At 33.2% G+C, this 72,089-nt stretch overlaps 1 protein-coding gene across 1 annotated transcript; it reads left to right on the plus strand.

Annotated features, from left to right (window-relative positions):
• The first annotated feature begins 15,251 nt into the window (after positions 1–15,251).
• On the plus strand, positions 15,252–50,615 carry LOC149536978 (cysteine-rich receptor-like protein kinase 2). The gene is made up of 9 exons (XM_089806391.1): positions 15,252–15,330; positions 15,744–16,128; positions 16,229–16,290; positions 42,999–43,195; positions 43,268–43,347; positions 43,538–43,605; positions 43,692–43,800; positions 43,998–44,050; positions 50,380–50,615. The coding sequence occupies exons 1-9, from the start codon at positions 15,252–15,254 to the stop codon at positions 50,613–50,615; spliced, it is 1,269 nt and encodes a 422-aa protein (XP_089662517.1).
• Positions 50,616–72,089: the final 21,474 nt, after the last annotated feature.

Raw genomic sequence — 72,089 nt, forward strand, 5'->3', positions numbered from 1 at the left:
CAGTCATATAATTCAGCTTCACTATTAAAAATAATAACATTTCTCCAATCAAAACAAACAAACATAAAGCTAGGACCTTTGGTGCTTGCACCTCTTGTTAATACTAATTACTCATACTAACAATACTTTATCTTTTTAATTAGAAGCTTTAGGAAATGGATAATCCTAGGTGATGTTGGCTATTGAATGAATTGTAAACAAAGAAACATGTCCTCAGAATATGAAAATACGTAAATATTTTACATAGGTTGAAACATTGCACTCATTGAATTAGTAATAATCATTAGAAGGTTTTATTTTAATTCATAGAAATTGGAGTTTCAATCCTCATTCTTAAAAATGTATTTAAAAAATTATGTAATACCTAGTTTAAAAAACGTATTTACATGCATAACATGAAAACTAGATTAAAGAATATTTATGACACCAATTCATAAAATTACATCCATTCAACATCATTTAATATATATAAAAATCATTACTATCACTAAAAAGTAATTGATTGATTTTGTTTAACCCTATGGAGCTCTCATTTCATTTAACTTCCTTATATATAAGTATATTCCTAAATAAACCTAAAATTATATTTTCTACCATAGTCAACATTTTATCCAAAGAAATTTAATGAATAGTCTTGCCCTAGACTAAGAACTTAGTTGAGCGCATGGCGGAAGAAGACTCAAAGGTCTTTTAAAAAGTTAGACTATAATGTTCATGTCCATACATGCATGATTGGGGAGAAACTAAATTTTGAAACTTGATGTGGATGTAAATAAGCATAGATGCATTCATTACTTTTCACATGAGGCAAGTAATGTGTCATACTACACTGATTGTGAACTAGAGTGCCCTATTCATTGATTTCACTCCATCACAAAATTTTTTTATTTATTTTTAAATGGTCTCATTGATTTAAGGGTAATTAAATAGTTTTGCAACTGCCATGGTTTTCAAATGGAGGGCCCAATCGCACCACATATCTAGAGATTGAAGTTATAGAAATACAAAAGAAATCGGGCGCCCGATAGTGAATAAATACAATGAAAAAATTACCTCTCTTGTAGGTCATAGATAGTCATGTACATATACATAATAATAATTCTTTTAAAAATGTTCCTTTTTAAAGAGTGAAATATTTGATGTTTTGTTTGAGTTATAAGTGTACCAGAGCACAAAACCATATTTTAGAGAAATATGGATTGATAATTTATTTTTTCTCAAATCAATTTTCAAATTTTGGTTTTATGAAAATGGTTGTATTTATAAAATGTAAGTGAAATAAATATTCTATTTTTGTTACATTTAAAAATATTTTTTTGTGAAAATTAAATTGATTAACTCAACTTTATCTTGAAACAAATTATTTTAAGAACATCAGCCTTTTCTCTCTTCTAGAATTTCAATCATTCTAGTCTCACTTTATCACATATGTAATATTATTCATGTTCTTTGGAGAAGTCAAATACACATTAATCTTTAAACATGTTTTTTCCATATGAATATTATTATCACACTATGTGTACTTATGGTCATCCTTTCATTTCTCTTAACATTTAATTTATTTTCTATTTTCTTTTCCATTAGATAAATTTTCTTATTCTTCAATATACTTTAGAAAAAATGTGTTTTTAAACCTCTAATACTCAAAATATTATAATTATGGCTAGCCGTCATCTATATTCTTGAATTTTCTTATCAACAAAAACTCAAAAGGGTGGAAATATCTCACCAATCATTTCATGATTAGCTATCAATCTATAACATGCTTATTAGTAATGAAAGTGTCTTCTATCTAAATTCATTAGTTCATATTTTTAATATTACACTTACCCTTTTCCATTGTAATGCAACCAAATAAATTTGTTCATCATGGAAAAACTAATAATTTATTTTATCTTGTACAATCTCTTTAACTCGCCTTACTCGCATGCTAGAGTCAAATACTTCATATTCAGAAGAAAAATGCATAACTTGGAAACTATTTTACAAAATATTTTGATAGATTTAATCATTCTATTGATATATTTCTAACAAATAATCATCTTATTTAGATCAAAATAGACCTCTATTTCAATAATAGATTGATTTTAAAAAGAATTATATAATCACTTCAAGAGGTCATGTCAATCATAACTTCAACTAACAAAACTTCTAAGAAAAACTATCAAACTAATCTTGTTTAACCCTATTAAAGTCTCCTTTCACTAACTATTCAATAAATAGTTGAAATTCCTTGATTTATATTTTTCTAACCTAATCAACTTTTTATCAGAGAGAAGTTTGCATCGCATTATTTCTGAACTTCCTAAGAGTTGCTTCATTCTCATCCATTTATTATGCATGTGTAGTCAAGGCACCAGCTATAGTGCAACTTATTTGCACCATGTCGTTTGCATTTCTATTAGTCTCCCGACTCCTCTGATACTTCTGACATTGTTTGTTACATGCTATTTCCAAATTCCATAGTATCAATTGTTATATATATATATATATATATATATATATATATATATATATATATATATATATATATATATATATATATATATATATATATATATATATATATATATATATATATATACATACATACATATATACATACATACATACATACATACATACATACATAGATACATACATTTATATGTATAAGTTTACAGTTTTGATTTAAGATTTAAAGAAAATTATTGTATTTTAATAAATTGTTAGTAGGTTTAAAATATTTATATAATATGTTAATAATAATATTATTTTTATAATGAAACTATTATGATTATTTATGATTCGTTTATTAACTTTTTAATGTGTTTAATTCAAATAAGTTTTTAATAATAGTTATTCATATATTCTATTAATATCATGTATCTAATTTAAATAACTTTTGAATTTATGATGTGATTTATAAATAAATTTTCTAATTAATATTTCTTATTTCAAATTTATACACTTTTTAAAATGAAATAATAAACATCATGTTATTGTCATATCATATAATGCTATTGGTTATAAAAAAATAATGAAGATAATTTTTAAATTATTTATAGATGTTAGATTATTATAAGTATTTATTTTAGTTTACTATAAAATTTGATGTCAATTGTATATTAAATACTTTCCTTACTTAATGTATGAATAGAAAAAAAATTACTCCACAATTCACCTTAATAATTTCTATGACCTATTATTTATGATACTTAAGTTTAAAAAAAAATAAAAAAATCTAATTAATAATAAATAGTTTTTCTAGTTAACATTTTAGTTTCAATTGCATACACTAGCTATTGAAGACTTATCTCTCATCAAATTTTTAGCATTAAAATGCTTTAAAAGGCTAACTATTATACTTTTGGCATATACTTTGCTTAAATGCAAAGTATTGTTAAGTGAAAAAATTAATTTTAAAATTTATGTCTGATCAATATATTTTATATTTTTAGATTTAATTTTACTAAAAGTAAAAATTGTGGAAATAGTCATAATAATCTAACATTTAATTGATTGTTGTAGTTTTAATGAATAGAGAGAAATAATATATCATCATGAAAGATAAATGATATCGAGAATGGCTATACAATGTACAAATTGTCAATTATAAATTCAAGTTGAGAGATATGCACACTAATGAAGTGCAAGGATGATAGCCATTTCACAACTATTTATCAACTATTCACACAAATAATCTAGGTAGGATTTTTTTTAAAAAAATGAAGTTTATCTTATCTTATTGAAATTAGACTAAGTAAACTCAAGCTTGTGAGACATCGTTGCTTGAGCTACGTACATCTTGAATTGTTAGTCTTTGAGAAAAGGACAATTCACATATAAACTATTCAAGGATAAAATCAAATCAAAATAGAGTTGCAACTTACATTCTAATTTCTAATTTCTAATTTCTAAGCTGATTTTGAAAAGGGTAGAACATAATGGGTGTGAGCATGACAAAATTATAAAGCATTGCTTGGGTTTGAAGCATTGTAGAGGTTGAAAGAGATTCAAATGATGACTCATATAAGTTTTCATTGGTCTCATTCATCTGAAGTTCTAGGCTTGGTGTTGTTGGCTTCCCTTTGGCCTTGGAAAGTGGTGGTGTTCCTATTTGTGAAGTCTTTTTTTTCAATTCTTTTTTTTTCTACATTAAGTAGTGGGTGTAGGGTAGAGCTATCTAATGCTAGGGAGTGAGTTTTTCTCACTAAGGAACCATATTGTGGGCTATGGAGGTATATCATTATTTGTGAAGTTGTTGAGCTTGAGTGTGCTCTATAGAAAAGATGTTTTATTGTTGTTGAGGAAAAAGCTTACTATTCCCTTCTTCTTGGGATCAATATTGTGATATCTCTATTGTTGGGCTTGTTTCTTATCATTCTTAAGTAGGTTGTAATGGGGGTTTTCTTCCTTCTTCATGACTTTGGGTTTCTCTAGTTATTCATGGTGGGTTGTTTCACATAATTGAGGCTTCTTTTTGAAAGAATGGCGTGCTTTGGTCAAAGATTCTTTAAGGCGTCATGTTGGTTGTCCTCTATTAGTGTTTATTTGAGAATGGGCTTTCCTAAGAAGGCTTTGGCCTTCTTATTTAGAGTATCCTATTTCACATAAGTGGTTTTCGTGCTTGTATGTTTATTGTTGAAACTCTTTACTTTAGGTATTATGCTTATGAATCTATTATTTATAGATACATTGTTTTGGTCCTTTGCTTCCCTAGTGTTAGTTATCATTCTGGCTAATAAGAAAAACATGGTTGTCCTATTTTGTTTGAAAGGATCAAATCCCTTTTGTTTTGTTGGCTCCATTGCTCCAATAGGTAGAGTGACATAAATGGTTTTTTCCTCTCTTGACAATTCTTGGTAGGGCATTAATTTATTTTACTACTTTCATTTCATTCTTATTTTCTTTTCATAGAGCTTTCTGTTCTCTAGCAATTCTTTTGACCTAGGTATTATTTTTGTTTCCTTCTTTATAGCCATTTCATTTTTAATTTTTTTTCATTTCCATTGAATGGATTACCTTGACCTTGTCTAGGGTAGATTTATGATTTAGTTTTTGGTTAGGTAGCTCTTCTATTGTTTTAGGAAGAGACATTTTTAGTTGAAAATTATTTAAATGACTCTAGTTCTTTTCTTCAACAGTATTCTACTAAGGACCTTATATGTTCCTTCTTGGACAATTTTTCTCATCTCACATTTGCATGTAATGATGTCTCCTATCGAGGAACCAACTATTTTCATCACTTGTTTATCAATTCTAAATAAATGCTTCCCCTATGTTGCTTGATGATGTCAAGGAAAAAGAGGTATTTGTATCAATCTTTTAATAAGGTTAAGAGAACCTTTCTAAAACCCATGTGCTAGTTTATGAGAGCCCTATAAAATTGTTGTTCTTCACTCAAGATTTAAGGGATCTATTGAAAATAATTTGTATTATTATCAAGGACTTTGGCTTGGTAATGGTGCAACTTGTGCTTTGTCTTGTTAGTATATTTTAGCTAACAATTTGGGAATTGTAGAGCTAGGGGTAGTTTATGCTCTATATGTAGCAATCGCTCATTAAAGGGCTCCAAATCCCTTCAAACAATTTAAATCTTACTTTAAAGTAATTGACTATAGCTTAGTGAATTGCAATTCTAGTCCTAATTGAAATTTAAAATTTATATTTTCATAATTTCATAATTATAAAAAAAAAATTAATAATACTATAAGTATAATTCATATAACCTTATGATCTAAGGGCTTGTTTGGTTGTTGGTATAGGAATAGAAAATTTGGAATACATTTTCTATTTTCCATTTGGTTTGTCAATTGTAGTAGGGAATAGGAACACATATCCCCATTTTGCCTCTAAAATGAGCTTATACCCATTCAAAAATATAGTTGTTATTGGAATGTCCATTCCTCTTCTCCATTCCTATACTTGCAACCAAATGAACTCTAAAATAAAACATGTATTTAAAATAAATATTCCTAGTTTGTTATATATTTTGAATAATAATTTTATTGTTGATATATTGAAAATGTTTTAATAATATATCTATTAATATAATAGCATATATAAGAATAAAACATATAATATAAATAAGAGATGTCATAGTGTATATAATATATAATATTAAAACTATACTCTATCATGCATTATGCTTATATTTATAAATATAGGACAATAACATAAAGATTACTTTATTTGTCAATATAACATTTTTTATAATGTAAATAAAATGATAGCACAATTAATATTATCAATATTTAGGTAAAATATATAAACATTATATTTATATTTATATTGTTAAATATTTTATTTTTAATATTATTATATATTGTACAAATAAAATGGTCATGTTCATTGTGAGGAGTTTTCTATAAAGCAAGAGGATGTCTCCTTTGATAGCAAGGTCTTTTTATATCCAGGCAACTATAAGCATCCTAAAAGAAATACCCTAGCTTACAATTTTTATAGTTTCTTATGATCATAACTCATAACATATGTCCTTAGAGGGTTTTGTATCAAATTTATTGAAATGTAGTGATTACGGAATGGAGAATGTACATCAAAGATGTTTGTGTCCACTAAAGAGAAAGAGAAATTCCCTATAGGGTACCAATTGTGAAGGGGGAAGCCATCTATAATTAAGAATTTTCAAAAGAATTCTGAAAATCATGATTTTCCCAATACCAATTCCCTTCCTTCCCAACCTCCTAATATGTTTGTTTTAGATGGAAGGACTCAAATTTTTATTCCCTTAGAGGTGGGTAAAGACAACCTAGCTAAGAAGGGTCCATAGGTTCAAGAAAACAAAATTTAAACTAAATCGTCAAGAATGTAATGGATAGTATGAATGTTGTGTTCTTGTAGATTGTTGCAAAAATAAATGTTATAAAAAATAAGGTCAATATATGCAGGTCTTGAACCAGGGTTTGGATAAGATAATGGCTACTACTCACACTTTGGTTAAGGCCTTTGAAGAATTGGACTGTGAGTTTCACATCAATAAGTTAGAGGATTCCATTTTTGTTGTCCAAGATAAGTTGAGGGTACCATTTATTGTTTGTAAAACAATTGTGGATAGTACTATCAAGCGTTTCAAGAAACTTAATACTTAGGCTAAAACTTTATACATGACATTTCTAAACATAATTTGACCTCTCCTAGTCACAATATTAAATCAGTCTAAAAAGTCTCTTTAGATCATAGAAGTGTAACCAAGAAGGATAGGGATAGGGTCTCACTTCTTGGGCATTCAGCCAAACTTTGAGGTAAGGATAAGTGGGTTACCACCATTAACAACATTGTGAATAAGGTTCATACTATCAATGATGAAATCCGACATAAAAATAATAGTTTGTTCAAAATCTAATACAAACTTTGGGGCATTTTTCCCCTTTTGTTTTTGTTAGACTCATCTAGCACATGGTTAGTACTTGACTTTTTTAATTGAATATTTATTTTGTTAAAAGATTTTTAAACCGTTTTTATTAATTAGTATTTAACCTCATATTTGACTCTAAATTAAACACTAATATTTAACTTTTTTTTACTAAGTATGACCAAAAGAAATACAATTTAATCTTTCTAAATTGTATCTTTCATCCTAATTTGAAGTCGAAGCCTATCTCTAGTTCTTATTCTGATCTTGATTCAAAATCTAAACAATAGACAATTTGGTGGCCTTCAATGCTAGTATTTGAAGTTTCACCTCGAGTATCAATTGGAGAAGAGTGTAGTGGTTATGTAGCCACGAAAACTAGTTTATTCATATAATATTCTATAACTCTTACAAAATAAATTAGGTGTTTCCCTTTAGTAGGCCAAATAGCACTGCCCGAAAAGAGAGGTCCGTAAAAAAGAGACGTGGTTTACCTTCTAGTAGCCCATCCACTACTAAACGTTAAATACTATTTAATAATGGCACCACAAACCCAAAAAGCTTCAAAAGAAAATTGCTTGGTTTGTTGGACAGGTTCTAGAACACAGAGTTGTTCAATTTCTGCAAGAATCCTTGCAAACTATTCAGAGTAAAATGAAGGTGGACATCTTTTGTGGGAGAATGATTTGTTTTATCTTCACTTTTATTCAATCTTTGGAAACCCATAAAAAGAAACTAACGAAAGCTAGAGACTTTAAAACATGTTTGACCATGATAATGTATTGGGTTTATTGTCCTAGTAATCTTTCGTTGACTTTGAATGTAATAAACAATGTAGTTACTATACATTTACTTCTAAAAGTATTTGAGTCTGATAATGTATGTATTTGGTGCATTGTCCTAGCAGTCTTTCTTTGACTTTGAATGCAATTAACGATATGGTTGTAATGTGGAAAACCCACATCTCACCTACAAATTGAAAGTCTACAAAATAAGCTCTAGTTTTTCTAAAAACAAAAGTATTCATGAATTCTACCACTTGTGAGCTTCTCTCCAATGTGAATGGGAAAATCCAAAGCCATGAGGGGAAGAGGCTGGCTTATTATTTTATTTCCCATATTACTAATATCTCCCATTAGAGCAGATCTAGAGACAAGGCTTTTAGCGTTTGGATGCATGACAACCCCATACAACAATGACAAAGTCTTTCAGAAAAATCTAAACAAGGCTCTGGCAACCGCAGTGAAAAATGTCATTCCATTTGGGTTTTCAACAATAAGTGAGGTAGAATCAACAGATCTGGCTGATTCAGTATATGTTCTCGTGTAGTGCAGAAAAGATAAGTTTGTTAGTTTTGTTAGCTTTGGACAGCTGTTGGTCCATTTTCTATTATTTAGCAAGTAATTGTTTTGCTAACTAATTGGTTAGATTAGAAACAAATATTTGTTAATTAATTGACCACTTTTGGAAACAACTAGAAATTGATTTGGTTAGGGTTGTTAAGTTGTTTTAATCTCAACCATCGATTGTAAATCAATCTCGGCCATTAGTTTACCAATGGGAGTAGTATAAAAGGAGGTTAGGGTGGCATTTGGACTATGTAAAGTTTGGAGAAACATTTGCAGTGCTAGCAAATAAGTTTGTAAGTTTGCAGTGTTTGCAAATAGTCTTGCAGTGTTAGCAAATAGTCTTGCAATGTTAGCAAGGGTGCAATTTTAGCGTGGGAATAGCAATGGGAAATATCAGTGGGATAAATTAGGAGGTTGTCAAAATTTGGCCAGTAAGAGGCAAAGAATTTTGTATCTCTTGATTTGCTGAAGTTTAATATAATTCCTCATCTATAGAACTGGTTTTCACTTAGGGGTTTTTTCAGGGACAATTTGTCCAAAAATATTATATTCATTGTGTTGCACATTTCTTTCCGTATTTTATAAGTGAAGTTGCAGTTGTATTATTTTTTGATATTAGCTAGGAATTTATTTTCAGCAATTTAATAATAATTTATGATAGAAGATTAATAATCAGTGATTGCAATAGTTAAATTTTTCACATGGTATCAGAGCATTGTTAAGGGTAGAAGATTTTTTCCCTAGGAAAGAAATTTTGATCTTTTTAGATTTATTATTGCTTTAAACCCTTGAGATAGCTTCAGCTGGTTTGAGAGATCATGATAGATTGGATGGTGCCTCAAATTTTGGTGTCTAGAAGGCCATAATTTCTTTATTGTTGGAAGACAATGGTATCAAGGATAATGCGACCAATGTTGTACCTATAACAATGGATGCAACATAGCTTGCAGCATATAGGAAGAAAAATGCTAAAGTGAGGAGGATTATCATTGATGGTGTCAAGGATCATATTGTTTCACATATCGTAGAGCTAGATACAACGAAGAAGATGTGGGACACCATTCTAAATCTATACCAGAATGCTAAAACCAACATGAAGTTGATTCTCAGAGAGAAGCTAAAGAATACCCAAATGAATTAGGGAGAAGACATCACAAGTTACCTCACCAGGCTCAAACTTGTCAAGGACGAGTTAGCAGCTATTGGAGATAGCCCTAGTGATGACGAGCTTGTGAGAATAGCCCTAAATGGGTTTACTAAACAATAGAGTTTCTTTGTTCAAGTTGTCAGTGGATGAGATACTTTACCGAATTAGGATCGACTATGGATTGATTTCACTCAAGAGGAGTTTAGACTAAGTCTTGTCAATGGGGCCAACAAGAGTCAAAAAAATGAGGTGGAACAAGAGAACGTTGCCCTAGTAGGTAAAGGGAAAGCAAAGAAAGGATCTAGCAAAGGATCAAATTCAAAAAATGAAAAGAAGAAGAAGGACCTTTCTAAGGTCAAGTGCTTTGGATGTCACAAGTTTGGCCACTATGTCAGTGATTGCCCAGAGAGGAAGAAGGGTAAGAAGCAGATGACAGCTTCAGCAAGTGCGGAAGAACTCTCTAGTAGAATGGAAGATGAGTTTGCACTCATAGCTTGTATTGTTAGCTCAACCTCATAGTGTGTTTGGTATATAGATAGTGGGGCATCATTTCATATGACAGGATTCAGAGAGTACTTCTCTAGTTACAAGGAGGAGGACACCAACATCTAGATTTCTATGGGAAACTTGTCCAAACTCAACCCTATTGGGAAAGGGACTATTCAGTATCAGAGGGAGAATGGAAAGATAATTCTACTTCATGATGTGTTATATGTGTCAGGCTTAGGTATGAATTTGATTTCTGTATTTTTTCTTCAGGATAGGGGGTATAATGTACTCTTTAGAGAGAAAAATGTGTTGATTAAGTAGAAGGACTGGAAATCACCCATAACTATTGGAGTTAGGAGTGGTCATCTTTATAGATTGCAATTTCATACTCCTAAGGCACTCATGAGCAACAGTAATCCTAAAGATCTTGCAAAGCTATGGCATAGGAGGATGGGCCATATTCATTATGAAGCACTTAGATTACTTTGTGAGACAGTGATAGGTGTTCCAGAGGTGAGCACAGAGCATGATGATGTATGTAAGAGATTTGTGTTGGGGAATTTTACGAAAGCATCTTTTCCAAGGAGTGACACAAGATCTAAGGGTGTTCTTGATTTAGTACATTCAGATGTTTGTGGATTAATTTCGACGAAATATCTCAGAGGATATGAGTACTATGTTACTTTTATTGATGGTTTCTCTAGAAAGACTTGGATATACTTCTTGAAGACTAAGGATCAGATTTTCAGTCAATTCCAAGAGTTCAAGGCTCTTGTGGAGAATTTGACAAGAAAGAAGATAAAGGTTCTTCGATTAGACAATGGAGGCGAGTAAAAAGGAAATGTCTTTTAGGAGTTTTGTACCAGAGAAGGAATCAAGAGAGAATGGACTGTTCCTTACAATCCATAGCAGAATGGAGTTGCTGAGAGGAAGAATCGTTCTATATTAGAGGCAGCAAGAGCTATGCTGCATGACCAAGACATGCCCCATTACTTATGGGTAGAGGCATGTAATACAATAGTCTACATCTAGAATAGAGTTCCACACAAGGTGCTAGGGAAGATGACACCAGAGGAAGCTTTCATAGGGAATAAGCCAGATGTTAGTCACTTTAGGATATTCAGGAGTTTGGCATACCTGGAGATACATGTACAAAGTTAGATCGGACTACAGAGAGGGGGTACCTTGTTGGGTACAGTGAGACCTCAAAGGCATATAGGATTTTAATTTCAAGGACTAAAAGAATAATTGTCAGACGTGATGTCAAGTTCATGGAGGACAAGGCATTTAAGAGATCGAAAGATTTTCCAGTAGATGATCAGAGTGAGCAGCCAACAAAAGCTCCAAGACCAAGTCAACGGCAACAAAGCTCAAGTACAGTTATCAGTACGAGTGTAGACTCAGTTAGTGAAGATTCATAGAGTATGGAGGAACAGGTGCAATAGGAAATGCATCTAGAGGACTTAGAGGTTGACATATCATCCTCTATAGTTGACAGTGAGAACCATGAGGTTCTAGATACACAAAGGGATACTTAGGAGTTTGTGGGAGCTCCTAGGAAGAGTATTAGATGGTGAAGACAACTAGCCAAGTTCAATGACTATGTGGCATTAGTTAGTCAATTGGTAGATAGTGAGCCTTCTAGCTATCAGGAAGCTGCAGAACATCAAGTATGGCGAGATGCTATGGTTGAAGAATATTCTTCAACAATGTGAAATGATGTGTGGGAGGTAGTACCTAGACCAATAGAAAGGGTTGTAGTTGCATCACGCTAGATCTATAAGATAAAGCACGGTGAAAATGGTACCACTGAGAAATACAAGGAAAGGTTCCTGGCAAAGGGGTTCTCTCAGAATGAGGGAATAAAATATGAGGAGACATTTACTCCAGTTGCCAGGTATACTTCTATATGAGTTGTAATCTCACTTGCAGCACAGATGAGATGGCAAATCCATCAAATGGATGTCAATACAATATTCCTTAATGTTGAGTTGAAGGAGGAGGTATACATAGTGTATATGAGCAATGTTAGTATGCTAATAGAAACCAAATTTAAATAAAGCTTCTACAAACTAAACAAAATTCATAAACTTTAAGATAGACTAAGATGAGCTCTCAATTGAGAATATGAGCCATTAATGACTCTCTCAATAAGAAGCTCTCTTGTTGAGTGGCTTTGTCTAAATAGATAGGATGTATGCTCAAGCTTATGCTTCAAAAAAAGCTTCAAATGGAGTTAGAATTTGGGTGTGAGTGTATGGTTTTGATGTAAAATGGCTTCTCAAAATGGCATTATGACTTTACTTTATGGATTGTGTTATTTTGCAAAAGGGAAGGATCCAATTTATAGGCAAGAGGCTTGAGGGATTGAGGGCTAAGATGCAAGGATGGGAAAAAGCTCATGGAGGGCTCAGATTGCATGAGAGGAGAGCACATGGATTGTGCTTCCTTATAGCCAATCAAGGAGTGACACATGTCACATGGTGAGAGGATGGAAGAAAGGGGAAGGATGAGTCAACAAAAGAGGCTCAAGGGATAAAATCTTCATAAAGACCTTCATAATGGCTTGTAAGAGCAATAAAAGGGCTTGGAAGAGTCATTTATGGCCTAGTGGGCTTCATAAAGTTTTATGGTTGAGATATTTTGAGGAAGATGAGAGCAATTTCGACTTGGGCTTGATTATGAGGGTTTTAAGCTTGCTTAGGCTTGTGCAAATGATTAGAGGATGGATTAGGATGGTTTAGGATTAGCTTAGGGATAGGCAAGTGGATGGCATTTAATGAGGGTGGGTGAAGGAGGAGATATTTGTTAACTTTGGCTTGGGTTAGTAAGTTTTAACCCATGTTTAGGGAATGTGACAAGGTTAGGAAGGGATTAGGATTAGGTTTAAAGACATCTTATAGAAGAGTCTAGACTTTGGATGAGGATAAAGACTTTCTAAAATAGTCTAGAATTTTCTAAGATGAGGATGAAGACTTTCTAGAAGAGTCTACAACTTCTTAGGATGAGGATAAATTAGATTTTTAAGAAATAAATAAAGTTTTATTTATTTTAAGAGTTTGGGTTGAGGAGATATTTATTAAAACTTTTTAAATAAACATGAGGATTAATATTTAATCTTAATTAAATATTTTGAGTTGGGATTAGGGGTAAGAAATGATGGGATTAGCCTTTAATCAAAATTAAAGAAAGATTAGAAGATTTTGGAAGAGGTTAGTGGTCTTAAGGAAATTGGCTAAGTTTTGGGCAAAAAATAATTTTTTTATTTATTTTAGAATTTTTAGTCAATTTATTAATTAAATAATTAATAAATAAGGAAATAATATTTAAATAAGATTTAAACATTTTTGGGAGGGATTCCTTAATTAAATATTTTTAATTAAGATAAAGGGATTTAATGATATAAAAAGTAATTAATTAATTAATTAATTTATTAATTAATAAATGATGATGTCATCAGGACTTTTTTAGAAAATAAAAATACTTTATTTTCTAAAAGTTTTTAGGTGTCTACACATAGAACAACCAGAAGGCTTTGTAGCACACAACAAAGAGATCCACGTGTGCAAATTGAAGAAAGCATTGTACGGACTCAAGTAGGCTCCTAGAGCATGGTATGAGCACATTGATACATACTTGCAAAAAATGGGCTCTGTGAAAAGTGAAGCAAATGCTAACCTCTACTATTTGGTGGTTAGTGGTGAGATTTTCATTCTTGTTCTTTATGTGGATGACTTTTTTCTTACAAGTTCACTAGGGTTCATAGTGGATTGCAAGAGGAACTTTGCAGAAGAGTTCGAGATGAAGGATTTAGGACTTATGCACTACTTTCTAGACATGGAAGTGTGGTAGATAGATGGGGAGATTTTTCTTGGTCAAAAGAAATATTACATTGAAATCTTGAAGAAATTCGAGATGGAGGATGGAAAGCCATTTCTACACCCATGATCACGAATTGGAGGAAGGTAGATACATCTAAGGAGAAGGATGTAGATCCCACTTTATATAGATAGTTGATTGGTTCGCTTATGTATTTGGTCAACACTAGGCCAGATATAGTATTTGCAGTTAACTCTCTTAGTCAATTCATGTTTGAACCAAAGAGAATGCATTCGATAGCGGCTAAGCATGTGCTATGTTACTTGTGTGGTACAGTCGAGTATAGGATCATATATGTTCGAGGTGAAGGTATCAGGTTGATAGGCTATATTGATGCAGATTGGGCAGGAAGTACAATAGACAAAAGGAGCACTTCAGGGTGTTGTTTTAGCTTGGGATCATGAGTTGTTTCTTGGTTCAGCAGGAAGCAGCAGCTTGTGGCTTTGAGTTCAGCAGAAGTAGAATACATAGCAGCTAGCATAGCAACATGTGAAGCTATATGGCTTCAGAAGTTGTTAGTAGCTTTGTTTGGTTAGAAGGTTGAGAATACTATGATACATTGTGATAATTAGAGTTGCATCAAGTTGTCTGAGAATCTAGTGTTTCATGATAGGTCTAAACATATAGATATCAGATATCACTTCATCAGAGATTGTGTACAAAGGGGAGTTGTTCAGCTACAGTACATACCTACAGAGGAGCAGGTAGCAGACATTCTGACTAAGGCATTGGGGAAGGCAAAATTTATCTTCTTCAAAGATAAGTTGGGTGTCCTGCAGAATAACTTCCTCGCTAAGAGGAAGTGTTAGTTTTGTTAGCTTTGGACAGTTGTTCGTCCATTTGCTATTATTTAGCAAGTAATTATTTTGCTAACTAATTGGTTAGATTAGAAACAAATATTTGTTAATTAATTGACCACTTTTGGAAACAACTAGAAATCGATTTGGTTAGGGTTGTTAAGTTGTTTTAATTTCAACCGTCGATTGTAAATCAATCTCGGTTGTTGGTTTACCAACAGGAGTAGTATAAAAGGATGTCAGTGGGGCATTTGGAGTATATGAAGTCTGGAAAAACATTTGCAATGCTAGCAGATGAGTTTGTAAGTTTGCAGTGTTAGCAAACAGTCTTGCAGTGTTAGCAAGGGCCAAAAAATAGTAGTGGAGAATATCAGCGGGATAAATTAGGAGGTTGTCGGAATTCTGCCTGTAAGAAGCAAAAAATTTTGTATCTCTTGATTTGCTGAAGTTTAATATAATTCCTCATTTGTAGAATTGGTTTTTCTTTAAGAATTTTTCAAGGAACAATTTGTTCGAAAATATTGTGTTCATTGTGTTGCACATTTCTTTCCGTATTTTATAAGTGAAGTTGCAATTGTGTTATTTTTCAATATTAGTTGAGAATTTCTTTTCAACAATTTAATAATCGTTTATAATAGAAAATTAATAATCAGTGATTGCAATAGTTAAATTTTTCATAAAGTCCTCTGCTGATTGCGTTCCCTGAATCAATCGAACTTACTGCGGAGGCACGGCAACCTACAACGGCTGTTATCTGTGTTTCGAAAACTCTAATTTTTATAATCAGTACACTGATACCGATAATAAACAAGTGTGCGGTGATGTCATCGCGCCAATCTTCAACTCAGTTGCGGAAACAAAAGATTATTTTGCTGCGCAGACGAAACAAGGGCCCTCTAATATGACTGTCTATGGACTTGCCTCTTGTCTGCGTTCCCTTCAAAGGGATTTCTGTCAACAATGCCTTAGTACTTTGAAGGACAACATAAATAAGTGTTTTCTTACGCCGGCTGCTACTTGCGATACGATACCAAACCCTTCTTCCCAAGCAATGCCACTGTCAAGCTCGCAAATTTCTTACCCACGGGTTAGAATTTTTGTAATTTCAGAAATGTAATTTCCTAAAATCGCCTGTTTCGCTCTTGTTTAGAATTTCTGCTAGACACCCTCTATTACTTACAGTGAATGTTTTATTCCTCATTATTTCTTTCAGGGAAGAAGAAGAAGACGAGCTCGACAGTGGGGATAATAATTGGTGCTGTGGGAGGAGGATTCGTACTTAGCCTACTAACTTGTCTCCTTCTCTTTGGGGAACAAATAATGCTCTCAAAACAGAGAAAGGTAAATTCCTTTAGGCTTAATTTAATATGTTATAGATACTGAAGCATAAGTCTTCGAGTCATGACTTCGATCTTAGTTAAAATGAAAATAAATGGAACTCCGTGGGGCAGAAGATTTCGACTTCAAGATATTCAAAAAGGCAACCAACAATTTTGAAGATTATGGTCTACATAGCTCTAAGATAATTCATAATTAGACATTTTTGATTGGCTATGTGTCATTTGAATCCTTATTTTGAAATTTAGAGTAAAACACGTTTCAAAGGGGCACTAAGACCTTTAAAAAAAATTGATGGGGATCAATAACCCGCAATAAATAAGACAACTATAAGAAAGAGATCACATCAAAACATCAACCTTAAACATAAAATAAATAAGACCTTAAAAGGAAATAAACACTCAAAGCTCAAGTTGTATAAACAACAAAGTAAGCCTCTCAACTTAACTCATATGATTATTACAGGCTCCTTATGAAAATTCATATTGTATTCATTAATTATTAATCTCTAACCTTAAACAATTATTTAACCACCAAAAATTAATTCATAGCTAATGTTGAAAAAATATACAGCTATGACTTCACCAAAGAAATATGGAATTAAATTTGCATTAGAATGAACACAATATTTTTGGATAAATTGTCCCTTGAAAAATGCATAAGGGAAAACCAGCACTATAGATGAGAAATTATATTGATGTTCAATAAATAAAGAGATACAAAATTTCTTGCTTCTTACTAGAAAACTCTAACAATCTTTCAATTTTTCCCATTGATATTCCTCTACTACTATCCCTAACTTTATCATTGCCCCCTTGCTAATACTGCAAGACTATTTTCTATCACTACAAATTACTTCCCAAACTTGTGTTCTCCCAATGTCCCCTGACCCACTTTAAGGGATCTATCAAGCTTGGAAAGAAGTATAAATAGATTAGTTATCTTGTAAGGAAACCTAACCATTTTTCTACAATGTTTTCTAAATCCTTTAACAAGGTAGTCTCTAACAAGATTGTTAAGTTGAATGTAAGAACTTTATTAAACCCTGTACAAGTTGAATGATGCATAGGTAGGACAAAATCTCTTTATAAAGTAGTCTTAATAGAGGTTGTCAACACAACTCACATTGTATTAGTCACTCACGTTATCGAGGGAGTGACTCAGAAGGTGACATCTTGTAATCCCTAACATGAAACATTTTCCTACTAAAGTAAAGAAGTTGTGGGTAATCCCCACCCTATTTTTTTCCCTTTGATCAAGGGTTTCTACTATACCTAAAATCCATATCTTATGATTGCGTGAATCTTTGTGTACTACTATTATTTACTTAATACATTTTCATTTCAACATATTGATAATACCAAAATCTGTATTAGTGAACATCACAAAATGTTATAAGTTAAAAGTAAAATTTTGTAAAATTGATCAAGGGTTTCTACTATACCTAAAATCCATATCTTATGATTGCGTGAATCTTTGTGTAGTACTATTATTTACTTAAAAAATTTTCATTTCAACATATTGATAATACCAAAATCTGTATTAGTGAACATCACAAAATGTTATAAGTTAAAAGTAAAATTTGGTAAAATTGATAAGAAATAATTCATCCCCAATACTTAACCTTTGCAACTAACACAAAGTTTTGTGGACTTGAAACTGATCCCCTTGCTTCCACTCTAATTAATGTCCATTAATGATATGAATTATATCAATTTATATATATAGGTCTACTAATGGTAGATGTTTAAATGTATTGGATATATGAATAGACTCATCATATTTTTGAATAAAATGATCAATGAATTCACTAAACTCATCACATTTTTGGTGAAAATACAATTAAGTTCAATCAAAGAGTTTGTTATAGTTCACCATTAAATATTTTACCTAATAGGAATAATCAATGCTTGAAGGAGATAACTAGTTGCATGTTGAATGCAAGATCGCTTCCTTCCAAAATAGGGGATAAATAAATCAATTTTTCTTTGTAAATATAAAAATATATTTTCTCATGAACCTATTTTAGGGAAAAAAAATTTGAAGTATAGAATGTCATGTAACTAAAAGCTTCACAATTTTGGATTTTTAAAGTACGTGCATGGGCTCACGTTCCTACTTAGAAGATAAAGTATTTGAATTGTCAAAGAATATTATTCATTTTTTTGGATATCTGGATGATGTTAATAGGATATGGACTTCTTTATCTCTCAAAAAAAAGAAAATTCATTAAGAGGAGTATGTACTTTGATGAAATAGATTTGCATCCATCTCAGAAACAACACATTGCCATTATTGTGCTTACTAATATGGTTTATGATCTACTTATGAATTTAATTTAGATGAACAGGGTCATGCATGTGTGGATCTACATATTATTCTTGATTTATTGTCAAATAAATATTTATGTTCCCCTATGATAAAGTGGGAAAGATGTAATAGGACCAAGAAGTTGATCATAAAAAGATCATTTAGATGGAAGTTCAAGTTGGTAATATACTAGATAAATTAAAGGAATATGAACACAAACTTCATCATTTGATCAAAGGGAGTGGCAATAAGATGGAGCAAGTTACTTGCAACATTTGTGTAGCTACTACAAGCTTAGCGAAAAGAACTAATGAAGAAATCATGTCTCCAAGTGGTCCAAGTAAAAGAACAAGATAGAGCTCAAGAAAGAAGGCAACTAAGGTAATTGGGAGATCTGTTGCTGATACCATCCAAAGTACTATGAAGGCGGGCAAAGAGGTGGTGAAAATGATCAAAGAGTTGTAGTAGCAGCTAATGGTGTCCTTGGCCACTAGTCTTTGTTTTGGTGGTAGTCCTAGTAACTGGTCGTTGGTCTAGGTTTTTTATCTAGTTTTTGTTCTTTTTGTTTTAAAAACTAGGTTCTAGATCCTTGTAAAACCCAATTTTGTTTTATGGTCTTATTTTGTGGTTTCAGATCCCTATAAAACCTGATTTTGTATCTTTTAAATTGCAAGTTTTAGTTCATTGTAAAACTTAGTTCTGTCGATTGGTTTATCTTTTGCTTTTCTATTAAGGGTTTTGGGTATTCTTCAAAACCTAGTTTTACCTTAATCTAAAACTAGGACCTTAGTTAAAACATATGAATCTCACTCATGTTATAGGGATGTAAGAGGATTCATATGAAAAATGAAGTAGTAGCTAGACATATAAATAAACACACAAAAGGTTAGTACCAAATGATTTCAACAAGTTCATGACATTGACTATGATTTGAGTTTTTCTCCAGTGATAAAATTGGATTCTATTCAATTGTCTCATTTCATTGTAGAAACAAGAATGTGGTAGGTCCACCACATGAATTTGAAGAATGCATTTCTTTACAATAATATTAATGATTAAATTAACATGGAGTGGCTACAAGGTTATGTAATGAATTCATCTATGGTATGCAAACTCAAGATGTCCATCTATGGCATCAAGTAGGCACCTAGAGCAAGATATGCTAATTGGACTCTTATCTTTTATCTCAAATTTTTGTGTGATGCAAATATTTTCTAAATACCTATATTATGGGAAAATATGACACCTTATCAATCATAGTTCTTTATCTAAATGACCTATTATCTATTTCTACAATTAAAGTTTCTTTACATGACATATTTTTCATGATAGACATGGAACAACTACACCTTTTTCTCAACCTTGAACTTAACCATAATGAATCAAGCATCAATATTTCTCAATTCAAGTGTTCAAGAGATCTCCTAGCTTAGTTTCACATTAGAGATTGTAATCCATCATCTACACCTTTTTTTATCAAGCACAAATCTTAGGAATATAAGTGGGGAAAATGCACCAAGTTGTTGTGCCAAAACGATGATACACAACTCAAATTTCTAAATTTATAAAAGTGTGCATGCACTTTCACTTGGGCTCCACAAGCTTGGAAGATTGTGGAGCACAAGCCAAAGCTTGCGCACACTTTTAAAAAAATCTATCAATGAGCTACAAACTCATAGCCCATTCCATTTTCCCTTATTTCTTTGTACTAGTTTCTTCTTTCCTCTCAACATCATGCACACAATTTGTAGAATTTAAAGAATTTCCTCATTCTTCTAGTTATGATGCCTCCTCATTGCCAAAGATCAAGATCAAGATCATCAAGTATGTTTTCTACTCTTCTTTGTACATTGTTTTGTATGTTTTGGCATTGTTTTGTATTTTTTTTAGTTTTACTTCAAAAAAATTTATTTATTTAAAATGAAATTGGTTTCTTATCAAGAAATGTGAAAAATCAACCATGAAATTCTCAACTTGATCAAAAAAATCAAAATGAATACCCTCCATAATAAGAGCAAGAAATTCCACAACCTCCACCAATTGAAAGATCTCTTCCTGGGACCCAAGACAATATAATGAATGAAATAGAAATAGGGAAAAATGAATTAGAAAAAATAATTTTTAGGTTGAAAGCTTGCAGGAAAAATAATCCTATGAGAGCACAATTGACATACTCCATTGAGTTCATTATGAGCCATGTAGCTTATGTTAGTGTTCAGTTGGATATTTGGCATGTTAATAGAGAAGAACAAAGAAGATATTATAAAATCAAATTATCCAATAAAGATGCAAATGAAAAGGACATAGAAAAAGGTTGGATATGTGCATTGTTTAAAAAGCTTGGGGAACAAGACACTATTTAGCATACAAGTAAAAGGTTCCACATCCATTGGTGCATACATGATGCTATTAGAAATAACTTTTGGGATAGATGGTGAATGGTCTTTGATACCCCACCATGCAATAATCATGAGGTTGCAATGTATTTCTAAAAGAAATTGTGTTGTCAATTTATCCTTGGGGAGATCCCCAATTATTTTGATGTGTTAGATTCTTAGGGTAGATGTTGGGGGGAGAAGCATGTCATGACCCTAATGTAATTAGGGCACCTATTGTCAAGACACGTGGTGAGCATGTGATTATTTTTTTAGTTGTGAAGGAGCATGTAGAGACCAATACTCTAGGGACTATCAATGCTTTGAGACAGACCCTCATTCATTGCACTAGTCCATTACTTGAGGAGAAGTCTTCTTTGCATCATGGTCACATGTGCACATCATGTAGATCCTTATACATGTTTGGCAGTCATGTTGGAGACAATATGGACAATGGGCTTGTCACTAATGAGTTCCTGGGTGAAAAAAATTTTGCAGTGAAAAATATGTAAATTATAATTATAATATACTAATTTGATCACATTTTGTATGTACAGGAAATGACTAATTAATTAGCATATCTTAACATTGTTCAAAATTCAAGGTAAGAGTGTTGATAGACCTAGTACAGATTTGCTGGCCCCATTTTATGTCCTATCGATGAGTCAAGATGTGTGTATCAATATAATTATTTAAATAATACATATATTTATTAAGTATTCATATGAACAATTGACAATTTTTTTTAATCCATGTGCATTAGTTTTCTACTAGATCATTGACATTCATAAGGGATTGAAAGCCTAGGAATGATATGAGCTTCTTAGAGGTACATTTATTTTATTTTAATTTAATTCATTTGATTATATTTTTTTCATACGTCATGTTACATGTAAATTTTATTATATAATTTGCAATTATTGATGTCCAAGACTCCTGATGTTCACTAGTCCATTGATTGTGGAGTTGCTACCATGATGGCTAGTTCAAAGCCATTGATCAAGGTATGAAAGAGTTTTCATAGTTTTAGTTGTTATTTGTAATAGTTAGTGTTGAAATTCCAAATGGTATTTATAAGTATGATCAAGTGACTATATTGATTGAATTGTTGTAGGGCCTTGTTACTCTTGATTGTCTATGAGCCTTTAAGGTGGATGTATAGAGTAACTGTTTGATGATGGTAAGAAATTAATTAATTTTTTATTTACATATATTTTATTTTAATGTATAATAACTATTGAATCATATATACTTTATTTGTATCAGCTCTAGTTAGAGAGGAGCCTAAACAAGAGGACGAGTAAGCATGTAAGGAAGACCCCATCATCCCCATCATCTCTCTCCATGCAATGACCAAAGACCTATAGAGATTTGTTTCCTTCCCCTCATGGGTAGGAGAAGATAAAGGGATAGACACGCATGTATAGGAATTAGTGGACATATATCCTTGATTTTATGTAAGTGGATACATTTGACATACATTTGACATTATTAGACTTAAGACATTATTGGTTATCATAATATATTATATGTTTGTTCATGTATGACATTATTAGTTATTATAATATATTATATTTTTGTATATATATGAAATTATTGGTTATCAGAATATATATGTTGTTTATGTTTTAAGTATTTCATTTTAATGAAATTTGCATCCAAAATGATGTAGATTGCTCACACCAAAAGCTGGTGGATTCCCAATAAGAACACTTTTAAGGAAAACTACATTTCTCACCTTCCTAAGTTTCTTCAAAGACTATTTCAAACTTGGTTAAAACATTGAGAAAACTTCTACCCCACTTCACAAAACTTCTTGATCACATTTCCTATTCAGGACTTAGGAAGCAATAAGGGAAAAATGAGAAAATTTGAGAAATGGATCCTAATAAATTTCTTGCTTCAAACTAACAACTTAGACACTTCAAGGAACACCTAATCATGAGGTTTCCACAACTTTTTTACTCTCCTAACATGTATTTTGCAAAATTGCTCTCGATAGGCCTGATTTCCCTTGTAGCCCTTTTTGTGGTTTTGGGAAAGAAAATTTGTTTGAATTTTTTTTTTCTTTGGTGAAATTGTCAAACAAAATAGTTATTTGGATACCCTTGTTGAAGTTAGAAAAAACCTCTAAAGCTTCAGCTCCCCAACGTAGTCCTAAATCTACGCAAGCTTCACAAGCCTAATTAGCCAAATCAAGCATGGAACACTTAGAATGTTAACCTTAAAGAAGAAATGACAAAATGAAGGATGATAATATAGTGGTAGGATCAAATACAATATAGAGAAGCAATTGGATAATGAGTATCATGAAATAGGAATATGAGAGACAAGAAATAATATAAATACTATTAAGAGTTAGGCACTTGAATTACAAGAACTTGAGGGAAAATTCAAGAAGGAAAGAAAAGAAATTTAGTATCTTATTTTCAACCATTAGTTGATTCATCAGACCCATTTGCGTATTTTTGATCTTATGTAGATTTGATATCCTTTCTTCTAGTCTAGTATCCATCACCCTCTTGTTATCTTCTACCATAGTTCTATCTTCTTCAACTTCTTCTTTTTCAGTCACTTCACATAGTCTCACTAATTGGATTTCATGTTCTATTTTCAGTACCCTTATATCTTCATTGAATAGTTTTTTCTTTTTAAGTAGTCCAACAAATGCTTTTTCATTAGGATTGATTGGTTCAAATAGTCCTTTAGTTTTAGCTTCTTCATAAGAGAATTTCTTTATCTGAATGGTAATTTCCTTTCTCCATTTTAGGGAACCCTTAAAATCTTTTCTTGCCTACTCTAGTTTATGTGGTGTGAGTTGGATGTTGATCACCTGATTGATAGTCTTTTCTAGTTTGAAAGCCTCCATCTTCTAAGGCCTAATCTCCAAGCCTTTAAGCTTCCATATCCAATAATAACCTTTGCATGTAATACAATAAATGTAAACTTGATATAGATTCATCCTCTTCTTTGATATGATATTCTTGGCTTGTCTTTCCACTTTCACTTCTTATGAATAAGTGTCTTGTTTTGTTAGATAATAAGAAAACCCATGAATGACTTCTGATCTTCTTCTCTGCTCTTTACACACACACATGATCACTTTCTTCCACACTTTATATCTCCCTCTATCACATTGATCTAGGTTAAGATCACTACTATATAAAGATTTCTTGAATAGTCTTCTAGATGCTTCTATGTTTTGCCTCTTCATCCTAAACATTGAACATACACATGGGGATATATTATCTAGACCATGTAAATGTTCTGTAACAAATTCAACAAGTATTAAATGTTATGTAATAACCTCTTCAAAACTTAAATATACCTTCCAAGTCAGCCTAATAATAATTTTTCCTAAAACTTTGTTCCATTTCCAACTTTTATGTAAACTCTACATTTCTCGATATCTATGGTTACTAGTGCTCAGAATTTTTCTTTCTTGACCTTTATTAACTTCCTTATGATTAGTATATAATGTGCTCAAAATATACTACATTACTTGATACTTATATACTTGGAAACTTACACTCAGCCATTGATGACTTGCTTGTTCGCTAAATGAGCTCAATCTATATAGAAAATTTCTCTATGACCACAATTTACTCAGCTTCTATACAATTACTCATTACATACTATGTTGTGTACATGACTTAGCCTACATAGAGTAGCCCAGTTACAGTGATGACCATCTAACTCTAACTTGTAAGTGACTAAGTGATTGACAATTATACACAACATAGGTTAGAGATAGCACCACTCACATCTTACTTCTGTGTGTTATGTTCTTCATTCACCTTATCACTCCCTTTTGATAAAAAAACTATTTCCTTTATGGTTCACTCCATCTAGATGTCGCCATCATCATGTTTTCTCTCCCTTTTTCTTTATACTTCATCTCTATGCTTCATTGCTTCAATCCCCCTTTGATAACAGACTATATATTTTATTTTTATCTTCTTTCTTTTTCTATTCATTTCCTCCTTTTCTACACTAGTTCTCCCCCTTTAAGAATTTTAGGGGTTTCATTGTAGGCATAGAATAGTAGGGGGTAGGGGAACGATGTGGGTCATTAATGATGGGTAGGGGTTGGTGGAGTAGTAGGGGGTAGGGGTAGGGGTGAAGATGAGGTATAACCTTAGAATAGTAGGGGGCCACCCTACCTTACCTTATAATAGTAGGGTTAGGGGAATAATCGCCATAATAGGGCCAACCCACATCTATAGAATAATGATTTGAACGGGGCACCCCGCTTCCCCAACTATAGAAGAAACCTAGCCATTTGAACAGAATGGGGTTGGGCAGGATCAAAGAAGAAATACCCTACCCTATTATATTATAGGTAGAAAGGTAGGATCGCTACGCTCCACCCTACTGCCTTATAAATTATAGGCCCTAAAATTTGATGGGCGAAATCCCAAAGATATGTATAAACCCTATTTTCAATGTATTTGTACCTTTCATAACTTTAGGAGGATCCTAAAGTGAACAAATACATCAATTCACTAGTAGATATTGTGATAAGCATGAATGTATGCAAAATTTATCTTCCTCTAATGAAAATTAGATAGGGGAATAACCCCTAACTTATAGGTTTCTACTTTCTTGTACTAAATACTAGGACTAGCTTTTGCAATCTTGATAGGATCAGGTTTAGGAACAAAATAATTAATTTTGGGAGTATAACCATTAGCCTCAACTAAAACCTGAATTTTCTTATCAATAGTGTAATGTTGAATAGAGGTACCCTTCAACCAAGAAGAAGACTTCTTAGTCATAACTTTCTTTAGACCACATTGAGCTGCAAGGTAGCCTATTTTAAAGAATCTCTCATAGATTCAAAAAGAGTATCAACCTAATGATGAAGATGAAGAAGTGGAAGCCTCACCCTAATTGGGATCTTCTTAAAGATTCATGAACACTGAAAAAATTAGGGATCTAAGATTTTTGAACAGTAATAAGGAAAATGTGAAGAGTACCTAAGATAACAGGTTCCCAATGAATATAGATCCAGCTATTTAAATCAGATAGAGTAGGCCACAAATCAATGAAGCAAAAAATAACCCCATGAGATGCAAAATTAGAAAAAACTTCCTCAATTTCTATAAAAAATTATTAGCAATATGGGAAACAAATAACCCCATGAGATGAACAATTAGAAAACACTTCCTCAATTTCTATAAAAAATTATTAGCAATATGGGAAATAAAATAATCAGCCTTACAGTATTCTCCAATAACTAGACTCTTCCACTCATGGCTCTAGATTTTCCCTTCGACATTGGAGAGATGCTCTCAAGTGGTAGACTTCTTGCATTGTTAACACTAAAAATTGAATCTCATTTTGTAGACTTTCAAACTACACGTGAGTTATGTAGTTTCCACGACTTAATACATTTGAAGTCAAAGAAATACTGCTCAGTCAATAAAACAAGTAAATTGTGAGAGTCAACTAGCTTTAAAAGCTAATTCATAAGAGCCATATTTATCTTTTTCCATGTCTTGATCACTAGGATCCCTGTCTGGAATTTGACACTCACCCCTACCCCTACGTATTATGTGTTATGTGTATTTTATTCCAGTTCGGTCTTATTAATATCTTTTTTATTTTACATTTTAAAATAAATATCGATTGCCATTTTCTTTCTCAATATATATATATATTTTAACATTTTAATATTTAATCGATATAATGTAAATATGAATTAGTAATATTTATAGTTATAAAATTTGCAATATATGTCAATTTAAGAAATTTCTTAAGTTTATATTTTGCATACTAATATTTGAAATCATTAGGTTAGTTTTATAAAAATTTAACCTATAAATCAATATGATCAAACAAAATTTCAGCTACAAGAGTTTTAAATTTAGATTGCTCTTGTTTGCACAATTTTAAAATACCTCATTATCCAAGGAGGCATCCTTTCATCCTATAAGAAAGTCCTTATCATTAACACATACATTCTATTTGTATAATATATAACAATATAAAAATAATGTATATAACAATATTAATATGACCATAATGTTTATATATTTTGTTGAAATATTATTATTAATTATGGCAACATTCTATTTTAACTATAAATTATATTATATTATTGAAAAAATAATCTTTCATGTAATTATCACATTTTTGTAATTATAAGCATAGTGCTTGATATAATATATTTTTAATATTACATATAAAGTGTATTATAATATTTATATTTAATATTGTATGAATTATTATTATTATATTTTATATATATATATATATATAGTTAAGAAATAAATCATTATTCAAAAAATATAATAAATTAGAAATAATTTTTAAACATATATTTTATTTTAAATAAAAACATTACAAAAATTATACTTATAATATTATAACTTTTCTATAATTATCATTATAAAAATTAAACATTGATTGAAAATATAATTTTTAAATTTTAATCAGAATAATAATTATAATTAACTAAGATTTATTCATTTAATTTATAGTAAGATTTAAATTGTTTGAAGGGATTTGGATCCCTCAAATGAACAACTACTACATATAGAACATAAACTAACACCTACTCCATATTTGAGAAATAATTAACTAAACTATTTTAACAAGGAAAAACATAAGTTACAGTATTATCAAGCCAAAACACCTAGTACCAATAGGTAAGAATTTGTATGACTCCCTTAACCTTGAATAAAAACTAGCAATTTTACTAGTCTCTCTTAATCTTGTCTCTAGGTTTTCCAAAAGCTCTCATAACATTAGTAAAAAAGAGCAATATACTAACTCTTTACCCTTACATCCTCCACCATTATAGGAGAAGCATTCATCCCAAATGAATAAACAAGAGATAGAAATTGTTGGTGCCTTCATATGAGACATCTCTACTATTGAAGTTGACGAAATCCAACTCCAAAGACACCTAAGATCACCTGCATGCGAAAACCTATCCAAGGGAAGCCAAGGAGAGAAGAGTGTGGAGCTAGGGAAAAACCCTAAATGGACATGAGAGAGAACAAGATATGCAAACACAAGAAAATATGTATTTACAATATGCTGAATGTAATGTTGTTATGAAAATACAAAGAGGGAGCTCGAATATAAAGAGCTCAAGGAATCTCCTAGAATAAGCTAGAAGATGCTAGGAGATAAGTGTGACAACTAAGCATACATCCACATGAGGTGGAAAGTCCTCGAACAAGGTGAGAGGATAAGTATGACTTAGGAGAGAACAAACTCATGTATTGTCAAAAACTTATAAAAAACTCCTATACTAAAACTAATAAATGGAATAAATAATTAATAAATTAATTATCCCCCCCCCCCCCCCCCCGCCTTAAGTGCAACTTAGAGAAATGCCTTAAGCTCACAAAACTAAGATGAAATGCAGAATGGGTACTAGCAATGAGGCCAAGTTAGGTACCTATGTACAATGCAAAATGCAACCTCTGAACATGGGGAAAGGGAGAAAACCAGGTGGGGAAAACCCTCCCCCAAAAAGAGGTAAGAACCTACTGAAGAATTGAAGAAGCCTCCAACTAGGGGAATGTCCACTAAAATAGGAACAAAAAGTGATCATGAAGAGCATCACTGAAGCAAGAAGAAGCTACAAAATCTACCATCAAAAAGAAAACTGTTGATCTGAAGAACCTCCATGGAAGAAGAAGGCACAAATTCAGCATGTCTATATGGTAGATGATCCATCTCACCGAATTGCATAGGTAGACAACCACTGCAATCACCTTGTATATAGGATTAACCACTAAATACATAGTTCACACTATCGAACAATTGAACCAAGGATGCATCAGAACAACAGAATAACCCCCCCTTAATGCAGATAGGGTGGGATGATAGGCAACTAAAAAGGTGGGCCAAAATCTCCTACAGACAAACCAAGAACAACAAGAGAGGAAAAGAGGTACAAATACCCATAAAGGCATGGTCACACTAACGCTACATGGGGCTAATTTCATGGAAGGGAAACTAACTTGACAAAGGGAGGATGCCTAAAACAACAAACAACTATCCCCCCATGGTGCTTTATGAAAATAGTGCAAGTACAACTATCTCAAAACAATGTTCACGACCCTCGGAATGCAAGAGTGGCACATTATCTTAGTGCAATACATAAAAGTGCTTCAAAATGATAGCTACAATGATCAAAACTGAAAATAAGTTGCAACAAAACAAAGTACATCCCAAAACAAAGGATCCCATACCAAGAAAATGATCCTTGAACCTAGAACACCCAAGATATCAACCGTGGACCGAAAAATGCCAAAATAATGATAGAAAGAGCATGGGGTATAATCTAAAGGAAATGATAGTATTTCTGAAAAGTAGATAGAACCAGCTTTCCAAAAATATAATGTTTTCAAAAAATGGACATGGGACACAAAAGAAAAGCTTGCTGGAGTTAAAAACACAATTTTGGTATTTCACAGCCAAAAAAAGGTATAAAACTACATCAAAACTTGAAAATACCTACACCAATGTCTCCATCTTAGAACTAGCTTTCCAACACTTCTTTTAGATCAGAAAATACCTTTGTATGCTCAAGTTATGGCCAAAAAATTGAAGGTAGGTAAAAAAAAACCTAGGAGAGATGCAAGGGCAATGATGCAGTGATGTCATGCTGATGTCAACATTTCACAAGTTTAAAATTGACAGGTAGTCAGTCATCACGAAAAAAAAAGAGGCCACATGAAGATGATATGGCAGGGGTGATGTGGCAGGTCCACATAATAGAGTGCCACATGGCACCCAGGCCATATGTCACCCCCATACGCTGTCGAGTGGATGCAAAATGCTAACAATGCAGACCAGAGAGGAGTTATCCACGGACGAGTGGCATAGGAGTTATAGGTGGTGTAGGAGCCGCTGGAGAGACTGGGCCGAGCAGAGAAATTTGGGGCACCACCGATGATGGGTTGTGTGCGAGCCACAAAGGAGGTTAGGCATAGCAAAGGCAGTGCAGTCAGCGTTGGTGGGACACTGGTGTAGCATGGGCAGCCCCACAGTGGCTACTAGGTGGTGTGGCCTAAATTTATTATTTTTTAATTTTTTTAAAACCCTACGATCGTACGATCCATATGGAGAAGCCCTCCAAACATAAAAAAATTACCTCCTAGAGTCTTGTCTCAAAAATTGATGAATTTTATATGGATCCTAGCTGAAAAACACCTTCCATATCTAATGGCAGTGTCCATTTGGGTCCAAAGTGCTTTGAAAAAAAATTGTTCCCCTAATTTGAAGAAAAATGCACAAACAAACTAGGGTTTGTGACTTCAAATCACAGCTTCAAAAATCCTTCAATCAAGTAGCAGTAGGAAGACTCTGATACCATGTTAAAGTTGATGAAATCTAACTCTGAAGATGTCCAAGATCACCTACATGCAAAAACCTATCAAAGGGAAGCCAAAGAGAGAAGAGCGCGGAGCTAGGGAAAAACTCTAAATAGACATGAGAGAGAACAAGAAATGCAAACACAAGAAAATATGTAGTTACAATATGTTGAATGTAATGTTGTTATGAAAATACAAAGAGGGAGCTCGAATGTAAAGAGCTCAAGGAACCTCCTAGAACAAGCTAGAAGATGCTAGGAGATAAGTGTGACAACTAAGCATACATCCACATGAGGTGGAAAGTCCTCAAACAAGGTGAGAGGATAAGTTTGACTTAGGAGAGAACAAACCCTCATATTGTCAACAACTTATAACAAACTCCTAGACTACAACTAATAAAAGAAATGCATTTACCTAAGTAAGCTTAAGTAAATAGAGTAAATAATTAATAAATTAATTATTTACTCTAACATCGACCTCTAAAGGAAGCATGGGCAAAAAAAATCCAAAAAGAACTAAAGTCATCCAAAGATTTTTTAACAAAAACACTAATTTGCAAACAAAAGAAGAGATACCTAGAACCAAAGACTAAATCCTAAATCTAACCTAGATATCTAGGTAATCCAATTGATGTAAAATACGAAACTTAAAATTGAAATGGCTATAAAGAGGAAATGACAAAAATACCCATAACAAAAAGATTGCCAGAGAACAAAAAAACTCTAGCAAAAGAAAACATGAATTAAATGAAAGAAGCTAAAATAAATTCATACCCTACTAAGGGCTACCAAGAGAGGAAAACACCACCACTACCACTCTACCTATTAAAGCATTAGAACCAACAAAACACAAGAGAGTGGAGCCCAAGAAACAAAGAAAGACAGCCATGCTCTTCTTACCAACCACAATAATAACCAACAATAGACAAGAAAAGCCCTAAAATAGGTCTTCTCCAAATAATATATTCACAAGCATAAAACATAAACCAAAGAGCTTTAATGATGAACCTACAACCAATAAAACAACTTATGAGCAGTAGGGTAGTCTAACTAGGAAGATGAAATCCTTCCTAGCCAAGCCCATAGTCCAATGAACAATAGTAGAGGACAACCCAAATGATGACTTAAAACATCTCTAACCAAAGAATGTAATAATTTAAAAAGGGGGCCTATATGTGAGAAATTTGAACATGGGAAACAACCCAATATAAATAACCAAAACAATCTAAAGGCATGAAGAAGGGAAGAAAAACCCCATGACACCCCTCTTAGGCTAGATAAGAAACAAACCCAAGAATATAGATACGTCACAATATTGATCCCGACAAGACGGGAATAAGAAGCTTTCTCCTCAACAACAACTAGAAAACTTCCTCCTAGCACAACACATCTAGGTTTAACAACTTCACCAATAATGATATACCTCCATAGCCCATCACATGGTTCCTTAGTAAGAAAAACACTCTCATTAGAAATAGATAGCTCTCCCCTAAACTCAACACTCAATGCTAAGAAAAGAGAAATACCAAAAAATCCCTCCCAAATAGGGGCACCACTGCTTTCCTAGGCCAAAGGGAAGCCAGTGACACCAAGCCAAGAACTACAAATAAATGTGACCAATGAAAAATTAGACTAGTCATCATTTGAGCCTTATTTGGACTCTATGATGCTCCAAACCCTAGTGATTATTGCTGCATTGCTCACTCTTGCACCCATCGTGTATTACCCATTTTTCAAAATCCACATAGAATGTTATCCACAACTACATTCTAATTTGATTGTCTATGTGAATAAATTCTCTGTTGTTAAAAGACTACCAATTCAACATGTACTTAACTCAAGCAATGGTGTCTCACAAGCTTAAGTTTTCTTATTCTATTTTCAATAATGTTCAATAAATCTCGTAAATAAATAAAAGGTTCCTACGTACATTAATATTTGGTCAATAGTTGAAAAATAGTTGTCCAAGGGTTTTACTCATCCTTGAACTTCATTGGTACTTGCATCTCTTAACCTATATTTATAATCTCACTAATTATACATTATATAATCAATCTCAATAATATTTATCTTTCATAATGATATATTAATTTCTCTTCATTCATACAAGTTTCAACTATTATTTATTCTACCTTAAAAGATTGTAAACACTAACAACTATTTCCTAAGTTCCATCTAAAATTAATTTTTTAACTATTAACTTTGTTGATCATCCAATTATGTCCATAAATCCATAAGCAATTGTCACGACGCGGCTATCCTCTCTAAAAATTGCACCATAGACTAAATTTTTAAAAAATGAACACACTATGAAGTTTTTTGAAATTTTCAACATTTGATCTTCATGATTTTTATATTTTATAATTGAAAACAACAAGACTTTTGAGAAAATTCACATTTGACTTTTGTTTGACTTTTTTTTCCTATCTTTAGTGCATTTTGTCTAGAGATTAGCTAGCACCCAACTGTCATCACCTACCTAGAGATTATAGAGTATGTGGAAGTAAGCATTATCAGCCTACGTATAGTCCATGAATCCAATATTTGAAAGGAGGAAAGTGACCAACAATGACTAACGACAGGTGGCCATATGCAAAGGAAAACAAATGATGTGTGGAATTTTATGTACCTAATGAACATCAAAATAATTGTAGTGCATTTTTGTTTTGGTGTAACTCCATTTCTACATGGCTGGACATTCTTGATCCATTTAAATATAGAAATATCTAAGGCAATGGGACCCTCTATTTCACAATGAAGGTAGATGCAGGGCCTTTTATATTACAACCAATTAAAATTCATCAATGGCATCTTTTAACTTCATGAAAATCAATGAGAGGATAGAGCATTGTGTTGTTGAAAAAAAACCTTGACCATGACTCATGATGTTGCATCCGTGCCTATTTAAATAAACATCAACATTGAAAAAATGATATTTCTCATACCATGGCTTCATGAATGTTATTATCACAGTCTAACACAAGACCTTTGTGAAGACTTTGACTCTTCTTCCTCCACATGATCCACTCATGGTGTTCCATGTATGCATGATTTTTTCTCTCAAAATTCCAACTGGAGTCACCTTCGTTTGGTCACTGAATGAAGAAATACCCTAGACTCCTTGTCTTCCTTAGGTTCTCACAAATGAGAACCTTTTCTTCTAAGAAACTATCTCTATAAATAGATAATTTAGATCTTTTTCTTCTTAACAACAATCATCCATTTTAGGCATAGTTAGGATTAGGTAGGATGTAATGAATCTACCGACCTTTCCATTTGGTTCCTCTAGAAACTTCTTCTACAATACTCCTTGAATTTTCCTCAAAATGGTTTATCCTGAATTCTATGCCACCATCTTATCAAAGTTATCTTCCACATGCTTCACACAATTCAAGAAAACAAAATAGTTAGCTTAGATTCATCAAATCTTTAATTTGACACATTTACTCGCACTCAACATCAATATGTTGTCACTCGATATGGTTACTCTTTTATCACTTGACCAACACTAGTTCACTTAGCAGACACTAAATTTTACTGATGCTCAACACCAACTAAATTGTACTCCGCATAAACTAACAATCACTCATTTTGCATTGTTCTTCATCTTTACTTGACACCTCTTGCTTATCACTTGGCTTCTATTGATTTCTATTTGGCTTGCATTGACTACTCGGCAAGGCTTGGTAGACACTTTTCTTACTTGATCTTCTTCCTGTCTTAACTTGAGTAATCTTTCATTCCAGAGTTTAATTAGATAAACAATACACTATAACTAGTATCAATGTCTTACTTGGTCTTAGTACTTCTTTTACATACCAAATAACTCAACCTTTCTCTAGGTGCTATTTTTATCTCCTCTTTTCAAATCCTCTTCATCAATCAACTTAATTATAGCTTTCAGACCAAAAATAAATTATCTCACCGGTAGGCAACATGTTTGACATCATTGAGAAAATAATGATTATTCCATTATAGGTTCTTCTCTTCAAAACAATCTTATATCAACATTATGCATATAATAACTCCTTATATCATGGATCATGTTAACTTTGGGTGGTATCGAGGATAATGCACCCATTGAATCTCCTTTCATTGCAATTTATGGAAAAGCACAAAATTTTGGTAGAGGACAAGTGTCACTCTTCATCAATTGAATTGTACTAACCTCTTAGCTCATTCTAGTGGTAGATGAAGCTGTCATTTTTTTTAAAGGTTCAAAAAAATTTCTTTCTTTTGAAATACTAGGTACAACTTAGATCTTCACTCGATCAATCTTCTCATACCAAATTTGATCCAAATCACCTTAAGATCTTTTTCTTGTCACTCAAAAAGCCAAACTGCTCTATGCTCTTGCAATCTATATGCAAGGTGTAAAATAATGTTATCAAATTTAGATATATACCTTCTTTTGGTCAATTTAGGGTCTCCATTAATGTTGTGTACTTAGGTAGGTGAAAACCAACTATCTTGGTTGACATCAGTTCATTTGAACTAGGTCTTTACTATACAACTCAGTCTCTTCCATCTGACTCAACCTATACACCAATTTACTTTTGAAGTACTTAGTCCATGTTGCAATGCTCAGTCAACATAGATAATTTTACTGATGTTTGACATCCTATCACATATCTATTCTTATGCATCTTTAGATATGTCAATATGAACTTTGGCATATTTCATTTTAGGAACTAATGCATGATATATATTTAAGTATACAGTTCCATACATACCTCTCTTGTTTAGTTTGAGATGACATGATCACCTTTTCCATTTGCTCCACTATTTCCATCTTCTACTTTCTTTCTCCATCCTTGATTCATCTCGTTCTTTACTTGTTCAATATCCACTTTACCTTTAGCTTTTTCTTTGATGTGATTTTCTAATGGTACTTGAGTCCCACAATTATGGCTTGAATGTCCAAACTTTTGACACTTGTAACATGTATTCTTAGCTACATAATTCTACTACTAATTTTTCTAATAGGATTTTGTCTACAATTTTCATTCATATTCTCTATGCCCACACTCATGGATTTGATGTCCTTGTTTCTTGTAGTAAAAAATAATGACTAGTAAATTTAGGCTTAGGATTGTGTATAGCATGGTTTCTTTGATAAATTATTGGAATATGACTAAGATTTCCACAGTCATAGCATGTTGATTTCTCTTTGACTTTGCATTCCTTAGTTCTCCATTCGTAGATGATTCTCCTTGCTTAGTGCATGAATTTCCTAAGCCATAAGTACTACCACATGACTTCATTAGTTTTTCAATGTATTTCATTGCTTCATTTGGTTTGTTGAATCTTTTCATAAATTCTTTCTTAGTTTAGTCCATTCTTTAGCATGACCTTTTGTGAACTGAGATTTTCAATTTCTACATCATTTGGTTTAATTCCTAATTTGCAAGCATCAATTGATTCATCATGGCCAATTTAGTATTTGTGAGCTTTTGTACACCTAATATCCTTTCTTCAACTCTAGTAGCCATTGCACTTTTATCTTCCTCGGCCATGGCCTTATCTTGTCCATCATTTTTCCTTTTCTCGACCACTTCACATAGTCTAAATCCTCTTAATTCTTCAATCATGAGTTCAATCTTTTCAAGTAGATCTGTAGATGTTTTATCATTTAGATTGATTGGTTCAAATAGTCCTTCAGTCTCAACTTCTTCATAGGAATTTTTTTTATCTTGGATAGCCAATTCCTTTCATTTGTTTAGGGATTTCTTCAAATCTTTTCTTTCTTTCTCAAGTTTCTATAGTATGAGTTTCATGTCAATCATCTGATTGTCAATAACCTTGTCCAATTTATAATCTTTTGCCTCTAAGATCTAATATCCAAGAGATTAAGCTTCTCTAAGAGACCCAAAGCTCTGACACCAATTGTTGATTGATGGATGTATAAATTGGGTAACAAGATACTAAGAGTGGGAGTGGGTGGGGGTGGGCAGGGATTTGGTGGGGGGGGGGGGGGGGCGAATTAGAATCTTAAAAACTTTCACTTTTCAACAATTCATTCACACATTCACCAATTGTTTTATGCATGTAAAACTTGTAATAATAAACTTTCTATAATATGTAGATCTAATCTATCACCTACATGAGATAAACACAAAAAAAAAAATAGATTACCCAAAAACCCTCCAAGGTGAATGTAAAACTAGGGTGGGGATGAAAGACACAAATCTTCACTACTGTAGTAATAAAGTTAACTTATTAAGGTTACAATGTTTGATAATAATTCTACCCTATGAGGGGCCTACCTTGTTAAAAGTTGTTGAGTATCTTAGGTCTCACCTTGTTAGAGAATTTAATGCTTATAATAAAGTAAGGACTTTGTTAGGAGATTTATATAGATCTGTTAAGATCACTCTGTTACTTGAGATTTACCTTGATTCAATTTGACTAGAACTAATTCAATATCTGACTCTCAGTTTTCACTGTAAGCTAATTTTGCGTCTTGTCTTTGTAAATTGATTCTCTCTTCTCATGTGATAAAGCTTTTATTCCCCTTCATTGCACTAATTAGGTCAATTGTTCTACTAAGGTGAAAAAACACTTCTACTTGACTTATGATTTGATCTTGACCCTTCACTTCACCATTCACATATTGCTCGTCTTACTACAATTTAAGTTAACATCTTCTCTATTTAAAGAGTTTCATAAATATCTTTCTAGATGCTTCCATATTTTGCCTCTTCATCTATGTCATTGACCATAGAACATAGGGATCTGTGATCCATATCATAAAACTCATAATCTCTACTATAACAATCTATACAAATATTTTATGTTCCTTCCATGTCAACTTGAAAATGATTTATCTCAATATTCATATCATTTCTGAATTTTGTGTAAACTCTACATTGCTCGACACTTACTATAGAACTTGGCACTAATATCCCTGAGCTACTCGGTAGGTGTTGAACTTAGCTTGTATGGAAAATACTTCATGACCACATACTTTCTTGGTTCATATAGAGCTTGGTATATACAAGTTTATATACATGACTTGACCTATATAGAAAAGCCTGGTCGCAGTGATGACTGTCTGACTCTGCCTAGTAAATGATTAAGTGTCTAACACTAATAGATAACAATAACTAGAGATATGAATAATATGAAGACAAGACTAGTAAAGATTAAAAATTTTTATAAAATAGAATAAATAAATTGATTTTTCATTTAATTCAATGTGATTTCTTTGAAATTAACATTCCTAGATTTATAAGCCTTTATTCCCTTAAATAAACATTTACATGAATATAACTTTCCAAAACTGAATTTCAAGTTAACTATTTATTTATTAATCTAAACTAAATTCACACTATTTAATGTAGTATTCCAATATATTTTGCAAATTCATTTTCCTTTGACCTCAGTAAAGAATTAGTGAATCCTAATCTATGACTACCCATCATAATCTAGGTATTTTAATTTCTATGATCATTATAAGAAACCCTTCTATTTTGCATTGAATAATTCTTTGTAGAGCCATGATCATTAGGAAAAGATTTAGATGCCTTTTAATTAACCAAAATACTAGGGCCTAAGAAGAATGACACCATATGTACCTCATTTATGTGCTCTCCAAGAAGAGTAACATAGTTTCTTTAAAAAAAACCTCATTTCCTTTGCAAACATTTTCCTAGAAATCCTTATTTCCCAAGACGATAGTTGCTTCATATTTTTTTTAAGGTTAAACTTTTTTATGGTTTGCAAATTTTTCATTCAGATTTGGAGCCATTATTTTTATTTTGTCATAATATATTACATTTTATTATATGCTTTTTATTAAGAAGGCAAGGATTGGTAGGCCCCTACAACCTGGTACAGCTACAAGATCCTTAGAACAACAATATAATAAACAAAAAGCTTATCTGAGGAGGCAAGCCTCGAAAGCTAAGTCCAATGGGTTTTTGAAAGGAATTAAAAACTTTGTAGGGTTTTCAAAAGGAACCCAAACCTTCAAAGATTTTCCTAAGAATCCTAAACCTTCAAATTCTACCAAAACCACCATTTCTTCCCAACCAAAACCCACATCTATCCAAGAAATGCCCTTTAAAACTGACAATAAATACCTTACTAACATTAGAAAGAAACTAGAGAAAACTATAGTCCATGCATTCAATGAAAACATGCTTTCCTTTGATAGTAGCTAAAAAGGAAACAAGATCAATGGAGAGAAAAAATCCCTAAACAAAATATCACATAGAGAGCAACGAAAAGAAATAACTTTAAAGCTCCAAAACTGGGAGCCAACAATCCTACTACCATAAGGAAATAATAGGGAGATTCAAATCCTCCAAACTCCTCCAAGAGTTGAAGTTAGCCCACTCAATTTGAAACACAAACCTCATTATTTCTCCTTCTTGAGTAAAGTTCTAGGCGAAAACCATTTGACAAAAACATAAATTGTGACCGCCCACCAAAAATAATCAAGATATCCAAAAATAAAGGCACAATCAAATAAACCTAACAAATATCACCCTTTAGAGGGGAGATCTCTACCATGCAAATGGACCCACCAAAATCAACCATAAGAGAACTAGTCTTCTTGGAAGGATGAAAAATAGATCCAAAAGAGAAGAAACAGAGAGCCTCTTAAAGAGTCCCAAAATAGAATCTCCAAAATTAGGTTGATTAGAAACACAAGCAAGAGAAAGCCACAAACTTCCACTCTAAAATCTACCAAGTTGTATCTCAACTAGCACAAAACTAACTGAATAAAAGAGAAAATCTTAGAGCACAAAGGGGCTAAAAAAGCTAAACCCAATAAAAAGAGAGAGAAGGCCAAAGAAAAACTCCACAATAGGGATCTCCCACAAATAGCATAAACACCACCCATCCATGTTAACACGACCCTTTACCAAGAAAGAAAGGAGAATTGTCACGAGCAAGGGAGAATAAATCCTGTAGCAAGAGAAGAAGAAAAAGACCTAGCATAGACCATTGCATTGGGAAACATCAAACCTAGCTTGAGTACTCCAAAAAGAAGAAGCCCTTTGAGCTAAAAACCAAAAGACCACACATAAAAAAACTTTTCTTACATAGGTCATGACCACAACAACTTGAACACCAATGATGCCCAATGTTGCCAAGACCACAACATCTAGGATAAAATGCACATTTTGTCTCCCTATGCCCATGAAACTAAAGGGGGATGGGTGGGAGAATATGGGAAACACCCTATAACTAGAGAATAGAGGACAAAGAACCAAAAACTTCTAGTCCTCACCTCCATAATCCTCACTACAATCCTTACCATTAGAGCTTCCCTTGTTGCCCAAAACCCTACTCTTGCTCTTCATTTTCTTCTCTTCTATAGAATCAGATACAAAGTTAAATTGGCTCTCATAACCCATAACCCGCAAGGAAATCATCGAAGATAGAAGTAAAAATCTCATACAACTTGCACTAGCAATCTCACCCACATTTTCATCACTGTGCAGAGACTACCTCCCACTATGAACTCTTTGTAAGCCACTAATACCCTAAAAAGGGACTTCCCATGGAATCAAAACCATAGATGCTCAGGGGAGCCCAAAGGGTTTCTCCCTATAAAATAATACTGCCAAAAACTATAAATTACTCAAACATTAGTTTTCTACCAAGCAAAGCGATGACCCCAAAAAGAAGACCAAGTAAAATTACTAACAACCTCTTGCCAAAAGCATTGAAGGCCTAGATTATTCCAATATCTAATTGGGCCTCCATAGAAACTAAAACAATAACTCTGATCATTAGGCTCATTGTCTAAAGCATAATCATTAACTAGTTCCCCATTCAAAACACTACCTACTCTTCCACTCATTGGAACCTGTTGCTCATTACTTAGTACATTCTTTTATCATATTAACATTTTTATTATATATAGGTTTACACTAGAAAGAAAATCTATAAATATGTTAGATTATTAAATAATAGAATTTATTGCATCTAAATTGGAGCTACCACCATGCAAATAAATTCCATGTAAGTTAACTTATTACAGAACCTAATCTACATATTAATGATACCATAAAATTTATGCCGGTTGAAATGAACTTTACATTTTCAACATTTCTAAATTTCCATAATTCATATTTGTTTCTCTATTTTCTAGATTCAATTAATGGATTTCCAAAATCCACATTGTAACTCCTTTCATGTCTTGCATTGTGACGATGAATAATGTAATGTGATCCAAAACATTCATACAAAGAATCTTATCACGTAGTCAAATCTAGATGAAAGGAAAACATTATATTTTATAACTATTTTTATGGAAATGAGGTTCATATTAATTCTTTGCAGGTTAAGGAAGTTTAGGATACCATTTTTATTATTTAATCTATTCAATATTAATAGTGTAGATGTTTAAAACTGATAGTAGATGACAAGATGTTTTATTATGCCTAGAAACTATAAATAGATAGTGGATTCCATTTAGTTTTTCAAATTTTAAGGGCCAATATATCAATAATTTAATGCGGTCTCTTTCCATTTCATATGAGGTTGAATGTAGTTGTTCCCTTGGTTGGAGAAGGGTTATTTGTACATTAGGCAGTAGTAATTCCACTTAAATTAGACAACATTTTTTGATGTTAGATGGCAGTTAACTTTGATTATCAGACAAATTCTTTGGTTCCTAAAAGGCTATTACTTTTAAACACTTTCTTAGGGAGTAGAATGAGATTGGAAATTAATTTTTCAAATGGGATTCAAATCAAATGAAGGCTTGGAATTTAGTATAATTAATAATTACCTCCTGATTGCCTTACATGTAGTTCCTAGATGCTATTACTTTTAAATGCATTCCTAGGGAGTGGAATGAGTTTGCAAATTATTTGGTCAAATGGGCTTCAAGCCAAATGAAGTCTTGTAATGTAGTGAATAGGTAATAATTAGCTCCTAATTTATCTCACATTATATATGAGTTAATGAAAATTGATAGGGTTTTCTACAATTCTTTATTTTCAAAACCTTGCCCTTTTTTTCTATATATTTCTTGTGTTTGAATAAATCTTTATCTGTCTTTCAATGTAAACTTCATGTGTAAGTCTATAATTACTTTAGGCAAATCAAATAACTAATAGTTAGTTTTCATAATTTAGAAAATCAATAATTTTCCATGTACACTATATAGCTTGAAAATATGAGATAAGTTAAATTTTAATTGGTTTATACAATTTTTTTAAACATTGGCTTCATTTTATTTATAAATAAATGCAATATTACTATCCTTATAACAAGTAATAAAATCTTAAATATTAAATTGTAATTGGTCTATATATATTTTTCAATCATTAGCCAACAATAAATAATAATAATTGCGAAAGTACTATACATATGATAAGTAATATTTGACTTGCTATGGAAAATATCTCCTACTTATCAAGATAATTTAAATAAATAAAAAGTTGAAGAACAATATCTCCTACTTACCTTGTAAAGAGATCAGGTAAGTTTTAATTGGTCTATAAAACTTGTTATAATTATTAGTAAACACTAGTAATTATAAGCTCATTTGAATACTACTAGCCTAATGACAAGGACTAATAAAATGATTATGAAATAAATAATAAAATATAGAATGATGTCTTTTGGATTTGTAATCCTTTTTAATTGTCTCTATTCTTAATATTGATATCAATTTTAATTCTAACACTAACCTTAACCATAGTTATAATTGTAACCCTAATTTTAACCATAACTTCAATTCATAATTTGAAATCATTTAATTGCAATCTCAATTCTAATAATAATTCTAATCATAATTATATTAGAAGCATTGTCAAATATCTAATCATAATCTCAATTACAAGAATAATGCTAGATTTGAACTCTGTGATCATTTTAATTACATATTCTAGTAACATGAATTGTATGACTAATTTGAAATAGAAGCTAATGTCTAATCCTTATTTTAATCATAATTCAAAGTCTTATCATTGACAAGTATACAATATTGGTAGGTTAAGTTTACCTCTAATGAATGCTGAGTGGTCAAGAAAAAAAACTTAAATTAAAAACTATTTTCTAAAATAGCCATATATCGTTTACCTTCAACTATTTTTAAAATGACCTAATATGGTATAACTTCTAGATAGTCCATCCATTAGTAAACGTTGTATACTTTAATATGGTAGCCCAAATAGAAAAAGTTTCAAAATAATTTTCTCTGTTTGTTAGATAGGTTGTGGAATCAAGACTTTTTCAATTGCTATGTGTATTGATCCAAAAATATTTAGAAAAAAATAAAAGATGGCATCATTTGTGGGAGATAGATTTGATTTATCTTCTGTTTGAATTGATCTCTAAAATACCAAAAAATGAAAGGAACTAATATTTGTGTGTAATAATGGGAATGTGCTGCTTTATTGCCTTAGTTGTCTTTCTTTGACTTCGATCACAATAAACAATATATTGTAATGCTGGTGAGAATAAATAACTCGCCTGCAATACCACAGTCTACATAATAAGCTCCCATTTTTCTTGCCATCATAAAAATTCAAGAACTTTGGCACATGTGAGTATTTCTCCAATATCAATAAGAATATCCAGAGCCTTCTTGCAATTAGAGAATAGTGCAAGGCTGATTATTTTATTCTCCATATTACTAATATCTCCCATTAAAGAAAACCCAAAGACCAGGCTCGGATGCAGCACAACCCCCTACAACAATGTTACGGTCTGCGGTGATGCCACCAAAGCGATCTCTGCACTGGGACTCCAGATACAAAAGATTATTTTTTTGTCCAGAAGAGACAAGAGCCGTCTAATACCACTTTCTATGGACTTTCCGCCTGCATTCGTTCCCTTCAGAAGGATTTTTGTAAAAATCACCTGAGTATGGCTTAGAAAAATATAAATAAGCGTTTTCCTACATCCGACGGACGGGCTACAGATGCCGGCTACTACTTGCGATACGATACCAAACCCTTCTTCCCAAGCAAACTGTCAAGCTCACGAATTTCTTACCCATGGGTTGGAGATTGTTTATATTCATTGAACAGTTTCCAATTTTGTTGAAGCTTCTGACATCTTTCCTTAGAAGCAAGTTTGGATTTCATAAATGAAATTTCATAAAATCACCTGAATCGCTCTTGTTTAGAATTTCTGTCAGACATTTAGTATAATTTACAATGTTTTTTTAATTCTCCATTTTTAATTTCAGGGAAGAAGAAGGAGACGAGTTCAACAGTGGGGATAATAAGAAGATAATGCGGTCAAAGCAGAGGAAAGGTAAATATTGTTTTATGCTAAATTTTTTGCGAGTTGATTCGATCTTATCTAATACTAATATCACAAAATAAAAATGTGTTGAACAGCAGATGTTGAAGGAGCCACGGAACTCCATGGACCAGAAGATTTTGACTTCAAGGTTCTTAAAAAGGCAACTAAAAATTTTGACGAGGAGGGTTTGGTGAAGCATTCAAGGTAAATTATCATTTATTTTCTGCCCATATTAGATTTGTGTCCTACTGTAAAATAATTGGTTGGTTTGGGATTTCCAAGGCACGTTAATAAACGGGAAAGTTGTGGCAGTAAAGAACCTGACATTAGGTCAATCTCCCTATGCAATTTTGAAATTCGAGAGTAAAGTGAAACTCATTTATAATGTTCATCATAGAAAGGCTCCTGATTTACGAGTACATGCCCAATAGCAGCCGTGACAGAATCTTATTCGGTTTGCTATTCCCTACCTTTCCTCTTTTTTATTCTTTTATTTGTTACGCCAAATATGATGGGTTCCAAGTGTTGGAATATTTAATGTGATTGGTCATTTTTCCTTGGAGCCAAACGCCCACCTACTTCCCTAATGGCTTGCAGAATGATCAAATGTATTTATTGCATGGTAGGTGAAATTTTTTTGAATTCAGAAATGAGGGGGAAAACATTTTGCAAGTATAACAAAAGAAATGATCAGATTCATTCGAAAAAGAATAAGGAGAAGAAGTTGAAGAGCTCAAAAGTTGCAGAGCAGAGAAAGTGATCAGTAGATCTAGTTTGTTGTAGGGACAGAGGAAGTTCATTTCGTGCCTGTAGTTGCACGTGTTTCTTCTCTGATCATTCTGTAAGTTGAATAGTTTATTGTTTTCATTCATCCTGTTGAAGCAGTGATTTCTCTAGGCATTATTGTATACAACCTTTAGAACTGCAAGTTTGAAGTTTTAGGGTTATTTTAGGGTTTTCTAGTTGAAGCCGAATGCTCCCAGATTTGTAATAGTTTGAATCAGAGTTGAATAGAAAGCAAGCAGGCATACTTGAATCTATTTTTTTCCTTCTTCTATTCATTGCATTTTGGAAAGTTTATTTGAAAGTTTGAAGCTTTGGGTCTCTAGTTTTAATGGTGGAAATATTCACGTCATAAGTCTGCACTCAGTATTATCTTTGGTAGAAGTCATTCTCTATAGTGGCTAGCGAGTACACTCAGTACCTTCTTCTACCGAGCTCCATTCTCCTGTGGCTACCAAGTACACTTGGTGCCTTCTTCTACCGAGTTCACTTGGTAATCACTTTTCCTATCGAGTTCACTCAGTAATCATTCTTCTACCGAGTTCACTTGGTAATCACTTTGGTTACCGAGTTGTGTGTCCTTCATTTACCGAGCTCACTCGGTAAACTCTCCTGCCACTCGATTTATTAAGTGTTGAGCAATTTTTGGGTACTCGGTAATAGTTTGTGTCGAGTAAATTTTAGGGTTGTGAGTTTGAATTTAATCTTTTGTTTTAATATTTCTCACATGATATCAGAGCTTTGAGGCCCCACATCTACAGTGAGTCAGGGCATTTATTTTCTGGGATATTTATCATAGCAGGTGATGCAGGAAAGATATGGCAGCAACCACCATCATTTAATGGATAGAATTATGATACATTTGCAAAGAAGATGAAAACCATTATGGTTGCTAATGACTTGTGGGTGTTTGTGGTAAATGGATTTAATGATGTGACTCATCCAACTCAGTATGTTTCCCTAAAAAATGTACAAAAGACTCATTTGAAGGAGTCAAGGAAGAAGGATGCTAAGGCATTAAGTTTGATTGAAGCAGCAATGATAGAGACAATATTCCCAAAGATTGCAGTAGAAAATTATGCAAAGGAAGCTTGGGATATCCTTGAGACAAACTTCAAGGGGACTGATAAAGTCCACACTGTAAAGCTACAGAATATAAGGAGGGAGTTTGAGAACCTTCAGATGAAGGAAAATGAATCAGTTGTAGACTTCAGTTCAAGGACCTCCCATGTGATTAACCACCTGAAGACAAATGGAGAAGACTATCAAGAGCAGAGGATAGTGGAAAAGATATTGAGGAGTTTACCTCATAAATATGACAATTTGGTCATGACCATAGAAGAGGCAAAAGACCTCACTATTTTGACTATGGATGAGTTGATGGGTATACTTCAAACCCATGAGCATAGGATCAATAGATCCACATATTCTTCTACCCAAGAGCAAGCATTCAAGGCTTAGTCAAATCCAAGAGGAAGGGGGAGAAGAAGAAATGGCTCAAGTAGAAACTCTAGAGACAGAGGCCGAGGTAATGGAGGACAAAGGAATGCTGTAGCAGAAAGATCAGGAAGAGCAGATGGAGCAAGTAGCTCACAAAATATCTCAAGAGGAGGTAAGAAAAACTACAACTCAAATAGGAGTAATGTAGAATGCTACTACTTTCATAAATATGGGCATTATGCAAATGAATGCTGGAAGAAGTAGAATGATTAGTTAGGACAAGAAAATGTGGCTGATGTGAATATGAGAAGTGGACCCAATGTTGTTGCCTTCATCATGTGTAATATTGGTGAAGAAGGAAGCCCTGAAGTTTGGTACCTCGACAGTGGATGTAGAAACTACATGAGTGGTAATGAAACCTTATTTTCATTCATTGGCAAGAGTTTCAAATCTGAAATTAAAATGGGTAACAATGGAACCCTACTAGTTGTGGGCAAAGGATCTATTATGGTCAGCACCAAGAAAGGTGAGAAAAGGGAAATACAAAATGTGTATTTCGCCCCTAGTATGAAGCACAATTTGATGATCATTGGTCAGCTCATTCAAAATAGATACAAAGTGCTGATGGAGGATGACACGTGTGTCATTCATGAAAAGGATGGGAGCAAGAATTTACTTGCAGCAATTCAAATGACCAAGAACATAATGTTTCCCCTGAAGATTGAGACATATTTCTCATCTCAAGTTAGTGTTGTACCTCCCACACAATCAGCTCTAAGGAATGCGATTGAAGACCCCTCACGGCTACGACACCTCAGGTATGGTCATCTTGGCTATGCTGGTTTAAATTTGTTACCAAATAAAATAATGGTAGAAGGTTTGCCACATGTAGGAAATTCTTGTGACAAGTGTGAGGCTTGTATTTTGGGTAAGCAACATAGACTTCCCTTTAATTCTAGAAATTCTAGGAGGGCTAGATATCCATTAGAGTTAGTGCATACTGATCTAGTCAGTCCTATGCAACTTACTTTCATTGGGGGAAGTACTTATTTAATGACATTTATTGATGATTTCAGTCGTAGGACATGGGTGTATTTCTTAAAGAACAAATCTGAAGCATTTGATAAATTTGTAGAATTTAAAGCCTAGGCTGAAAGAGAATGTGGACACTATATCAAAGTTCTAAGATCAGATAGAGGAGGGGAATATACCTCCAATTATTTTATAAATTTTTGCAAGAAACATGGCATAAAGAAAGAGCTGACATCTAGCTATACACCACAGCAAAATGGAGTGGCTGAAAGAAAGAACAGGACCATTGTTGAAATGGAAAGAAGCATGATGAAAGAGAAAGGTTTCCCAACTGAATCTTGGGGAGAGGTTGTGGAAATAGTAGTTTACCTAATTAGTAAGTATCCTACAAAGGTAGTCTGTGATAGAATTCCAATAGAAGCATGGGCACGAAGAAGATGGACAGTTGAACACCTAAGGGTGTTTGGATGTGTTGCATATGCACATGTGGCTAAAGAGCAAAGGCAGAAATTTGATGGCAAAGGTGTGAAATGCATTTTCACAGGGTACAACCCAAAATCATAGGCATACAGATTGTATGACCCATTGAACAAAAAGATGATGCTTTCAAGAGAAGTAGAATTTTTTGAAAATCAGTCTTGGTATGGTTCAATTGATGAGTCACCAAGTACTTCAAGTAAAGTGCCAATTATAAGTGAAGAGGATGCTAATGAACAACAAGAAGGAGTAGATAGAAGAAAAGGCAAGCAGCCTCAGTCATTACCAAGCTCTTCTAGGTATGATTTAGGGCCTAGTAGTAGCAGCAAAGATTCTAATCCCACACTCTCCTCCCTGCTACCAAGAAAGACCAAGAGTCTTAGGGAGATATAACAAGATGAAAGGTATGAAGATTATGATGAGAGTGTTAATTTTGCATTATTTTTTCATAGTGATCCAATATATTTTGAAGAAGCTATTAAGGAGAAGAAATGGTGTAAGTGCATGGATGAGGAAATAGATGCTATAGAAAGAAATGAGACATGGGAGCTAACTAATTTGCCTCCCAAGAAGGAATTGATTAGAGTGAAATGGGCCTACAAGACCAAATGCAATGCTAAAGGTAAGATTGATAGACATAAGCCAAGGCTGGTAGTTATGGGCTACAAATAGCAGTATGGCAGAGATTATGATGAGACCTATGCTCCAGTTGCTAGAATAGAAACCGTGCACGTTGTCATAGCAATTGCAGCTCAGCACAAGTGGAAGGTATTTTAAATGGATGTGAAGTTCACCTTCCTAAATGGTGTATTGAAAGAAGCAGTATATGTGGAGCAACCACCTGGTTATGAAGTTGTAGGTGAAGGGAATAAAGTATATAGATTGAAGAGAGCTCTTTATGGGCTTAAGCAAGCTCCATGGGCATGGTATAGTAGGATTGACTCATATTTCATGAGCAATGGCTTTAGCAAAAGCAATGGTGAGCCCACTCTCTACATCAAGGCAACAAATGGTAATGTGTTGATTGTTGTTTTGCATGTAGATGATTTGATTTTTTTTTGAAATGACAAGGCTCTAATTGGTGAGTTCAAAGAGGTTATGAAAAGTGAATTTGAAATGACAGACCTAGGTCTCTTGAAATACTTTCTAGGCATAGAAGTAAAACAAATGCATGATGGTATCTTCATCTCTCAAGAAAAGTACGCAGGGAAGATCTTGGAGAGATTTAAAATGCATAATAGTAAGGCAGCCCCCACACGAACAGCGGTAGGTTTGAAGTTGAGCAAGGAAGACTCTAGCAAGAGAGTGGATCCAACACTATACAAGAGTATGGTTGGAAGTTTGATGTATTTGATTGCAACTCGGCCAGACCTAATGCATGCTGTAAGTCTAATTTCTAGATTTATGGAAACATCAAGGGATTCCCATTGGCAAGCGGGAAAGAGGATCCTAAGTTATGTGAAAGGTACCAAGGGATTTGGAATCTTGTATACTGCAAATGATGATGTTAAGTTGGTGGGGTATACAGATAGTGATTGGGCTGGAAGTTTAGATGATAGGAAGAGCACTTCTAGATACATGTTTCATATGGGATCGGGTGCAATTTCATGGGCATCCAAGAAGCAACCTATTGTTGCTCAATCTATAGCAGAGGCTAAATACATAGCAGCAAATGTAGTAGCATGTTAGGCTATTTGGCTAAGGAGGATCTTGATAGATTTAAATGAAAGGCAAGGAGATGGAACCATAATTTTTTGTGACAACATTTCATCTAATGCATTGTCAAAGAATTCAGTCTTCCATGGGAGAAGCAAACACATAGAGATCAGATATCACTTCATCAGAGAGTTGGTGAAGAATGGGAATATCAAGATGGAATTTTGTAAGTCTGAGAAGCAGCTAGCAGACATTTTTACCAAGCCATTAAGCATTGGGACTTTTGTACACCTAAGAGAGTGTCTTGGTATAGTTGATTTGGATCAGTAGTGATGCTTGTTTGTTTGGCTCAGGATAAAGGTGGAGTGTTGGAATATCTACTGTGGTTGGTCATTTCTCCCTGGAGGCAAATGCCCACCTACCTCCCTGACGGCTTACAGAATGATCAAATGTATTTATTGCATGGTAGGTGAAATTTTTTTGAATTCAAAAATGAGGGGGAAAACATTTTGTAAGTATAACAAAAGGAATGATCAGATTCATTCGAAAAAGAAGAAGGAGAAGAAGTTGAAGAGCTCAGAAGTTGCAAAGCAGAGAAAGTGATTAGTAGATCCAGTTTGTTGCAAGGACAGAGGACGTCCATTTCGTGCCTATAGTTGTACGTGTTTCTTCTCTAATCATTCTGTAAGTTGAATAGTTTATTGTTTTCATTCGTCCTATTGAAGTAGTGATTGCTCTAGGCGTTATTGTATACAGCCTTTAGAACTACAAGTTTGAAGATTTATCAGCTTGAAGTTTTAGGGTTATTTTAGGGTTTTCTGGTTGAAGTCGACTCCCAGATTTGTAATAGTTTGAATCAGAGTTGAATAGAAAGCAAGAAGGCATACTTGAATCCATTATTGTCCTTCTATTCGTTGCATTTTGGAAAGTTTATTTGAAAGTTTGAAACTTTGGGTCTCTGGTTTTAATGGTGGAAATATTCACGTCATAAGTCTGCACTTGGTATTGTCTTTGGTAGAAGTCATTCTTTGTAGTGGCTACTAAGTACACTCGGTGCCTTCTTCTACTGATCTCCATTCTCCCGTGGCTATCGAGTACACTCGGTGCCTTCTTCTACTGAGTTCACTTGGTAATCACTTTGCTTATCGAGTTCACTCGATAATCATTCTTCTACTGAGTTCACTCGGTAATCATTTTGGTTACTGAGTTGTGTGTCCTTCATTTACCGAGCTCACTTGATAAACACTCCTACCACTCGGTTTATTAAGTGGTGAGCAATTTTATGGTACTCAGTAATAGTTTGTGCCGAGTAAATTTTAGGGTTGTGAGTTTGAATTTAATCTTTTGTTTTAATATTTCTCACACCGAGAGTGTAGTGATTTTCCTTGAATGCAGGTAAAAATAAAAGACTTTTGAGTTGGAAGGAAAGGTTCGAGATTATTGTGGGCACTACTCGTGGTCTAGTGTATCTCCACGACGAATTCCATGTCTATATCATCCACCGTGACATTAAGTCAAGTAATATATTGCTTGACAAAAACTTCCAAGAAAAATTAGCAGATTTTGGGCTGGCCAGACTTCTTCCAAATGATAAAACTCACGTCAGCACAAGATTTTCTGGAACACTGTGAGAAAAATAGTAATTTATCTTCTTGCCTTTTCTAATCATCAATATTTCAATATAGATAGTAACACCATTATTTTTAGGGATTTTGCAGAGGATACAAAGCTCCTGAATACGCTCACCATGGGTAATTAATAGAGAAAGCTGACATCTACAGCTTTGGTGTTGTGGTTTTCGAAATTCTTAGTGGTAGAAAAAGAATTGACTTGAAGCAACCACTGGATATGCTATATCTCCTTCAATGGGTATTTCATAATTCTAATAACAGACTTTGAATCCTTTAATCCATTCTTTCCCCTCCCTAAAAATCTTAATCATTTTTCTTAAAATAATAATGGTAGGGTTGGAACCTATATGAAGATAATGAAGGCAAAGATAGAAAAATAAACAGAAATAAAACTAAATTCATTTCCTTTCTCCTTCTTGACTTGCATGAGACTGATTATTGAGTTCATATAAAAAAAAAACCATCTATCAAGATACATGGGTACCCAGTACTAGCCAATTCTATAGGAATTGTTTTTAGATACATGGTTCATCAATATATTAAACACAAAATTTTTGTGTGTCAGGCAAAACTGATAATGGACCCTGTATATGAGCAATGTTAGTATGCTAATAGAAACTAAATTTAAATAAAGCTTCTACAAACTAAACAAAATTCATAAACTTCAAGATAGACTAAGATGAACTCTCAATTGAGAATATGAGTCATTAATGGACTCTCTCAATGAGAAGCTCTCTTGTTGAGTGGCTTTGTCTAAATAGATAGGATGTATGCTCAATATGCTTCCAAAGGATTCAATGGATGATTGTGGATTTTTGGTGTGGATAGATGGCTTTAGTATGGATTTGACTCTCAAAATAGCATTATAACTTTACTTCATCGATTGTGTTATTCTGCAAAGGGGAAGGATCCAATTTATAGGCAAGAGGCTTGAGGGATTGAGGGCTAAGATGCAAGGATGAGAAAAAGCTCATGGAGGGCTCAGATTGCATGAGAGGAGAGCACATGGATTGTGCTTCCTTATAGCCAATCAAGGAGTGACACATGTCACATGGTGAGAGGATGGAGGAAAGGGGAAGGATGAGTCAACAAAGGAGGCTCAAGGGATAAAATCTTCATAAAGACCCTCATAATGACTTGTAAGAGCAATAAAAGGGCTTGTAAGAGTCATTTATGACCTAGTGGACTTCATAAAATTTTATGGTTGAGATATTTTGAGGGTGATGAGAGCAATTTTGACTTGGACTTGATTAAGAAAGTTTTAAGCTTGTTTAGGCTTGTGCAAATGATTAGAGGATGGATTATGATGGTTTAGGATTAGCTTAGGGATAGGCAAGTGGATGGCATTTAATGAGGGTGGGTGAAGGAGGAGATATTTGTTAACTTTGGCTTGGGTTAGTAAGTTTTAACCCATGTTTAGGGAATGTGACAAGGCTAGGAGGGGATTAGGATTAGGTTTAAAGACATCTTCTAGAAGAATTTAGATTTTGGATGAGGATAAAGACTTTCTGGAATAGTCTAGAATCTCCTAGGATGAGGATGAAGACTTTCTAGAAGAGTCTAGAACTTCTTAGGATGAGGATAAATTAGATTTTTAGGAAATAAATAAAGTTTTATTTATTTCAAGGGTTTGGGTTGAGGAGATATTTATTAAAACTTTTTTAATAAACATGAGGATTAATATTTAATCTTAATTAAATATTTTGAGTTGGGATTAGGGGTAGGAAATGATGAGATTAGCCTTTAATTGAAATTAAAGAAGGATTAGAAGATTTTGGAAGAGGTTATTGGTCATAAGGAAATTGGCCAAGTTTTGGGCAAAAAATAATTTTTTTATTTATTTTAGGATTTTTGGTCAATTTATTAATTAAATAATTAATAAATAAGGAAATAATGTTTAAATAAGATTTAAACATTTTTGGGAGGGATTCCTTAATTAAATATTTTTAATTAAGATAAAGGGATTTAATGGCATGAAAATTAATTAATTAATTAATTAATAAATAATGATGTCATCAAGACTTTTTCAGAAAATAAAAATACTTTATTTTCTAAAGGTTTTTAGGTGTCTACATTTTGCCCCTCTTTGATGTGATGCTGCAAGTGGCATGGCATCAAAGATAAGAAAATAAGATGCCCAAGGCTAGAGTAGAAGAGGAGAGAATGGACTGTGAGATGCCCCCTCAAGAAGGTAGCGAGGAGAGAAACCGAGGCTCGATGGCTTCTTGAAAAGTACAAGAATCCGAGATGAGCAAGGAGACTCAGATTGGAAAAGAGAAGGGGCTGAATTAGCTCAAACTCTCACTATGGGAGAATGATAAAGGAGAATTAGATGCACAAGAGGAAGCAAGCTTAAGACCTTAGGGAAGGTGGAGGATGAAGGAGCAGAGCGTTATAAAAAGGAATCCAGGAGAGGGAGATGGATGAGGGGATTAAAAAAAGTTGATGCAACAGGATTTCAAAGGGGCAGATTGGCGGAAGATGGGTTTCAGAGATCCCTAGGACTAGGATTGTGGATCTCGAAACATGAGGCTTGGTGGATTGATTTGGATTGGTGGATCCCTAAGACTAGGATTGTGGATCCCTAAAGCTAAAGGTGAGGAGTGATTCAAAGAGATACTGATGCATAAGCTAGGGTAGGAGAGACGGATGCTGGATATGGATGGGGGATAATGGAGATGAAGGGAATCCATTGAAACTTTTTGAGTGGGGGGATACTTCAAAGAGAAGTACCACCATGTAGTTGAGCACTAGATTTTCTATAGGACTGTTGGTTAATTGCCAAGGTTACCAAGAACATCAAGGCCTTTTCACCAACTATCCAGAGGACTGACGGACTGACTCAAAACAAACATGCAAGGATTTCCCCATCATCACACATGAATCCTAGAGGAAGCAGCGTGGAAACGACATTGGAGAACCCACAAGCAGAAAAGAAAAACAAATGAAAGACCTGATCAAGACCTTACGCTCTAATTGCCCCATTCGCAGCATACCATGATATGGAAGATCGTGGCAACCTTGAGGAGGGAACAAGGAGATTGCTTGGAAAAGATACTTCAAGACCCAAAAGGGAAGATCCCAAATCAAAAGAAAGTGAAAATCCAAAAGAGAACCATTTGCCAACGAGATGGGTAGGACGAGGTACTAACGAACCAAGATCAGACATGAGGAAAGCTATATCCTGCAAGGACCTATCGGAGAGCACCTAAGCTGGTGGATTTGGATGATTGATGCATCTGGCAAGCTGAACTAAGAAAGATAACACTTTGGTGATAGGAAATCTAGCTAAAGGATGCATTGGAATATCTAACCAAAGTGTGTGATGTGTGCAAGATGTTGACCAAGGACGAACTGACACGAATGCTGGATAGATACAATGGTACTAAGCTAAAGAGGATGTACAAGCTGATGGACCAAGATATGTTACAAATGTACAAGTTTTTTCATGTTTTGGTTTTTGTGAGATGAAAATGTTTGTGAAGGATGGAATGTCTATAATAGGTGATAGGTGGATAGGTAGATGGTTTGCGAAAAGATTAAGTGAAAATGGGGTTTTGTGTGTGCACGTGATAGTATACAAGCTAGGATACAAGATTATTTATAGGCTGGAATATGGTACAAACCTTGGACAAGATTCGGATAGACAAGGTATGGTACAAGATTTACAAGGTATAATACAAGCTTTGGTACAATATTTACAAGCTGTACAGGAGGTATTTACAAGCTTCATCAGATTTTGGATATTTGGTTGGAACACCAAGGGAACAAGCAAGTGTGTCTTATGGGATGGTGGGTAAATGGATGAGGGATAGGATAGTGATAGATAATGGATTAGTCTTTAGTACACCAGGCACCTGAATTACCAGGTTTTCACCAAGGTACCTATCCAAGGTGCTTGAATTGCCAAGTTTTCACCATTGGACGCTTATTTCTCTTTACTATTTTTTTCTTTTGTATTTTTCAAAAGCTTGGTATACCAAGGATCTTCAAGCATAGAACTTCTTGAGATGAATGATGTTGGTAGGATCATTCAAGAGTTCTCCTTCTGGTGTAGATAGCTGATAAGCTCCAGAGCCAAAGGAAGTAGTGACAACATAAGGACCAAGCCATGTAGGTTCAAACTTGCCTTTCTTTTCTCGATCTACTTGGACCTTCATGTTTTCTTTGAGGACCATGTCACCTGGCTAAAAGTGTCGTGGAAGCACCTTTTTGTTGAAATTTCTTTTGAGACGAGTTTGATAGACTGTGAGATGATCATAGGCTTGTTGCCGCTTCTCGTCTAAGAGATCTAGCTGGGTGAGTCGAGCTACTCTATATTCTTCATCTGATATTTGCCCTTGCAAAGATATGCACAAGGAGGGAAGTTCAACCTCTATAGGTAGTACCGCTTCGGTACCATAGACTAGGGAGTATGGAGTTGTGCCTGTGGATGTACGGAAGGAAGTTTGATAGGCCCATAGGGCTGGATTTATTTGTAGGTGCCAATCACAAAAATAAGTAAAATTAGCCAAAATCAGCAAATGACATACAAAATTTGACTAAAAAAGCTAATGAAGATGACCCATGCGGGGTCCCACCGGGTGTGCCAAAATGTATATGAGCAATGTTAGTATGCTAATAGAAACTAAATTTAAATAAAGCTTCTACAAACTAAACAAAATTCATAAACTTCAAGATAGACTAAGATGAACTCTCAATTGAGAATATGAGCCATTAATGGACTCTCTCAATGAGAAGCTCTCTTGTTGAGTGGCTTTGTCTAAATAGATAGGATGTATGCTCAATATGCTTCCAAAGGCTTCAATGGATGATTGTGGATTTTTGGTGTGGATAGATGGCTTTAGTATGGATTTGGCTCTCAAAATAGCATTATAACTTTACTTCATCGATTGTGTTATTTTGCAAAGGGGAAGGATCCAATTTATAGGCAAGAGGCTTGAGGGATTGAGGGCTAAGATGCAAGGATGAGAAAAAGCTCATGGAGGGCTCAGATTGCATGAGAGGAGAGCACATGGATTGTGCTTCCTTATAGCCAATCAAGGAGTGACACATGTCACATGGTGAGAGGATGGAGGAAAGGGGAAGGATGAGTCAACAAAGGAGGCTCAAGGGATAAAATCTTCATAAAGACCCTCATAATGACTTGTAAGAGCAATAAAAGGGCTTGTAAGAGTCATTTATGACCTAGTGGACTTCATAAAGTTTTATGGTTGAGATATTTTGAGGGTGATGAGAGCAATTTCGATTTGGACTTGATTAGGAAAGTTTTAAGCTTGTTTAGGCTTGTGCAAATGATTAGAGGATGGATTATGATGGTTTAGGATTAGCTTAGGGATAGGCAAGTGGATGGCATTTAATGAGGGTGGGTGAAGGAGGAGATATTTGTTAACTTTGGCTTGGGTTAGTAAGTTTTAACCCATGTTTAGGGAATGTGACAAGGTTAGGAGGGGATTAGGATTAGGTTTAAAGACATCTTCTAGAAGAGTCTAGATTTTGGATGAGGATAAAGACTTTCTAGAATAGTCTAGAATTTCCTAGGATGAGGATGAAGACTTTCTAGAAGAGTCTAGAACTTCTTAGGATGAGAATAAATTAGATTTTTAGGAAATAAATAAAGTTTTATTTATTTCAAGGGTTTGGGTTGAGGAGATATTTATTAAAACTTTTTTAATAAACATGAGGATTAATATTTAATCTTAATTAAATATTTTGAGTTGGGATTAGGGGTAGGAAATGATGAGATTAGCCTTTAATTGAAATTAAAGAAGGATTAGAAGATTTTGGAAGAGGTTATTGGTCATAAGGAAATTGGCCAAGTTTTGGGCAAAAAATAAATTTTTTATTTATTTTAGGATTTTTGGTCAATTTATTAATTAAATAATTAATAAGTAAGGAAATAATGTTTAAATAAGATTTAAACATTTTTGGGAGGGATTCCTTAATTAAATATTTTTAATTAAGATAAAGGGATTTAATGGCATGAAAATTAATTAATTAATTAAATAATTAATTAATTAATAAATGATGATGTCATCAGGACTTTTTCAAAAATTAAAAATACTTTATTTTCTAAAGGTTTTTAGGTGTCTACTGACTTCTATTACATGACCACTATTAGGAACATCATATCCTTCACAATTAGATAAACAAATTCTCACTTCCAATCCCAAAACTTTTATCCAATAAACACACAAACACAGACCTTTGAATCATGACAACCAACTCACCACCAATACAACCTACTTTCACTTACTGCAACCACAACTAACTTCAATAATTATTCAATAACATCGAACTCAGATACTTCAAACACAGACATAATAAAAATTTCCATGATCAATATCTTCTATGCCATGCGTATGCATTCTCTGGCACTCCCACTTGCACAGAGATACTCCACATGCTTCTAATCAATGAATGATAGTGTTGCATAGCACTAACTCAAACACACTTCAACTTTAGCTTTCTTCTTTTCATGGCTTCTCTATTTCTCATAGTAGTCTCCTAATTTGTTCTTCTCTTTATTCTTGCAGAATATAACTTAAAATGTCATTGCTCGTTGGGATATGATGCCACAAAACTCTTCACCAGTTCTAAACTTTTTGACCTATCCACGATCTCGAGGATCATCTCCCATTAGCTTTGATACCACTTGAAGGAGTTGGATAGAGTGGATCAAAGATAAACAGTAACTAAAAGGTAAGCATTCAGTTCAATATGTAAAATACAAAGACTACCACAATGTGCTACAACACTTCATGCTCATTAACATAACTAAAATCTATTACAATTCCTTAGAATGCTACAGCATTCTATTCACTCATGATCCACAGTGAGAAACCCAAAATGGGCTCTGCTGATCACAGATACAACTTATTCTATTTATAAGAAAATGCATATTAAATGTTGTAGCCAAGAGTTGACAATATAATTAATGCTGGACAGTGAGATTGGTGTGTTGGCCGGTGTTTGGATGGCTAAGGACTACTAATGATGGTTGTTTGTTTGTGGCTATGGACAATAGGTAGGTGGGAGAAATTACTCCACCAACAAATAACAAGGTTTTATAGTAGGTGGAAAGTGAGAAGGAGGGAAGGGTATAGTGAAAAAGAGGTTTTAAGGGTGATAAATCTTGCACTTGTGTGCATACAAGCTTCTCCCAAACAAAGACCATCAATGTCTGAGGTTGTGACAATACTATTAAATAGGGATGACATTGATTTTCAAAAACCTCTGCAACCATCATTCATAGATGTGGGGTACAATGAACATGGAGGAAGTTCCAATTTTGGTACACTCCCTCTCAATAAAGTGCAATAGTTATGAAGTCTCTTAATGCTCATTAACAGTGGCTATTTCCCTTTTTCATGGACACAAGGAGAGCAGCAAGGAAGAATTAATTGTTTATATAATCCCTCTATTATATAAACCCTCATCCCTATTTGCAAATAATATTTAAAATATTATATTTTTTTCCCTTTCTATCTCAATATATAACTACGAAATCTTTGAGGAGATGTGTAACAAATTGAATGATCCCATGGTGCTGATAAATTTATTTTGAATATAGAAACTAAAAAAAATTATGCAAATATAAATTTGTTTAACTAATTCTATGAAGACTTAGGCTAAACAATAGTAAGCTCTCAATGAACTTGTATAGGAATTTTTTTTTGTTTTTTATATAGAAAGTAATATTGAGAAAATGTATTAAATGAAAGTAGTAATTGTAGAAATACTAAGAGGAAGATGATGAAGAAGTAAGTAGAATTGATTTTGACCATCAACTTGGAAATAAAATATAGGATAATGACAAAGACAAGAACTATGAAAGAGAGAATAAAGAAAAGAAGAAGAGAATGGTAATAGAGAGATTAAAGATGAATATCACGTAGAAAATCAATTGGATAATGAGTATAAAGAAAAAAGAACAAAAATAGATTGAAAGGATATGAATATCTCTAAGAAGGGAAGGTAAAGAAAATCAGCAAGAAAAAAGGTCACCTAGCAGCATTAGCATATCATTCTTAAACTAAAGAACGTATGAACACAACCATAATTTTGTGTGCTCAAATTTCATGACTATAATTTATTTTACTACAATTAGATTCATTTTGTGAATATAGCTCACAATTGTTGGTCTAATTGGTTATTACATTGCCTAAATGTTTTGATCTATATTGTAACCAACCATATGTTTGATAGTTCCTACAACTATTATTATTACCATTTCTCCAATTGCATGAGATATATTCTTATTTATGTCTCTACATACTTCAATAAAAGAAAAAAAAAGAAAAATTAACTTTTTCCTATCAAATGTTTGATGCCAATCATTTTTCTATTTTATATTATATTAGAGCATACAAATTCTATTGGAAGGCTTATGTGTTGAATGTCCAATGACTAATGACTATGAAAAATGTAGTAGCATATAATAAAGAGGGTCCATCTCTGGAAAATATATTCTTGATTGTTTCTCCATCAAATAGAGTTGAAGGTTTCTCTACAAAAATTACATACTATGATGATAGATTCCCAATTGGGAGAGGTTTTTGAGTTAGGTAGTTTGCATTGTCAACTAGGCCAATAGAAGTGCATAAGGTATGAAGAAAATCAGATATTGTGATGGTAGTAGTGGTGGCCACCAAGTCCTACTACACGGATAGTTGATTATCATCAATTGTCAAATTTAGGGATGAGACTAAGAGGGTAATCAAATTTGGCATCCCTCGCATGTCACCTCTCACAGCTACACAAAAAGTTATTTTTTGTTGATAAAAGTTTTTACTTTCACTTGCATAAAAAATGTTGATAGTACGTTGCAATGCACCTAACCAAATAAATCTTTACACACACGACAGTTGATGATGTATTAAGAATTTTTAGAAATGTAAATTTTTACTATTGTATTTTTTTATAATTCTTATGGACATTTGATTTTCTATTTGTTTCACTCCCAAAATTATTTTTACCCTCTTCATCTAATGTGCGTATCTATAGTTAAAAGAAGAGTTTCATAGACTTGTCCAAAGGATTCTTTGTTGGGAAGAAGAGGTGTTGACTAGTGTAAAAATATTCAAATGATATATGGTTGGGATGATTTAAGGATCATGAGAATTTATTTATCTTACTATCTCTTTTCTGTTTTCCTTTATAAGAATTTCTTAGCTAGATGAAGATATTGGCATAGACATGAAGATGTGGAAATGCCTCAATGTATCACTTTGAGTGTTAGATCGTAAATAATTGTTAAAGAGGTTACCTTGTAGGATGGATAACAATGAAAAGTATAAAGAAATTATATATCCCACTTATGGTATTGAAGAAGCTCCTACTTGTAGAAAAAGTGATTTTATCTTAGCTATTTAACTCGACAAAAGAGATGAAGGAGGTGATTAAATAAATTATATAAAAGGAATATGTTAAAAACCTATTGATTTGACTTTTTTCCTTTGAAAAATGAAAACATAGACATCACAAAGATGGTAAATTATATGAGTTATAAATATATAAAGAATGCAATAGAAGTTTGGAAATAATTAAAAGGTTAGAATATATTAAATCGGAGATAAATATTGGATGATTTATGGAAAAATTTATATTATTGATTTAAACTTACTCTCTTCAAGCTTTTATTTTTTCAAAGTAACAAGAAAAACTATTCCAAATGTTGAGAGGAAATTTCCCACTTCAAACTATTTTACCAGTTGTTGATTTAATAGAACACTAATCCTTTGTTCATCAAAAGGTGATTAATATGAAACTATTGTTTAGAATATATTTCTAGAATATAGTACATGTGTCTTCACATTATGAACAGTTAGATTTGGATGTTATTCAAGGCACATTTGATGCATGTGTCATCAAGAAATAATTTATCATATTTTCTATAAGTGATTATAAGAAGGATGATATTCATTATGTAGAATAATGCTTGAAGAATATTTTTACAAACTCGAAATAAAGGGGTATAAGCATTTGGTATATATTGTGTTTTATTTAGATATATGTAACTCCATAATTTAAATCATCAAGATCATTTTATGCACTATCTAGATATCATCATAATGAAAATATGTCACATGTCTAGAGTTTTTTAAAGAGTGGACATATAAAAGGTGAAGATGGTGGGGATGAATCTTGTATAAAATTTGTGCTACAAAATTATCAAATGAATAATATAGGAGCTTCTATAAAGATGCACTTAATGTTTTTGAATGCTAGACACATTTCACATCAAATAAGGTTGATGCATCATCAAGAATGAGTCAAGTAGTACCACATACATAATTTTTGGCAATAAGATTATGAACATGTTTTTAAATTATGCATGTTTAATATATTAAATCTTGCTTAAATTATACACATTCTTAATTAAAATTTTAAAAAATGAAATTCATATTTGTTCCCTTTATATGTGTGTATGTTCAAGTGTGTTTGTGTTTGTAGGTCTACAAGAACAATGTATGATTACAAGAGGATAGAAAATAAATATTTATTCCATTAAGTTATGAGTAAAAATTATTGTAATTGGACATTGAAGACTAGGGAATACTTGTTAGAAAGTAAAGTCCACCAAGATAACTAAGAGTGGGGAGGGGGTTGAATCAGTTTCAAATCAATATAACTTTTATCAACCTTATTAAACCTTAATCATCTCAACAATATAATTAGATATCATAAGAAGAGTAGCACATACACAATAACACAATATTAGTTAACTAGGGAAACACTTAATCAAAGGGAAAAACCCAGTAGGGATGGTACCTACAAAATGATGTACTAATATAAAATTTCCTTGTAAGAAGATAGACTCTGTTAGGAGCCAATAAAATAGATTCATTACATATCAGTCCCTATTAGGATACTTTGAATCCTTGTTAGGAGATTCCAACCCTATTAGAATTTATGTTAACGAGGAATTAGGAGTTGTAGAAGGAAAATGGACCCACTCTCCAAATACCTTTAGGGGCAAGACAACTTACTGTCCAATTGGATTTTGTATTATTCCTTTCAAAATAATATAAATGAAATTGATCTTCATAACTCAAAATCTTTCTCTTTACCCTTATTGCGTCAATAACATAACAAATACCTTCATAGACCTCAATATCAAATCTTTAACTTTGTATCACACTAATCTCTTTGATTGCTTGCTTGCATTTACAAACTTCGCATATCACTTGAATGATTCAAAATTGCACTTATTTACACACTACATTACAAGAAAATAACCTTTATTTTATACAATATTCTTAAAATATTTCCTTGACTTGGCCTTGACATTTTCCCAATCAATTACAATAGGAACTCATTAAGATATTATTACAATTACAAAACACTGTCAGCTCACAGTAATTACAATTTTTTACACATGAAACCTCAAACCTCACACACTCACTATCATCATCATTAGGTTATCTACTATCATTGTCTAACTAGACTCATCCATATTCTATCATGGTTAGGAGATATAATCCAAACACTAGATTACACTTCTCAAGTACTTTGTTTGCACAATGTCTTTTATAAATTACAAATAACTTTCACATGTATTTGATTTTCTTCATGTGCACTTGTCCACTTCATCAGGACATAATGTATAATATATCCTCAACTATGCTTGACCTCATCATCAATACATAGTTTGTATGACCTTGTTCTCTTTCTGCTACTCTACTAGACTTTATAGAAATAATACTATGTTGACATAAATGACAAATATAGTCATAAATATAACTTGTCAATCTCCCAAAGTGTGATATCAATGCTTGGGGTACCCCTCCAAAGGAATAACATCAGCATTCATGCTAAAAATCTCCCACCTTGGAATTGATGGAAGCATAGATGAAAAACATCTAAGTTCTAGGAATACCAAATCTGACTCTATTGTTTCTCTCATATTTTCATATCCTCTTCATCAGTCAAATGTAAAACTCTTAGCAACAAATATTTATCAATGCTTCCTCATTCTTACATGGATAGCATAAGTTATTTACACTTCTCCTCAATTGATATAACTCAATGTGATAATCTCCCTTTGCTACATCTCTCCCACATATACATCTCCTACATACTACTAGAAGATATTTTTCATTCAATGTCTCCCCCATTGACATCAATAACAAAGGAATCATCATGTCAATCAAGTTCTTGAAGTCTTCAACCAACACATGTTTCTAGAGGCATTATTTCATAATAGCTACCAAGAGTCCTAGATGATTGTGCTCAACCACATATATACCCCCATACAGGAAGCATCAACATTACTTCCAAAAAGGTATGAAACGTATGTGTCCTTGAAATTTATGAATTCCTGGGCGAACAAAAAGGTGACCATTAATGGGGCAGCCTTTGAAATGATGGAGGATCTCACTGCTAGGGTGGGTGCCTTGTGTCTCAAAGGCAAGAGATGGCATAAGTAGCCCAGAGTTTTAGATCAAATAAATTTGCATAAATTTTTCAACCCTAAGGAGGAACCTGCATGCATGGGCAGTGGCTTCTCTCATGAAGACTTTTCTAAGCCATGGGACATTTTATGTTCTGCCATCATGTGGTACATTATGATTGAGGACTAGTTGCAGGTGTTGTATTATTACCACTTCCCCATCTCAAATCACTTTAGAAACCTGGACTTAATCTCTTTCCCACACCTTATTTTGCATTTGATGGAGTATAGTGTTTTTAATGTCTGGAACGAGAGGGAAGATAAGAAACCCTTTTATATCCTGCATTAGGCCTTCATGTTCAAACTCTACAAATTCTAGCTTTCCCTAAAGACACCTCTTTTGGTTAATCCCCTAGCCAGTGTGGCTCCCAAATCCTCCACTAACTTGAGCCCTAGGTCAGCCTCGAAGGGTGCTATAAAAAATTTCATTGCTACCAAAAAAGAAATTAGCTTTATTGACTTAGATATTAATACTAGGTGGAGCAATAAAGTTGCTAGGAGATGCAACAAGAGGCTCAAAATGGAGAAATTTAGGACCCCCCCCCCACCCCCAAAAAAAGATGCAAGGTCAGAATCTAGGGGAGAATGAAACAAAACCTACTAGTAAGAGGAAGATAAAAGTGATCCACTCTAGCTCTAGGAGCAAAGATATCCCTAGCCCATCCCATTCTTTTCATACCATTGAAGGAAACTCATTCTTGGACAAGAGCTTGGGTGAGGATATCACCTCCCTAATGAAGGAGGCTACTATGGGTGGTGGGAAGATGGGGAGTCACAAGAATGAAGAGGATAACTTAAAAAAATAGGATGGATAGGCTGGAGAAGTATATGCATGATCTATTTTGTAATCAGGAGGCATTGTACCATAATTTTGGGGCCCTTGCTAAGTTTTCTATGAAGGTAATGCATTTTACGGTCACCACTTAGTATTTTATATAGCTGAACAAGGAGAAGAAGGAAGTGGGAAAAGAAAGTGAAACCATTGGCTTCCTCCTTGGCTTTTTGGCAAATGACTAGATCAAAACCCTATTGGACAAGCTTGTCAAGGAGGAGGAAAAACCAACTACGGAGAACTCAAATGATAAACAAGAGAGTTGGCCCTTATACTCTTTTTTCTTTTAGTTCTTATTATGATATGGTATATTGTGAACTTTGTGTCATTCAGGGCAATTTTTGTTAAGCTAGATAACTGGTTGTTCATAGAAGCACCTATAATTTATGCTTCCACAATAATTTTTTGTCTAGACATTATAGTAATATGGTTAGTTATGTTAATATTGTTAGTAAGAACAACTTCGATCATTTTTTGATTGATAAGAAAATTTTGATGTCTAGAAAAGGCATAGGTTGAATTGTTGGGTTGTGAGTATTGACTATTCTTTAACCTACTGTACTTCAAGGTCATCCCCCTTTGTGGCTTCTTTTTAATACATCAAAAACATTAAGTCTAGAAAATGCTCATAGTCCTTAAGTGTTATATTGAACTCTCTCACAACCTAGACTATCATAGCCATCACATGAGCTTTTTTAAGTTGTTTCAACCATCACTGATCCTAGACATAGATAATGTTTCCTTTCCTATTTAAAATTTGTACTATAAAATATATGTTATTCAATTGTCTTATTTACTTTTTAATTTTCAACAGTTTTCAACATTTTATAATTTTTAAATGTAATCAAAATTAGTATAATTTTTAGCTATAAAATATTAGAAACCCTTAGTTAGAAAACTAAATTATTATAAAATATTAGAAATCTATTATTAGTGAATAATAGAAAATATTTTCAAGTCTTTGAAAATATTGCTTAATCAGATATATGTGAAAATGTACAGAGATGTTGCTTTTCAAACTATAGAAAATTTATCTCAACTATATAGTTAAATGTTTAAATTTATTTATTATATGTATAAATGTTATGTCTGTGTTCTATGTCTATCCATGTTATGTATTTAAATGGTATATGTGTATAGTTAGATGTTAAAATACAACCCTTTAGATCCTTGTACCATTTAGAACACCTAAGGTCCTTAAGGACACCTAAGGTCCCTTAGTAGGATCTTTTATGACATAAGGAAACTCCTATTATGATATAAAACTTGTTTGGAACCCCTAAAATGACCTTTAATGACATAATAGGACATATGAAGACAAATAATAGGACCTATTAAGACATGATAACACTTAAGATGATCTTACAATATAAGACTCCCTAGACTCCCTATTATGACATAAATCCCCTTAAGACCCTTTTGTATATTTTCAAATCTTTTTAGAAATTAGATGATGCATTTATGGATTACAGGACATATTTTTACCCTATAAGAAATTGATGATCTTTTAACATTTTTGACTACATCCTTCGACCCATTTTGATCCTAATGAGCTGCATAAATTTACATGTTATGTACACGTGTGTAGATAGATGTTTAAATATTTAAATTTCTCTTTGATATGTTTAAATGTTAAACATCTAACTATTTTTTTGAATCATTATTTTCCTATATATGTGTCATACTATACTTATTGAGAGATTCATAGCGATTTTTATCATGGCACTAACAAACTTAGATCAAACATGTGATTTTGGCTCTAGAGATATTGCTATAGATTCTCATGGTGTGTCCCCCAATTAAATTCCCTTGTAAATTTATGTTGAAAGTGTCTTGTGAGGTATTTCTCCATTGATTTTGATGCAAGATAATTGTGAGTTTTTTTAGTGACTACTTTGGATTCTTGGAGGAATGCTCATTACTTTCTTTGTAGAATACTTGGAGTGTTATTTGGTCAAAGAAGAGGTGCTTGATGATCCTAAGGTGCTCTATCATCAAAGGCACTCAACATGCACTGGAAGCTTGGGCATGCTTGGTTGTAGTGTTGACCGAGTAGCTTACTCAATGAAGGGACTTGATCATCAAAGAATTAGAACTCAACATATAGTAGGGAGGTTAGCTTATAATGCATGGTTCAATTGTTGTCTTGAGCGAGTAGCTCAATCAATGAAGGGGTTCAATTAATCTTTTTGTAGTTGTTGATACTCAAAAGTGGTTTTGTAATGCTTAGTCATGTCCTATTTCCTGCTTTTCCTCAGTTGTTTGTGTCCAGTCTCTAGTGTGAGCTGACCTTGACATTTAATTTTTATGTATTTAATTTTTTGTTCTAAGCCAACTTGTGGCTTAAATGTGTATTTAATGGAAGGGTTTATTTAATTTTTAATATCCTAGGCCAACTTATGGCCTAGTTGGGTATAAGTAAGGGGGGTCTTTTGGAGTCTTTATTCATTCATTCAATGGAGTGAGTCATTTATTGGGTGTGAGATCTAGCATGGAAAAGATGGAGTAGCTAAGTGAGTGAAGTTGTCCTAAGTGTGTGGATAGAGCATCAAATGTGAGGCTTTTTACACTTGGACCTTGGGTAAAGTTTGAGAAGGGCTGGGAAACAAGGATATTTCTTGGTGGGCTTGTGAACATAAGTTTAGATCTTCCTTGGAGGTTTCTATTGGAATATGGATTTCAACTAGCTAATGTTTGGGTTGGATCTTGAGGGACCTTGCATAATTGTTATTGTAGTTGCTATTGTATTTTGGCCATAATTGGGAAGGCCTTACAACCTGACACATTGCATGTAATCAATTATTTTATGAATAAAGATTTGTATTTAATATCACATTTTGTATCTTGTATTGTGTTTCCACTAACAGGTTATTTGTTGGGAGCTAGGACATCTCCTTCAAAGATTCTCCTTCCTTGCACTATGTTAGACAGTATCAGAGAATAATTTTTCCTAAGCATGTAAACAAATCACTGAAGTTGAGGGAGTTTGCACTAGGAACCTGGGTTGTTGAAGTTGATCTAAGAAGATCTTGATCTTGTGGTGGATCGTTCTTTATGGAGTCCTAGATATATTGGACATGAGGTGGAAGATTGTGGTTCTAACTTACAATTCTAGAAGACTTATAGATGGATCAATGGATGCAATGATAGAAGGTTGATCTTGTTGGAGCATGATCATAGAGATTTTGTGTGATGTCTATTGTAGATCAGTGGGCCTAGACTTTTGATTTGTTCCTAGTTGTTCCTACAATGTGAACAATTGTGATCTGACTCACAAATAATTTAGGTTTGTCACAAGGTATGAATGAAAGATTTGATGTAGAGGGTTTGTGAAGATCTTGGAAGATGGCTCTGAGAATATTGGACCTTGGGATGATTGTGAATATCCATGGTGTGGTGAAGAAGAGGTTTTCAAAGATATTAGCTTGGTTAGAAACTAGATTAATTAATCAAGTTAAGGAAGGGATGGTTGAATTCTATTGATTCTTGTGGAGCTGAAGTCTACAAATCTGAAAGACATTTGTCTAGCATGTTGAAGACTTGCTCAAGATCAAAAATTTCATAGAAAGGTAAACTTCAAAGAGGTTGGGTTTTCTTGATTAGTTTGTGGAGTCTAATGCACAACTTATAGAGAAAATTGAGGCTATTGTTGAGGATATTCCTAACCTTATTAATGTTGGGATGGATCTTTACTTTCGTGATTAGCTAGTTGTATTTGGCATGGAAATTTCAAAGCAATTGGTCATGGATAATGAGTTGTTATGGATGATGAGTTATATGTTCCATAGAATCATGTTGCAAGCAATGAGATTGCTGGTATTGAGAGTTTGGCATGTGTTGTTGAGGAGTTAAATATTGCTACTGATATGGGTTTGGTCTTGGATCTACATGTCATTATGGATGTGGAGTTGGATGCACTTGTTGCTGATATGGATGGATTTGATAAGTTGCATTATAATCAGTTAGTTGTGAAACATATGCTTTTGATGTTTGAATGGCTAGAGCAGATTTGGATGATGTGCAGCTTGGTTTTCTTGTCCCTATTGGAGTGGAAGCTTTTGGTGAAGATAAAATTGGATCAGATCTTTCATTGGGCATCAAAGTGTGGGACACATTTTTGTATTTCCTTGGGAAGTTTGATGTAGTGACTACGTTGGAGTTCTTGAGGGAATTCTTAGTAGTTGATTTGGAGAATACTTGGAGTGTTATTTGGTTAAAGAAGAGGTGCTGAATTGTCGAAGGCACTTGGCATGCACTAGAAGCTTAGTGATGTTTGGTTGTAGCATTGACCAAGTAGCTCGGTCAATGAAGGGACTTAGTCACCAAAGGAGCAAAACTTAGCATACACTAGGGAAATTAGCTTATTTTGCATTGCTCGATTGTTGTATTAACCAAGTAGCTTGGTTAATGAAGGGGCTCAATTATGCTTGGTGTAGCTACTGATACTTGGAAGTGGTTTTTTATGTTTGGTCATGTCTTATTTCTGGCTTTTCTTGAGAAGATGGAGTAGCTGAGTGAGAAAATTTTTCCCAAGTATGTGGACAGATTGCCAAATGTGAGGTAGTTTACACCTAAATCTTAGGTAAAGTTTGACAACAGCTAGTGGCTGAGGCTTGGGAAATAAGGAGATTTCCTGGTGGGCTTGTGAGAATAACTTTAGATCTACCTTGGAGGTTTCTACCAAAGTATAAATCTGGACTAGCTAGTGTTTGGATTCGATCTTAAGGGATCTTGCAAGACTATTATTATAATTGCTATATTATTTGGTCATAACCAAGAAGGCCTTATAGAAAAACACATTGCATGTAATCAATTATTTTATGAATAAAGAGATGTATTTATTATCAGATCTCATATCTTGTATTGTGCTTCCAATGTGTGGTTATTAACTATGGGCTAGAACATCTCCTTTAGGGATTCTCCTTCCTTGCACTGACATATTTTTTTCTTAATGACCAATATTTTAATAGGCCCTATGACTAGCTTTAAAATAATACTTTCTAGTAGGTTATTTTATCAACAAAAATCCTCTTGAAATCATTTTGAATGAACAGGTGGCCAATGCCTAGACTTCTCATGGAGTCTAACTTGATGACATTTGAAACCTCACAAATCATTTATTTTTGCTCTATTTTTTCAACCCTTCCCATGTGAAGGCTATTCTCATCCACCCTCTATGGTCTCTTTCATCCTCCCTTCTATCCTTTTAACATTGGTCTCAAGACTTTCTATCTAAGATAGTAAAACTCTAAGGGTTCTCATCTAGGTTGAGTTCCTAGGTCTTCCCTTATCTTTTATTTTTCATTCATGCATGACATAAATCCCAAGCCCTTGGCAAGGTTATTTTCAAGATTTTGGCCATTTTCTTTGACCATTTGAAGCTTTTTTTCCTGTTGGATGTCAATCAAATCATTAGCTAAAGCTATGGGTCTCCTCCATGGTTTAAGGCTAGTGAAGAAGTGCAACTGCAAACTGTGATGGATTAAGGGGGATTCTATAAATATTCTAAATTATTTAAAGGAAATGGTTATGGCCATGTGGAGCATAGTTAATATCGTGATAAAGAAAAAAATTAGTATAAAAAATTTAGACTTTGTGTTTACTAGCCACATGTACAAAAAAGCTAATAAAATGATAGATGTACTTGCCAATGTGGTTGTCATAAGCTCAAAGCCCATTCTTTGGGATGATAATATCAAATGGTACAAAATTGAAAAGCTATAATTGATCATGATAAATTTTTATATAAGCTGGGGATTATAAATAATTGATTATTAATTAATGATAAGCCTAGGGACATGCATAGTAATGATGGCATTACTTATGGAAAGTTATTGTACTAACTTTAGAGATTTTCCCATGCCTTGTGGATGATTTTATTTTTTCTTACTTATCTTGGCTCTGTTCTAAGAAAGGGAAGTTTCATTTGGAAAAAAATTCTAGTAGAGGAAAATTGGAGAAATATTAAGCTGGGTAGTTCTCTAAAAGGTAGGAAATTGGGGACTATGATCAATGGAGGAAAGAACTATAGATTTGAGATAAGTTGGATAAGGGCAGTTTGGTGCCCTATATGAAGAGAGTGAAAGATTCCAAATCAAAGATCATCAAGATGTTTGATTATGGATGGGACATTGGCATGGTTACCTTAGCGATGAGACAACTTAAGCTAGACATCAACATTATAATGATTGTTACCAGTCTTAAAGCCAACGGTATGAACTTATACTAAAATAAAGAAATTGTAGTATAAATGGCTAAGAATTCCCTAAAAATCTTATGATGGGGCTCTGGTTAAAGAAAGGGGATGGGTCTTTGCTTTTTCTTCTACAAAAATATTGTAGAAATTGGTGCTAAAAGTAATAATTAAGTACATCAGTTTGGATGGGAGGTATGATAGGGGTCATAAATACCATTTTGTTCTACTATATGATTTTAGAAAAAAATATTAAGATTTTCTTTCCATTTTACTTGCTTTGTTTTCTAGCACATAACATTAAGGATTTTAAGGAGAAATTGAACAAACCCATTCTCCATGAAGAGTTAATGAGATTTATTTTTTACTTTATTATGGATAATGTTATAGAGACCCTCCCTAGGTATATTTCTATTAAGATTGATAAAAACCCTAAAAATCCCAGTAGTGGCAAAAACAAAAGTAAGCACATGATTGTTAAGTTGGGTGAAACAAAAATGGGGTATGTGAAAAAAATAAGAAGAATGTTAATTACAAAGAAATTATGTTTGATGCTAAAGGTGCTTGTAAGGAAGAGACCTGAGTAGTCTAAATATGGGGGAGGATGGTGAGAGTAATTATTTTGGTTGGTCAGTTGAAATAATGTTCAGGTCACTGAGTACATGCCCTTTCCCTAATTTTTGTTCATTCAGAGAAAGTGAAAGATATTTTGCAGAAGGAGGTATCTGAATGAGGAAGATTTAGATAAAGATGCCTTGTGCTTCAAATCCTTTGAAGATAATATTACTGATAATATATTTATTAAATTAGAGGATTTTCCTCTTAAAGCCTCCCCTGACGAAACATAAGATAAAAATGAGGAAAGTGGAGAAATGATTTTTCCAATGCCCAACCTAGTCGATTTAAATGAGGTTGATGCAAAGTTGATGGAGGAAGGCCTAAAAGGGATGGACATACTGCTTCCTCTAGGAGTGTTTCAAGCTATGAAAAAGATCTCCATGTATACCTTTAGAATGAAGCAATGGACCTTTAAATTAATTTAAAAACTCAACGTAAATTATAGAGTCATAAATGCCAAAATGGAAGAAGTGGTGAACAATCTTAATGAGGAATGTGTGACTAACACTATTGCTTATGATATGGAGAAGAACAATGTGTTGCAAGGGCTAGTGGATAGAATTGAGAACCTTGAAAATACTACCAACATGGTCAAAAATTACTAGAAACTTTGGAGATGAGGGTGGAGAGCATGAACAAAATTGCAAGTAATGTTGATTTGAATGCAAACAATATCATTGTGCTAGACTTGGATGACCCTAAGGGTGTGGAAGAGTCTCTGGTTAAAAAAAGAACTGGACCAACAAAAAGGAAGCCAAAGGCCAAGAATGATGAGCTAAACAAAGAGGATGTCAAAGCAGCCATGGAAAAGATCAAGGAAATGTGAGAGGAGATGACTCTTGAGCTAGCTTGAATTGTGGTTAATTATTTATCTAGCTTACTAGTCTTTTTTATTCCAAAGATTAGGTCTATAATTTTTTTTGTTGTTGGTGTCGATCTTAGTTTAATGTTTGTTCTATGGTGGGTTGTTTGATGTCTGGGGGTGTTGATTTTCTTTATCAGTACCATTTAAACCAGTGAGCTATATTTAGTGTTTTGTAATGATTATTGGAGTTTTGGGTCCCCTATGAAAAAATCTATTTTTACCTTTAATTGAAAATTATATTCTATTATAATAATTATACTATATAATTATTCTATTATGTTATATAATTATAATTATAGGATATTTAATTGTGATGCCCTTGATTGATGTGCACTAATTATATATATATATATATATATCTTTTTCTAATTGATATTAAAATATATACATTATGAAATTGTCAAAAAATTTGATATTTAAAATAAAAATTTACACAACCAAATTTTTTTGTCCAATATTATTATGAGTTATTCATATGTTAAATGATCGTATGTTGAGATCACAGTGATGAC

This window comes from Cupressus sempervirens, chromosome 10 (assembly GCF_028749045.1).
Source record: "Cupressus sempervirens isolate cs-2001-9-10 chromosome 10, ASM2874904v1, whole genome shotgun sequence".
NCBI lineage: Eukaryota > Viridiplantae > Streptophyta > Pinopsida > Cupressales > Cupressaceae > Cupressus > Cupressus sempervirens.

Coding starts and splice junctions, on each gene's coding strand:
- LOC149536978 (XM_089806391.1), top strand. CDS start 15,252: ATGTCAGTGGGGCATTTGGAGTATATGAAGTCTGGAAAAACATTTGCA. Junction 15,331..15,743: donor TGAGTTTGTAAGTTTGCAGT/GTTAGCAAACAG, acceptor CTTACTGCGGAG/GCACGGCAACCTACAACGGC. Junction 16,129..16,228: donor ATTTTTGTAATTTCAGAAAT/GTAATTTCCTAA, acceptor TATTTCTTTCAG/GGAAGAAGAAGAAGACGAGC.